This window comes from Brienomyrus brachyistius, chromosome 2 (assembly GCF_023856365.1).
Source record: "Brienomyrus brachyistius isolate T26 chromosome 2, BBRACH_0.4, whole genome shotgun sequence".
Classification (NCBI taxonomy): domain Eukaryota; kingdom Metazoa; phylum Chordata; class Actinopteri; order Osteoglossiformes; family Mormyridae; genus Brienomyrus; species Brienomyrus brachyistius.
The window spans coordinates 33,349,621-33,421,389 of NC_064534.1; the positions used below are offsets into that span (position 1 = coordinate 33,349,621).

The window sequence follows — 71,769 nt, forward strand, 5'->3', positions numbered from 1 at the left end:
TGAAAAGGTTTCAATTTCAAAAAGAACAAAGCTGTCGAGAGGAAAGTCTTCTCACTTGTTTTACGAACATTACTTTGATATATCAGTAAGGCAGTCAGTAACCCTTTCCAAAACCAAACTACTTGCGCTACTTGGCGAAAATACACAGAACATTCAGGTGCCAAGGGACTCGGCAAGACTTTACAATGACAAAAGATCTTTCCGCACCAAAAGATATTAAACAAGAAAATGCAACAAAGCGCAGAGAGAAGCCCGCATGCACTGTGTTGAAAGGTTGCACATGAAAGCCTACAAGAGACTCACGGAGAGCGACACCTTGTCAAATGCATTGAAAGCGTGACAACGAAGGAGATACTTCCCCCCCCCAAAAAAAAACGCATAACAAGAACCAACTCACCTGTCCCTTAACCCGAAAAAAAGAACCGTACGGCACTTTGCAAAGCAAATCTCTTGCGCCGTCTAACAACTCGGTAAATATCATGGATAAAAAAAACTGCACTGCCCTGATACCAACAGACACAGGAAACTTGTGATGAAATATTTAGCGTTAGGATCAATGCAATTTATTTTAAGTAATGCAGGTTTCTCACGGTATAGTTTCTCTCAGGTACGGATGATTTGGGGGTTTTGATTGGTACTCGAGGGACAACTTCGTCCAATTAGGAAAACTCGTACGATCACGTGCACAAAACAATCTTACCAGTTGGAAGAAACGAAATATAGAATGAATGAAACGAATATAGACCTACTGCGAGAACATAACCACGGTAATTAAAAAAGCAGATGTAACACTTAATTGCTAAGTGTGTCTCAAATACATCAAGCGTTTAGGTATTAGCAGTTTCGGGGTCTTATTACGCTGTGCTGCTTTAAGGCAACTATTTCAGATTTCAGCTCTGTAGCTTAAAATATGGTAGCTGTAATGTTTTTAGTGCTGTGCTGGAAGTGCATCACCTAACTATTTCATCTAGTTTATAAAACAGCACTTTAAGCAGACGCTTGATATTCTTATAATCGTGTGGGCATTTATAAAATGTTGTAGTCAAGTACCCAGCAATTGTATTTTGGGGATGGTGAATCTAAAGTAGTGAAAGGGTCAGTTAGTTTAAGCAAAGTTGCATTTGGCGTTGCGCTGGGTTCGTTTTAGCAGAGCGAAGTAGGAAATTTGATCAGGCTAAAAGGAGATGTAAACGCTCGCTCTCACATTGCACGGGCAAAGAGAAATTAGGCTTTCTTTAAATATATATGGGTTGCTTTTAGTTAAATAATTGTTCCGAAATTGTGGTGGATTGGATGCCATTCAAATATGTGTCATAATGAATTGATTATGTAGTTTGGTTCGGCAGCCGGAACAATGCGAATTGCCCATAAGTTTCGGGGTCCCGTCCTGTCCACCTCCCCCCAGTGCCATGCAGTCCGGCGCTGGCTGATTGTCACTAACCGATGTGCACGCGTGCGCGCTCACGGCTCAGTCAAGCTCTCCTGCCAGATGGTGCCCCAAAAACCACCGAGCGGCACGCGCTGTAACCATAAAGAAAGTGGCGCCGCAAAACGGCCAAAAACCCGCTCCGGCACGAGGCTGCGAGACTCGGATCGATCGCAGTAGCTGCAAGTCAGTAAGTAGAAGCTGAAGTGGCATTTCTGGAAGTTGTGCTTTTTTCGGAGAATAACGGGGTGAATTCGTTAGTACGCCACGGCGATCTGTTAAAGGTGTCTGTAGAGCCTAGTGATAGAGAAAGAAATGCTGATAATCAGGTGAAGTAACGATGGTGGATTAAATGAGAAAGGACCGTCAACAGTGCGCTTCGCTTTCGTTTATATTTTCCTATGTAGACATGAATGCTGAAGAACAGGAGAAAGTAAGTACACCGGCTTTTCCGGATCTTGTACTGTTTTAGTTACGAAACGGAAACATCGGGATTGCTGTCCTAAAGACGTTATGTGTTCCAGGTTAATTGCTTTAAATTGGACGATTACGTTGTAAGTCGAAAAGATAATCAGGGAAGTTTGTTTTCGGATCGGTGCTGCTGTACTTCCTATGTAGCTGTTTTGAGGCACTTCGGAAAGATCATCATTCAAAGGTACATGGGATTATCCTGATCCGCCCATCACCCGGTGTCAGCAGGTGCTCTTTAATTTCCACTGGCAGTGAACATATTTCGCAAAATATGTTGACTTATTTCTGCCCAGTGTCGAGTGGGTCGTCGCCGGGTTATTGTGGGATTTTTGCTGATGTTTGAACCTGAAAAAGCGAAGGTTAAATATAGGCGAATCAACCCGTGAACCAGTCAGTTTATTATTTTTATTTTTTTCCAGTGAAAACGAATATGGTCATATAACCAGTAAATTATCTGTTAGAGATTTCCCGACAACATAAACTAAGCATGTTTTGCTGGTAACTGCTGCCCTTTTCTTTCGATTTGTAATGTCGGTTAACATCTTATAGTAACAGTTTATCTTTAGATTTTTTTTCCAAGCTGTGCGTGGCGAAGTATTCATAGTCTTCACGTTAGAAAAAGGTCATATCTCAAAAATTAGATGTCAGAAGCAGTTTGAGAAGCTAGTGGGCAGTGAGAAACCAGTCTAACACGCATGTTTGACTGCGGTCTAATAATCGACGTGCGGATGAAGGCGGGGTGGTCTGCTCCCTGACGCAGTCTGGATCTCCTGCTCAGGTGTTCACTGGTGGCCGAACAAGTCGACTTAAACTTAACTTCTCTTGGCATTTTTTTCTGTGACCAAATTGACAATGATTTTCTATGTAAAACTTATTGATATTTGCTGGCAATTGTGACACTGAAGCACATTTTAGCTCAACTGTAGAATGTATGTGGACGCATGGATTGATTTCGTGTTTATTTGGATGGACATTTTTGTTATACTCTAAAATGTGAATCGTGGAAAAAAGCTCAAAGGTTTTTGTCGTGATATTTCTGGCGTCTGACGTGCAGTTTGCTCAGTGATCCGCAGCACACTGGGACTGCTTTACACTGCTGACCGTGTGTGGGGTCATGGACAGTGGGTTACCCTACAAGGCTAGCTGCTCCCTGGACATTGACTCTTGCTGATTTGTATGGTCTGCTGATGCAATCAGTGAGGGTCTTAAATAGAGGGATGTGGCTGTTGAGAGAACGGTGATAGGGACGATGTTCTCCCTATGCTGAAACATTGGAATAGTGTCCTGCATTTATTGGTACTCCAGCTGGACCAAGTGGTCATGTCCCCAGTGGACCAAGTGAAGCATCCTGTTGACTTTTCATGTTCAGGGTTGAAAGACATCCAGGAACTCTGGGATATAGTTTTAATGGGTGCTGTTTTCTATGGAACGTGACGTGAAGCTCATTGTTTTTTCTCCCAAAACTCTTCAGTTTGGTCTGACTTTTTCTGTCTGGAACTTTGAGTGGCTCAGTTGTGAAGCTTGGTTTGTTTTTTTTTTTTTTTTTTTGCTGGGTTCTGTGGGTTCTTGTGGTTTCTGTGAGACACATTTCAAAATCTTCCTGGATTCCTCACCTTGGTGGCAGCTGAGAATTGAGGCTTTCATGTTTTCTAGTCAAACACACTTAGAAGGGCAGCCTGTGAACTTGTCAGTTCCAGCGTTAAAGTTTCTGGCTATCTCCTCCAGATGCTGTTGCATGATGGGAAGTGCATTAAGGACGCTCTGCTTGGTTAGCAAATAGCTACGCGTTTGCTAAGAAGGTATTATAAACTGTTCCTTGAATTGTGAGACTTTCCACCTGCTGGCCAGGCCAGGTAATCATGTCTTCTCCTCCTTGCTAAAAGCAGAACCCTTGGAAAAGATATGAAATGCATTCCACCACAATGGTGAGAAAAAACGCCTCGTATAGACTGAGCCAAGAACTTGTGGAGTGGAAGAGAACATATTCTGTGTGAAGAGATGTTGGCAACACACTGTTACCAGAGGAAAAACCCATTTCAGGCATGCTAGTACACTATGAATATAGAAGTGTATGAAAAGTTAATTTAACTGAAACTCAGCATTCCAGAATAGACTCACTTGCAGCTGTTGCAGTGTAGATGCACTGTGCACATGCTGACAAATGTGGAAAACAGTTCACCAAACGTGAATGTGAGGTGTAAAAGCCACATACGCAAGCTGGAAATGCCTCATTTTTTCGCACATTCTCTCAGAGTGTAGCACTGTAAAAGTAATGGGGGGGGGGGGGGGTGTGTGTTTTTTTTTTTTTTTAAATAAAAAATGAAGGGGTCAAAGAATGGAGCCAAGCAGCTCCAGTGGAGCCAGGGACAGAGGTTGCTGTTGCTGACTTCCCCACATTTTTAGGCAGTCAGCAGAATCTTTCTGAAGCTCTCCATAAAGAGACTGCTGTCGGTTCCCTCCCCCCGCCCCTTACCTGGCCTGGCCAGCAGGTGGAAAGTGTTGCTTGTAGGCAGTAGGCACAGCTATGAGACACACAGGATTGCAGACTGCAGATCTTCTCCAGGCTTCTTTTGACCTTAAAAGGCATTTGAGGTGGGGAACAGGGGAAATCGGGAGCCTGTCATTGGCTGGGATGCTACCAGGTGTGCAAATTAAAAATGAAAGGGCTTAGGTGACAGATTGCATTCAAAGAAAATTTACACAATGCTGAAACCTGTTCTCATGTGAAGGCCAGATTGACTATTGTTATAAGGTGTATGGGTGACATATTTCATAACCAACCGACTTTGCATGCTTGTTGGAAATGGACTCATTAACCAGTATTAAACATTATTGCAGCCAGATCATTATCTGGAGAGTGCAGAGTGATCATTGTGTTATTGCAGTTGTGTAGCGTGAAGAGTTATTAATTCAGTGTGCCGCTGCTAACATATACCTGTTAAATCCAGCAGGCAATTAGACTCTGAAGCATTACAGAAATGCCATTGTCTCTCACTAACCCGTTCCTGCCCCTGACAGTGGCCGAAGGGTTTAATGTTTTTCCTGCTGCTGCAGTTCTTTAAACAAAAGGACTTAGCAGTTAGTTACCAAATTGCGCATAGGTGGGCGTGAGTGAGTCAGTGAATGGTGTGTGAATGTGCCCTGCGATGGGTTGGTGCCCCATCCTGGGTTGTTCCCTGCCTTGCTCCTCCGGGATGGGCTCCGGAGCCCCCTGTGACCCTGAATAGGACAAGCCATTTCAGAAATGGATAGGTGGACATTGCAGTTAAATGTAAACGTCGTGAAATCTGGTACAGTTGTCCTGTGGTTTTCTTTCCAGCATCTGGTGTAGTACATTGAGCTGGTCCCCAGTATGATGGCTTTTGGTGTTGTGGTCTGTATATGTGACTGCTGATTTGTCAGGATCGGGCATCGTTTCATTCTCACTCCGGACTTTCATTTGGAATTATGTCACTCAAAACTGCAGTAATTTATATGGAATTATTATTGTGTTGGTTGAAGGGAGCTGAATGGTTAGTACTTCAGCGTCATGTCTGCAGGGTTTGGAGTTCAGATCTTGCCCCTGGCTTTGTGTGTGTGTGTTCCTATGTTTGGGCAGTTTTCTTCTAGGTTCTCTGGGTCCCGTCCACAGTCAAAGATGCAGTTAGCTGAATGGGTGCCTCACAAACCGCATGTAGCGTGTGAGTGTGTGTGTACACTGCAGGTGACTTCTATCCCATGTAGGATGCTAGAGAGTTCTAGTGCTCTTGTTGTGGTCATCGAGATTTATTGAGAAATATTGCAACATTACACACTCCTGATTTTGGAATTGTTTCTGGTTCAGTTTATTGGTACAGTGTTTAGATTTCGTGTTTTCAGTAATTTTTGTTCATTTCAGCATTGCAGAGCTCTGCTGTTCATAATTTGAGACAGTCAAACTGAAAATGCAGACCTTTTGGGATTTTTGGATCAGTCTCTTTAAATGTATCTCTGTGTGTTTTTTTTTTGTTTGTTTTAACCCCTCCCCCCACCCCCCGGGGCATCCATGTGAACAGTTCTTCTTTATTGATGCCTAGTTCCTTGTGTTTAGATTGAGGAAATGAAACTTGCTAAAAGGGCCCAGATGAGCTGAGAAGGGGAACGATGGACAGTCGGAATTCGATGGTCAAAAAGAAGACTTTTTGTTTTATTCCATAATACTGTTTGTTGGCTTGTACATTCAGTTAGGGGTCTGTTTTTAAACTCCGTTGCCCGTCACTTTACTTAAAAGACTTAAAACGCATGATATTAGCTTCTGTGTTTTGTATTACTGTCACGATTGTACTGTAACTTACTGAAGATAAATTGATTAAAATTTATAACAAAAAGAGTGGGAAAGCCTTCCTTTTTTGGGAGCATTCGTATTAAAAGTAAATAAAAATACAGTTGTCCATTCATTACACCCGCTTGTCCTCAAACTTGGATATCACAACAGGTTGACTGTAATGCATGAACATACTAAAAGAAGGCATCCACAGACTCGTACTACGAAGTTTTCCATAAATAAGTATATGCTATGTGCAATTTAGCCACTCGGAGTAGTTTTGTCTGTCTGTGTCATCACTTTGACTTAAATTCTTTAGTTTAATTTTACTTCTGCAATTCTTGTATGTCAAAATAATCACTGCTAAAATGAAGGCTAGCCCTGTGACTTGGCTGCATCAGCTTACACAATACGGTAAATAATGACCATTTAATATTAATTAATAACCATGATATATTGTCGGCCCGCATCCTGCAGATGCTCAAAATGTACCTAGACGCCCTCATTGGACCAGGCAACCTTCCTCCATTGCTTCAGGGTCCAGATCCAACTCTTGTATGGAAATTTTAGTTTTTTTTTTGTTTGTTTTAAATTACAGACCTGTTTAGATCTTTATAATCATTTGGGAGCCTTCTGTTAATTGAACTTGTATGTTATCCTAACTAGTATCTTCCTCTGCATCTTCTGATTGAAAGTGATGTCTGTGCAGTATCCCAGAACAGCTGTCTGGCAGGAAGCTCTTCATGGTGTATTTTTAATATTGAGAAGTCGTTGACTATTGCATATGGATGACACTTGCATCTGGGAGTAAAATCACAAAAATGAAAGTAAGAGGGTACAGTTGTGCATTCGTGTGGCTGTCGTGCTGTGTGGGCGGGCGGGTGGTGCACAGCACACACTGTGAACCTCACCCCGGCAGGTTGTGGCGAGAGAATATGCTGACGCCGTTTATGTTTCATTGTGATACGGGTGCATGGCTGGTCCACAAACCAGAAGCTACGCAAATCGCGGAGTGTAGGCCAGTGCTCCAGACAAGGGGGGCCGGTCTGCAAACCGTTGACTTACAGAAGTAAAGTAAAGCCAGTTTATGAGCACTCAGCAGCAGCTAAACAAAGGGGCATGCTCTCCTGTTACTTTCATTCCATTTATGTCGCAGAACTGCCGTTATTGCCTTATAGTGGAGAGAAAAAAATGTTTAATCTACATGTGTTGTCATTTCCACAGTTGAAGGTGCATTATATGTAAATTCATGCAAATCTATTATTCACATCAAGAGACGATGTCAGTTTTGTGTCCCTTCTATGTTTTCAGTCTGATATAAATAATTTTCTCTTTGAGCTTCAGCTTTGCCGGCAAAAATACAATTAGCACTAGCTTTATGTAATCATACGTAGCTTTCATTCTTTCTGAGCATGTTAGATTGCATACCCTTTAGAGATGCTTTCTCCGCTGTCATCGTCTGACAGCTGTGTGGGTTGGTACTTTTGCCACATCAAGTATATTTGTCCAAAGTGCATCTTGTTGCTTCACTATATATACAGGTCTTTAGATGATTTGGATGCGGTGATCTCTGCCATCGGCCTGTTCGGATGTGCCTGTGAACGGCTCCATGCCTGTCCTGGCACGTTCATACCTACTTTGGCCTGTCTGGGCCTGCCGAAAGCTAGCTCAGACTTACAGCCTCGCCGTGTCTTGTACCTGCATATGAGGCCTGAGGTTTATGGAGAGCTGGCAGGTCCTGTGTCTTGTAGTTGATCAGTAGGTGATCAGCCTCATCATCTTCTCTGAAGTCCTTTGTTTAGGCATGGGTGTGTTCAGACAATGACATATAGTTTGAGCAACTTAGGCTCTTTCTTTTGTAATTAAGCATAGATGACAGATAATAGATCTGTATGGTTTGCCGCATTTTACCGTAAGGTGAATTTGACTGGTCCATGTTAAATGAAATAAAGAGAACTGCAATTTTTTAAAATATAAACCTCATTCTGTCATGAAGTTTGTTTCTGTGTATTGCAGGGTTTTGTCAGGAAGTGTTGTCAGTCCCACAGATGTGACCACTGTGCGCGGATTATTCTCGATAATCTCCTCAGTCACCTCCGGTGCCCTTCGGTTTTGTACCGTGCTTTATCTCTCGCTCTTAATCTTTCCGTTGCGTTTCCTACTTGGTTTTTGATGGGGACCCTTTTCCAGTGTCTGATAGTAGGAGTGAGGATGGGATCGAAGGCTGTAAATGTGTTAACAAAAGAAATGACTTTGGAGCGGTGTACCTGCTGGGCAGGGAAAGGTGCCGGATGATTCTGGGGGGATGATGGCGGGGAATGGACCTGCGGATGAGACATCAGGACATCTGAGCCCTGCTTAAGTCCTCATGCTGCTGTGTTTGATCAGTGTCTGGCTTGAAAGAGGCAAGGATTCTGAGTAGTAAAGGTTAGGCTTCTCTTATGTGCGAGATCCTGAGTTCCTCACAGGCAGTTAATCCCGAGGTATCTGGGTTTTCACTGAGCTGGAAAAAGAGAAGGGGGGGGGGGGGAAATCAATGATTTTTATCAAACGCTTGAAACCCTGCTGTGTTATTTGTGTTTATGAGAAGGCCGGCACAGATCTGCACTTACATGTCTCACGCATAAGAGGGTCCCTCATGCACTCGACACTGAAATTGCACGCCACTCGAAGCATAGCGGAGGGCAAGGGGATGTCACCCATTGTCCCATCGGCCACCCTTTCTGTCATGAAGCTGGCTGATGATGTCATTGCAGTCTTATAACCAGCATCCTCTGAAAGGCTGTGAATGTTTTAAAAGATTATTGGCAATATTTAGTAATTGTTGTCTTGGAGGTATGAGTTTTACTTGGAAATGCTAGTTACGGTTTCAGTACTGCCCTTGTCCGATTAGAAGCCTGCGTTCCTTACCCGAAAGTCGATGTCAGTTCCACTTTCCTATTTTCTATTTCCAGTTCTTCCAATCGTTTCTCTGTTCATGCCTCATCTTTTCCCCGCCCGCGCTCTTGCACGTTCTCAGCTTGTGCATGTTCGCCTTGTAAGTGTTCCCAGTGGAAACATTCCCGGTGTTATTGCCTGTTTGGTGAGTTGCTACTGGCCTCCTGTATAGGAGCTAGTGCTGTTCAGCTTGCCACCCGGTCTTTGTTTACCATGTGTTAATTAAGCCCAAGTCAGCTGAGTGAAAATGGTTGGATAGTCCAATTGCTCTTGTATTGGGTTTTTTTTTTTCCATCAGGTGCTTGGTTCTTGTGTGCTTGGCGAATGCAAAATAGGACCCTGGTGTTAACCAGCACTGGAATTATCTCTGACCTCCAGTTACAGCCAGGAACTGGAGTCCATTGTGGTTACAGACAGACCATTGAGATGTGCCTTGTGAAATAAGAGTTTTTGCAACTGTGCCTCTTGGTGGTTCGTAGTGGCAGCGGCCACATGGGGGTTGTGGATTTCGTGTGGTCCTGCAGTGAACAGTCTTGATGCGGTGCCCATCTTCATGTCGTGGCGCAGCTGGGCTTGAACTGTCTTGCAGAGATCCCCTGCATGCCGGTGCATCTGTGGCAAGATGTACAGCCTTCAGCCAGAAAGGAGGAGCCCACCACATGCCGTCACAACCTCGAGCATGGAGGAAGAGAGGACAGCTGCTCTTGGTCAATGATAACGACGTCTGGGCTATAGCAGGCAGGATGTACCCAAGAGCTGGGGCGAGGACAGAAAGACACCCCTTTGTGAAACAATCCTTCAGCCCCTCATTTCAGTAAACCTGGTTTTCCACACTTGATATTGGACTTGCTGACCTGAAACCTTCACCACGATGATGGATTCTCACTGTTTTTTTTTTTCTGTAAAACAAAGACATCAGGAAGCTGTCTTATCTGTTTTAATGGAGCATTTTTATGATCCTGACTATTAAACAGCAATTAAACAGCAAGATCAGGATTTTGAAGCTGGAACACTTTTTTGTTTTTTTTCTTGGTTAGCTATTTATCTTTTGAAGCCAATTTTCTAACCTGAAAGTCTTACACATGAGGCATAACAGATACTATAGCACGGTAACTGTAAATTGAAGGGGGTGTGGTGTGTGTACATGATCCACACCTGGTTCTGCCAGTTTGGTTTACATTCTCGTTTACAGTCATAAACAATGTACAGAAATATGTGCTAAGGGCTCTCATGGTAGACATGACAAGAAAAACAGAAACCCACGGGGAATGCATGCATACATGATATCCGCACGCACACAATTCCAGGGCCCTCGAGCTGAGGGATGGCGACAGACTCGTGCTGTTAATGGGACTGTCCCGGGCCGTAAGCTTGGGCTGACCTCCCGTATGCCCTGGCTATTTTTAGCACTCGTTTTTTCACATATGGATCGCGATCCCCTTCCCCCCCCTTGCTGGAAACCCACGCCTTACTCTTAGCACATCCTCTGAATAGCCCGGCCGTTTTCGCAGACCCTAAACTGCGACAGACTCCTCCTCCTGGTCCTCGACACATGGGGCTTGGGGCCAAGTTATCCTCCTGCAGATCCTGTTTGCTGTATGTGGGTGTTGTCCTCTACCCCAGTGCAGTTTCCGGGGAAGAAGGACTCTTGCTTGGTTCCGTTTCTGATCACGTTGCTCGCGTCCCCTCTGGAATATTGATAGATTCCTCCCTATTGTATCCTTACATCTTAGTAGCTCTTTCTGTACGATTTATGCGCTGTTTCCTGTGTAGGAGGGGCTGTGTGGTTCGTGGGTTAGCAATCTGAACCTGTGGCCAGAAAGTCACTGATTCAAATCCCATGGCAGGGTAATTATATGACTGTTGGGCCTTTAAGTAAGGCCCTTTAATTCACAAAACTATTCCCAGAAAATTGGCTGACCCTAGCACCTTGACCCCAAGCTTTGCTTTCACCTTAATATGTGCGTGTCTCTCTTAGGGGGACAAGATGGGATATGTGAATACCAATGAATTCTGGTACCGCATGATTAAAAGGCAGTAGGGCTGCCAGCCTCTTTCCAGCAGTAATTCATAGAACTGCCCGTTGTAGACCCATCAGCCTGGAGCCAATGCTTTTAACTGGGTCTAAACTCCAGTCTTCTGCCTGGGATTTGTAAGACTTGGTGATCGGGTAACTTGCATCCGGTACACCTAAAAGCTTAGAAGATAACAGGAAAGATGGCTGCAGCTCCTGCACAGCCCCATTAAGATCTGCATTGCTGGTGGTTTGATCTCCAGATTCCGCCTGGGGAGATGGATTGTGTCTGGTGGGCCGCAGAGAGTGTCATGCCGCATGCAGACAGTGCAATAAACGAAGACAGATGCTGGAGTAAAGCTGAGAAACACGATCACAACCTAATCCTGCTTGTCATCGGCTGACAGATTACTCCGTCCCTGTTTTTCAGCCAGAGCCGTCCTGGGTCAAGAGCCTGTTTGTGTGTGTACCTCCAAAATAACTATCTAACAAGCAAAACAGGCTATCCTTACTGAATGAGGAAGCATGGGAATAGCAGGACAAGCTAGCCGAGTAACTGAGTTAACTATAGATGGAGGCAAGTTTAGATGAGAGTATTACAGAAGTACATCAACAGTTTTCCAGTATTTATAATGTGAATGCAGAGTATATCACAATTATTTTTGATGTCTGTGAAGGACAATGCTTCAGTGTCAGAAGTGAATTATTTAGCATTCCTAATATGTCCTGCTGAATAGAATTACACTGTTTAGCCTGGAGATTTTCACCAGCTGGTGTGATGCTCTGTAAACGTGTGGAATTCTAGGCACCCGTAGATCTCAAAGCAGCAGGCATCATTAGAGCCTCTGGGAGCATGCGACACCGTGGTTTTTAACGATGAACTGCGTTGGGCCGTGATGTGTGCTTTGGACGGAGCTCCCGGGATCGGTGCCGGTCCATGTTGTCTGAGTGTGACGGCGATGTGACATCATCAAGCCTCCTGGTAACCCTAGTAGGCGGCAGTTTGAGCGTGAGCCATGCCAGGCTCCTGCTTCGACTCCGTTTCTCCCAGAAGACGGATTTGCGTCAGCCAGGACACCTTGGCTGGTCCCCGCACCAGCTCCTACGACAGACCAGTCAGATGCCAGCGGGTTGTCAATGGTGACAGACGCCGCTCTCCTCCAGCTGGCAGTGGCTCTTCAGTGCGGCTGGCGGGACCCGGTTGTAATGAAAGAGCGCGATTTGACGGACGGCGCTTGCTGTTTGTGATATTTGGCGTTAAACGTTTCAGCTTGAGCCTGAGCTCCAGTCCCTCAGGCCTGGTGCTGGAGGAAGGTGACATCCACGACCTCGTGTAGACAGCTGGAGCCTTATGAAGCTGTGAAGGAAAGGGAAATATTTATCTGTAAATGGTATGACTTTTATAGGTGTAAAATAAACACTTGAGAAGCTGAGGTCAGTTGCATAGAGACAGTATGAGAATAACATGGAGATGCCCTGTCCCTGGTTGGATGAATGCCGCCTTTTTAGTATGTTGTGCTTCTGTTTCACTGCATTTTATTAATCTTATTTATTATTAAGTAATCTCACCCTGTCTGAGTCTAGGACTCTCTGTGCATGTTTTCTCTGCGTGTTTTGTACTTGATAATCTCTCTAGCTGTAGAAAGCCGTCATTCTGCAAAAGGTTGCAGATGCCTTAAGATCGATGTCGATGAAATATTGATGAGCGATAAATATTAAAACAAACACATAAATATTGATGCTGCACCTGAGAGAGCCTTTTTTACGGCGGGCTGTGGGAAGAGCTGAAGTCGTGCCGAGCTGCAGTAAGTGGTGCTTTAAGGTCTTTGCTGACTTCACCAGGTCACAGCTCACCTGTGCTTTTGTGAGCTCGCTCTAGGGGGTCGGCCTTGACCCGGGAGCGTGTCTGTCTGTGTGCGTGCGTGTGCGCGCCCTGGAAACGCTTTAGGGTAGTGTTTCCCGACCAGATCCGTGGGGACCTCCTGACAATCCATGTTTTTGCTCCTACCAGAAGCTGAGAGGGAGCAAAAACATGGACTGTCTGGGGGACCTCATGGACCCAGTTGGTAAACGCTACTTTAGGAGATTGACAGAAGTGCTCGTTTTAGTCACAGATTTGTTTCGGTTATGGACATGTAACGGCTGCAGGGCGGCGCTAGGGCTGAGCACAAATTATACATTCGATGACTCAAGCTTGCCTGTTAATTTTCAAATCCAATATTTTGCCTGAGACCCTGGCACACAGCCGCAGATGCCAGGGCCAGGTTGCATATCTATCTAGGTGTGTGTTTGCGCATGTATGTTATGTTGTGCTGATTTCATATTTCTCACACTATTTCTAGGCACTATTTTGGTGCAGAGATGCAGTTCCTGCACCCATTTTGACACCCTCTTTAACCCCTTTGCTTAAGCGTCAGCAGACTTGCATGCACAGATCTGTACTCATATCTTTGTGGGGACGGTCCATTCATTTACATGGGCAAAACCCTAATGACAACCTTATTCCTTAGCCAGCCCTAACCTCAACCACAAGTAACCAAACAGAATACAAGACTTGTAGCATTTTTAGTTTTTTAATTGCAGTCACAGATTTTTATCAAATTGAATTTCCCCTTGTGGGGACCAAAAAAATTGCGCACACAATTTCAAAACAGATTTTTATCATATTGTGGGGACATTTGGACCCCAAAATGTGATCTATATCTGACCCACACACATACACACGCACTCTCATACTGTACCAGAGACAGTATAGCAGCCAAGGTCATCCTGTTAATTCAGGGAGGGCGTGGTGCTGCTGGGTGATTTCTAACAGGAACAGATGGCACTGTGTGGTCCTGTGACCCAGCAGCTCAAGGCTGAGTCGGCAATGTGAGGCAGGTGTACAAATTTGCACCAAGTGTCAGGTTTTAATGCTCAGCACACCTACGTGTGAAAGCATCTGCGATCACAGTGACCCTGTACTGGAGAAGTGGCTGGAAGATGGATGGATGGATGGATGGTTAGATGTATTGGCCTAACATCTCAGTCCAATTATCCATTATTATTTAAAATTGACTTATTGTTTTTAGTTTAATTGTTTTTGTTAACTAAAATTAACAAATTTATTGAATTATTTTTCAGTATGTCTTAGGAGAGCAGCAGCAGAAGCTGCTTAGAGGAACTCTTTACAGTATATTTAGCTGTTCCACCATTGACTCATCCTGAACAGACGTGGATATCAGAGCTGATTGGTGGGATTTAAAGTGTTGACACTCGCACAGAGAAAACAGGCACAGGGTCTCGGCGATTGTGTGCTGTTCTATCCATCATCACAGCCTCGGTGGCGAATGTGGGCCTAATATGGTCATGGTTGACGCTTCTGGGCGGACGCGCTAATGCCGTAGCACTGAGCCGAGCCGTCAGTGCCTCTGAGAGGGCCGGTAGCCGTCAGCTCCATCTCCGCGCCTGGCTCCTGGCCCACGTGTCGACACTGTCGAGGATCAGGCCTTTATGAGGCCCCCCTGCTTCACTGCGGTGTGGGTTCGCCGTGCCCCCCCCCCCGTCACTGACAGCAAGCGGGGTCCTCAAAGACTTTCAAGCAGACCGGCTGTGCTGGAGCTCATGGTGTGACAATCACCTTAGTCTGCTCCTTGCCGATTTCCCCCCCCACCCCTCCGGAGCTGTGACTGGGGTGTAGTTCCTACTTAGGTAACATTGCAAAGAGGTAACAAAAGCAATTCGTTTCCTGATAATGCTTTAAGTCCCAGGGGTTGGGAGGCAGTGGCTGTTCCTGCTGACTGAGCTGCACGTCGACAGAAAGTTTGGTGGAGCACATCAGCAAGTTTGCAGGAGATAAATCATTTAGCATAAATAAATGATTAAGCACATTGATTAATTATGGTACCACTGCTTACAATATTTCTTACTTAATGTTTTATTTAGCCTTCATTTACCTAGAAATAATTAAATTTTTTTCCATCGTGTTACTAAAATCTTGACGGCAAATGATGTCACCCCACTGTGGTTTATAATTTAGAGTTTGACGTTGGTTTGTTTCTTATTTGGAAAATTAGGCCTGCTCCCACATTGCTGAATATCGTGAAACGTTTCGTTCTAAATGTGGAGGTCATTGTTTCAGGCTTTGAAAGCCTAGGACTTAGCGACATGGCTTATCTTGGCGTTATTTTATCCATTAATTATCCAAAATAATGAGTGATCATGGTAGAACAAATATGAGAATGCCCATTGTGGGGGAAACGATCCTAATGGATGTGACAAATTATGATTGAAGTGAATTCGAACATTAGTAGCTGCTAATAATTAAAATGGAGTTAGCTGATAAATGTAATATACATTGTGTACACCAGCAGAACAGTTTTTATTGTAATATCACAGACCACATTTTTGTTTCTTTTTTTCCTCCACTGACTCTATGCTTTCAAACGTATAAAACATTGTGTGTTACGAAACCCTGGATAACTGGTCAAAGTATCTCCTTCAGCTTTTAAGCCTTTATCCTCTACAGCAGCAGAAGGCTGGCCCTTGATTTACATGAGCCTGAAGTTCTCCTCGTCTGCGTGTGCTAAGTGGCCAGCACCAATGCAGATACGGCCCGCTGTCCTTCTGTATCGCTTATGCCTGGATAGCTCACCCTTGCCGTCGCTTTCGGCAGGCATGCGGGGTTAGATCTTTGCAAACACATGATGCCTCATAGCGCAAAATCGGCTGGGTTCCGGGCCAGTCAGCGTGATGCTGAACTGGCCGCCATTGGTTTTAGGGAAGATTGAAAGGCTTCAGGTAGAGCAGAAGTGTTGTGTGTGTTTTACCCATGCTGGTAAAAATGCTCAAGGTTTTGGGTATTCTCTGTTTATATAAGCACCAGAGGTGGAAAGTGTAGGTCCAGAAATTACAAGTACAGACCAAGGTTTGCTTTCAACTAACCAGAATAAAGAGTCAGTCATAGAGCACTCAGCTGGTTGGTTGAAACAAAACCTTGGTTGGATTCACACTTTCTGGACCTGAACTTTCCACCTTTTGATGAGCACAAATTATAGTTTATTATTCTTGGCTTTTGCGTTATGAGACAGGGAGACTTGGGCTCTCTGAGGCAGGGCAAAGTCATATAGCAAAGCCATTCAGTTACCTTTGTCTAATTTAAACTGTTTTGTCTCAAATGAGAAGGGATCCAAGTCATCCAACCTCGTTGCTCCACTTATAGATCCACTACCTTGTTTTCCCATTCTTCCCCCTTTCTCAAGTCGGGGTTGTCTGTCTTGTTAGTCCCCAAAACCCGGACGAGGTCCCCATCCTGTCCTTCCATCCCTATGTCACATGGACCTGTTTCAGATCCTTAGAAAATATATTCTTCTAAATATCGAGAAATATGCTCATGATTTCAGAAAATGTGTGTCAGACATCAGCCAAAGAAAGTAGATAGAAACCCACCGCAGCCTGTGCAGGCACAGTTGGGCTGTGTCCTAATTGGGTCTTGCAGTGTAGGGCTTTGGGAGCTGTTCTTGCTGTATTCCGGTCTCATCAGAAAAAGTCCAGAATGAAACGCTACAGTCAGACTGATTTAACTGGGTTTTGTAGCCAGTGGGGCCGTTTTCGGTGGATCACTATGAGCTCACATGAAGGTTTTCCAGGAAAGAAGAAGTAAACCTAGACAAGAATCTCTTACCTGCTTGCCAAAGTATTGCTTAATGTCCTCTGCAGCAACTGTTCTGCTCCTTTGTGTCTCTTCTGCTGTTGAATGGAATATCAGGAACGGTAGTCATATGACGCTAGACTATGCCGCAAAGCACATGACATCAAAATAGTTTTTTTGGGAATATTTTTCTGTGAAACCGGCATCGCTGTGCCTCAGACTGCCTCATCTCCAAAACGACACTCTCTGTCAGGCCGAGATTCTCTCCTGGGCTTCCCAGAATGTACCACAGTCGCCCCGTTTCTGGGCCACCGTGTGTGCGTAGAGACAGCGGAAATAACCCCGATGGTTTCTATGCCAGCGTGTTATGGTTTCGCTGCCAGGTCTGCTGTCCGCTTTTTTTGTTTTTCCCCCCTCGTCTTTTCACGGTCACCTTGAATTTGCCATCGTCTGGGCCTCTGCGTCAGTAGAGGTTGTGTGATGTTATGCAGGGGGTTTAAAGCCTTGCTGAGGATGAGAGAAGTGAGAAAACGTAAGCAAGTGTTAACTAGTTTACGTTCTGCAGTGTAAATGCCTCCAAGTCTGTACAATTCTTTGGGACAGATTAGTGCTGAATGCTCAGTCACCTTTCAGTAAGAAAAAAGTCTGTGCTTCATATAACATCTTTTCAGGTTTTTCCACAAAACATTGGCCACCAGTGTGTGTTGCTTATTTGGTACCTTAATCTTCCCCTCTTTCTAAGAAACCACTGTTAGACAGGTACCAGGTGATGACACCTGAAGGCTCATTCTTAGCCAGCTGATGTATGATCTACGGAATTTTCCTCCAAGCAGCAGTTAAAACTGCAAGGGCTGCTTCAAGTGGAAGATATATTAGTGACCTGAATTCAGGCACTTGCACAATGGCAGCAATCGCAGTCTCTGTATTGCAGTGGGACTGGTGATGCTAGTTGGATACTCAGGAAGCGAAATCCTGAGTGCTTTGGGAAGGACTAGTACAAAAACGAATAAAATTTTAATTGAACCTTAAGGAATGATTTTGGATCTCTGGTAGCACATAAGCCCAGTAGTACAGGGGATCGGAGGGGACCTTGCATGAGCATGCATTTCATGGAAAACAAAGCTGTTTACGTTGCTATTAAAAGGGGTCTCCCTAGGAGAGATGCGAGTCCAATAAGGCAGAAGCCAAGACTGCAGTCAGACCCTCGCAGGGCCCCTGGCTCAAGTCACCGCTGCTGTGCACTTGCAAGAAACTAATTAGGGCTGGTTTGTGGCATGAAAATTATTCAGATTTTGGGAAATATTAGGTCATTGAAAGGATGTGGGAAGAGAGCCTGGAGGAATGCCAGTGTATTTTCAGATGCAGTCGGGGTCTCTTGCCCACCCAGCCTGACGGGTGAAGTATGTGCTGAGCGGCCGCACCGTGGTTGCATTGGGGGTTGCGGTGTTTAAGACCCGCATAATCATAGCGTAAATGTTCATAAATCTGCCGTCTCTGAGCTCTAGATGCATTTGATCAAGTGAAATTCATTAAATTATCACCCGACCGCCTCCTTGCTTTTATACACCAGTGAGCTTGTAATGGGTAGATATATGCAGAAATTGCCTGTAAGTTTATTTTACACTTTTTAGTTCCTAAATGAGTGCAGGAATAAAGGTTGTGTGTTTGGCTCTGTTGACGGAGCCCCCCTGGTCCCTCAGGAACCCCAGACTCTCCTGACACAGCATTCTTTGTCCTTTGTTGCTAAAGGTGTTTTTAAGTGGATGGAGCCATTCTTCAGAAAGGCAGAGCAGTGTAGAGGACACCTTCTCCCTGGAGGGCACTTGAGTAGCCATGTTTTGGTAGATCCGGGCAGCAGGAGGAGTTCAATTAAGAGTGAGCCCTCCTCCATACTTCCTGGTGTGTCTGCTGCATCCTGAACATGTACTCTGTGCATAGCATAGGTCCTCTGAGGTCACTTTGTTGGGAACATCTCCCTGCTCTTCAAAACAGTAACTCATGTGGCTGCAACTCGGCTAAGCAATCAAAGGGGTAAGACGCATGTTTCGAGTAATTCTGAATGCCATGTAGTTGTTGACTCAAGACTAATTGATTACAGATTCTCAGAAACAGTCGCCCTCTTGAGATTTCCACACACTACACTATCTAGAGTTTAAGGTGATTGGGTGTGTTGGGCAAAAAGCAACCAATCAGGTGCTGTTCTGTGACTGAACGCACATTGCTAATGAGGGAGGTCAGAGAAGAATGGGCAGACTCGTTAAAGCTAACGACAAAAATAACATTAGTTTGCAGAAAGGCATCTCAGAACGTGCAAATCCTGAACTGGTTCTGGAGGCAAAGGTATATCAAATAAAGTGGTCTGTGAGTGTGTATCAAATACCTTGAAATTTGTGTCTCTCAAAAATTTGCATGGTCTATGGAAAACCTATTGTCTCCTTGTCCCTTTCATTCTATAGCTGGTGAGACATCCGTTCTTTGGAAAGGAATTTGTTTTTAATGACTCCTATGAATAAAGATGAAATCTCCGTACAACTCGGGCTGACGTTCATAAATATTCACAGGTTTATATAAATTATATTGGGAGTTTGGATAAAAAAAAAGGATGGAGGACAAACGACAGCAGCTTATTGCCAAATCACAAAGGTTACCATTGACGACAGAGATAAAACTGTAAAGATCATACCAAGTGGTGAGTCTGTAATGGTATATATACTGAGTGATTTGTCTATGGACTCTGATTATTAAAGAGATCTTGCTTTGTCTGATGTGACTGCAGACAATTAGAACTCTGCCATGGTCCTTGTGGTGACTTTTGCTTCCTGCACTGTTGGAGTCTGGCTACATGTGGATTTCCTGTAAGTGATGTCATGGATTGGGGTTTCAGTTATAGTAGAGTGTGAGCAGCGGTCTGCCTCCCCATGGTGCCTCGGCCATTGTTCTTGTGTTACAGAGATTCGGCTAGATATGAAGGCTTTGATGTCCTTGTCATAAAAGTGCAAATGTAGATTATTCTCACCACTAAAGTACCATAGTGCTTGCCTAGTGGGAAGCAAGATGCAAGATGCAGCATAACCGATTTTCCGAAGAAGTTGAGACAAGTCTGCCACTTACGGCAATGAGTAGTGAAGAGGTGAAAATTTCTTCCAGCTTATTCACATGTATTATTTCAGGCTAAATATAATTGAGTCAGGAGGCTGAGCCCACAGGTGCTCTCATGCTTGTTCATTGTGGGAGAATCGCCCGATTCTGTCAAAGGGCACTCGAGATTTGATTCTTCTGCCTTTTCCTCTGCGTGCTTCTTGATGGATCCAGCTATGGCTGGGATGAGATCTTGGGTGGGTGCGGGAGGTGTTAGGGAAGCGCAGAACTGACTCAGAGCTCCTGGACACATTGTTCAGCTCCTTGTGATTTCTTGGATGTTTCATTCCTTGTTTTTTTGGCATGTAGCTTTTGTCAGCGTAGGTCTTGCCCCATAGTACTTAGCGGAGCGGTTGGGATGGGGTAGGGGATGACGTACAGCTAACCTCATTGGTCTCCTCTGCCTTCCAGTAGGGGGTGGCACCCGGACGCAACACCCCTCTCAGTCTGCCTCAGCGTCCACCGAGGCGGGTCCAGGGGGAGCACATGAGGAGGCCGAGCCAGGGGACCCGCGCCCTGAATCAGACCACAGGCAGCCCTGCAGCCAGAGCCGAGTGCGAGCTCCAAGGCAAGATAGCGGAGGAAGAAGCAGCATCTGTGTCACCCGACCTGCAGGCATGGTAACGTGTGCAAGTAGCAGGGTCACACTCTCTGTGTGTGTGTGTGTGTGTGTGTGTGTGTGTGTGTGTGTGTGTGTGTGTAAAATGCATGCATGGTTGCATTGTTTTCTATGCGTGAATTGTTCTGTGTGTGTGCTCGTGTATGTGCTCTTGTGGGGGCGTGTATGTGTGAGCATGTGTGTCCACACGTGTTTGCATGGGCGTATACTTGTGTGTGTGTTCACTCAGGCTCTCTCTCGCGCGGGCCCCCTCTCTCTCGCGCGGGCCCCCTCTCTCTCGCCCGGGCCGCCGCGCACGCGCACCCTCGCAGTGGGTGAGGCAGAGCCCAGCTGGTGGTGAAGCCCTGTGCCGACTCCCCAAAGGAAGCTTTGCCTCTGATGGATGGTCCTGCCCTCTGAGCTGACAGTGCACACATGATTAAAGCGGGTGTGGGGGGGCGCTTGTCATTAATCTTCCCTAACGAGCACACTTCCCGTGTGCTCCAGACAGATGGGGCTGACCCTGAGTCCCGTACGGAGTGCACTCTCTCTCACAGCTTCGCGCATCCATGACACCAGAGGATCCAGATGACTCCGCATGCTGACGTCCCTAAAGTTTGCTCTAGTCACCATTCTGACCTTGGCGATTTGGCTTCCTGTCTGGATTTTTCTCACCCGTAGCTTTGAATAGAAATCCTCTTCTACTCAGCTTTGAGTTTTCCAGACCATTATAACTAGGCCAGCCTTTATCATTTCAGCCCCCTCTATAAAGATCTAAGTCCTCAGTTTACGTTCCCACCTGTACCACAGGATTCCAGGCCCCAGACCATGAGCGAGAACATTATCCAAGCATGCACTCTGCATCAATCCATACTCCAAAAAGACTTTGCACTATCGCCTGAGCTCCTGCTGTCCGTGTGACTATGAGGGCACTGCCCAGCTTACACGACTCATCAAAATCCAGTTCCCGCTCTCATGGCCATTATCCTGTCTCACCCAGAATAGCCAGGGACTGGGGTCTGTTGGTTACTGATGCTGATGAGTTACATTTCCAGTTATTAATTCAGCAGCTGCTCTTTTCCAAAGTCAGCCTGAAACATTACTGAGGAGTTTAACTAACAAGTTAACCAGCACAGATGCATGCGGGCCAGTGCTGTGGCGTGGTAGGCTGACTTGCGTTTGAGTTGCATGTTTGTGTAGGCGCAGCCGCAGCTTCCAGGCTGCCTTGTATTGAATCATTCGTCACTGTAATTCACTGTAATATAGGCTGCTGCCTTTCTCACAAACTGTGCTTTATGTGGCAACTAAATGAGTCTCGATGATGAGGGAATTTTTAAGAGTGCAGCGTTGTGGGAAAAGTGAGGAATGTTGTCGGATAGACGTTAGTCTGCTGCATAGAGTAGTAAGAAGCCGCCATCTATTCCATCTATTTCCCTTTCGCGCTTATCCAGTAGGAGGTCGTGGCGAGGCCACGCTCGCAGGAATACTGCAGACTGTTTGGAGACGACAGTCCACCTAACTGCATGATCTTGGGCTGCGGGTGCAGGACCTGCAGGAAACCTACACAGATGCAGGGAGGGCATACAGTTTGTGTGTGATGCGTGTTTGTGTGACCATGCTTCCTGGCTTAAGGCCGTTTCTCTGCCTGCCCCCAACCCAGAGGTCCATCCGGTCTTTTGCAAATGACGACCGTCATGTCATGGCCAAGCATTCAGCGATCTACCCGTCATCAGAGGTGCTGGAGGCCGTGCAGACGCTGGTGTCCACCGTCGAGTGTGCCCTCAAGCAGGTGTCCGACTGGATGGATGGCCTGGACCGGGAGGACGCCCCATCCGCAGACTCTGGGGAGAGCAGCACTACGTAAGGCCCCCACTGAGGGTGTTGGGAATATCCCAGTCTCCCTGGCTTTAAACCTGTAATTGGATGGGAAGGAATTAAGCCTGGGAAATGTGTACTGTGGAGTCTCAATGGGATCTGGTCCTGCTCGGCAATTGCGGGTTGGATTTTTAGCTTATAATTCTGTAATATGTAACATTAAACTCAGAAGAAAAGCATAAAATCCTTGCAAATCGAGGTCTGTGGGCTACCCACACTAGCTAAGAAGTCTGACCCACCCAATTATATTTTGTTATAAACTGGCCTGACTATATCAACCCTTAAGGACTGTCCTGCTGAATTATTTTATTAAGTATCCTCATACCTTCCTTGACTGGAGACCAGGTAATTTGAATACAATGCAGTTAAAATTGTGGTATTTTACAAGTAATTTTTTAATGTTAAATTGCCTGCATTTCTTCACTTTTTAGTTTTACTATCTGTTTCAACCAATCGTCATATTTTACCAGGGTATTTCAGCACTGAAAGGAGATTTAATTTTAACTGGACAGCAGCGAACATTGTTTATGGCTGCAGGTCCCGTTTGGCTCAGTGGTTTATGGTATGTCTTCCAAAGCAGGGAGCAGAACAGCAGGGTTCTCTGCGGGGTGACGCGGGTTGGACTGCTGGCCAAGGGGCTTCTCATCAGGAACGACATAGACCTGGAGCTGGTGCTGATGTGTCGTCAAAAGCCCACGGAGAGCTTGCTGCACAGGGTCTCTGACAACCTGCCTCTTCAGATCCAGGTTAGTGTCAGCAAAGTTAAACTTGGCTATGACCTTGATACTCCTTGACATTATGTGTGTGTGTGTATATATACACATAAATTCCATGCAGAGGGATTATATTCTGTCTGGAGGTTGGATGCTCGTAATCCCTGTCATGCATTTCTTTGGCAGAACCTGACGGAAGACCAGTACGAGGTGGACTGCTGCACCCCAGAAGCCTGTGTCCGTGTGCACAGGTCCTGGGAGCCTCAGCTCACCCTGAAGGTCACCCTCACGTCGGCACAGTTGAGAGACAGTCAGCACCAGGATGAAGGTATCAATGGTGCCACCTTCTCCCTTTAGGAGCTGAATCCCAGCCTGCAGCTTTCCCGTTACGAGTCCAGTAAAATATGTGTATGGATGACTAATTTGCATACTAAAACTGACAATTCTTGGCAGATTCCATAAAAAACATATGCAGATTTATTGCAAACACAAACAGCAATTTCAAAGACCCTGCGTCGTATTGGTGTAAATTCACACACACTTACTGCAACTTACTATACAAAGCAAATATTGGCCAGTGTGTTGGTCAGTTATGTTTTATTTACAATTAAACTGCTTACTTGAATGCATAACCTGCCTGGCTGTATAGACCTTTAAATGGGCATAATGTGTGGGGAGAGTGTCTGTGAGTGCCTGGTTATTAAGATGCATCCCACCCGCGCGCTGTGGCAGAAGCCTCTCAGTGAGAGCAGTGTCCTGCTTGTCCTCACCCTTCCAGCAGAGAACGTCGAGCTGGAGGATCCGCCTGACTTGCTGGACCAGCAGAGGTGCCTGCTTGCTCTGGCAGCCCTGCGACACGCCAAATGGTTCCAGGTTGGATGGCTTTTCTTTGCCTCGCCGTTCCCGCGGCCCCTTCTCACCCGAGGGTCGCTCATCTGATGCCGAGGGTGCGGTGTGCTCTGTTCAGGTCGCCGGTTCAGTGGGTAGTCTTTCTGGGTAGAGTGGTTGCAGTACGTGATGGTTCTTCAGGACTATTTAAGCTGCTTGACCTTTGATTGACCTTCAGATTGTCTTTGAGGAAAACTTAGAATTAAAACTCCAGACCTAGCATTAAATGTTTACCGTGATTCTTATTTATTTCTTCACCTTTTGTACTGTTCTTTCCATCACCTTCCGTTTGTTTACACAAACGGGCCATTGAGCCTAATGATACTGTAAGGAAGAAGGCGCATTGGTCCAAGTAGGCTTGAGCTGTCATTTCACCCCTTGCCTTCTCTGTGTTGGTTCTCCCTCCCTAGGCCAGAGTCACTGGGCTGCAGTCTTGCCTTATCGTGCTTCGGATTCTCAGAGACCTCTGCAGCAGGGTCACCGCCTGGGAGCCCCTGAAAGGATGGGTGAGTGGAACCTGTTTCCTGCTGTCTCTGCCAAAGGGGAGATGCGGGGTCTGTTGCTGGAATGGCCTGAATAAATTGACTGCTTGTCAATATGTTGCAGCCCCTGGAATTGATTTGTGAGAAAGCCATAGCCACGTGCAGCCGGCCCCTGGGTGCAGGAGAGGCTCTGCGGAGAGTCATGGAGTGCGTGGCCTCTGGAATCCTTCTCCCGGGTATGTGCCGGGATACAATACGTGATGGATGCACATGTGGCTGCTGCCTGAAGTGCATTATGAGGGAAGTGTAGCACGACGTGACCTTTGGCTGGCTGATGGCCAAAATAGGACGTCATTTGAGACCCATTCAAGTGTCCTTTGAACTGATCTTTAAGATCAAGGGTTTTTCTCAATACCAAGAATGTGAAGATTGTACTTGTGGTCTTCACAAAGCCAGTTCTGCTAGCTTGCCTCCCAAGGACGAACTTGGGCCTCAATGAATCAAGGGATTGGTCTCGTTCGGCGAGGATGCAACCTATGTATCCTAGATATTTGGGGCGGGATAAGAACGACATCCAGGGATTTTTTACCATCCTCTATACTTCTGTTTTTGAGTATTGGTACTGGTCTTTGGCAGTGGAAGATAATGTAAAATGGGTGAAGGAGAACACAAGTGCAGTCAAATATGCATTTTGAGAAAAACCTAAGTCTGCCTTGATCTTGCATTTCTGCTCCAGCCCAGCACAATAGGCTGCTATTAGCTAGAAGAGTTTGCATCTTTAACTAAAATGTTGTTCAATGGCTGCCATTTGTTTGGGTGATTGAGTGTCAGTGATACGAACTGACAGATTAGGTATCCCAAAAATTTGAGGATTAAGATTTCAAAGCTTGATGTGAAATAATATTCCTTTGTTGGGGTGTGAGCATTAGGTATTTTTGTGAATCCTATGCTACCCCTGGTTAAAAATGGTATAGCCCTTTCCCAGTCTGAATCACTGATTCAGTGATTCAAGTGATGACTATAGTTAATAAATCATCTGTGTATCTTGATGGATGATTGTTTTGATGGACTTCCAAGGTGGACCAGGACTGCACGACCCCTGTGAGAAGGAGCCGACAGACGTGCTGTCAGACATGACAGCTGAGCAGGCCGAGGCTCTCACCTGCAGCTCCCAGGTAAGGAGAGGATTCACGTGTGCTGTGATTCAGTGTTGCCCAACTATGCACTATACCTGGGTTTAGGAGGCACACAGAGTGTCATGCGATATTCAGTATTGAATCGAATGTGCAGCCCACTGGAACCTAAAGGTTGTCTTAAGTCAGGAAACATCCTCACTCATGTAAACGAACTTGCCCACAGTACAGCTGAAAGACATGAGCCAAAATGCATGGGTCCAAGTGACCTTCAGCTGGAGGTGTCGCTAAGTAATCACTGTGGAAAATTCTATACACATGATAGCCCCCTGGAGATGTGTCTACACTGCTGCGTCCGCGTGAGTGCACCTTAGCTTATTTACCCCCTTCGCTCTTCATCTATACGTTTCCACAGCTGAGATCATATCAGGCAGGGTGGGGCTGGTTGCTAAGTAAACTCTGTGTGAGCTCCCGGTAATTGTGTGGGGCTGCCTTGTTTACTGCAGGGATCTCATTTCTGCACAGCCCCCCCCAGCTTTGCTCTTGATTGCACATGTGTTCACAAGAGAAAGGTGTGGTAGCTGTCAGCACCAGTTCCTGCAGCAGTCTTTCCCATTTACACTTTCATTCAGCTGCTCAGAAGGTACATTTATCCATTCTGCTGGAACAAATCGAGTAAAATGCCTTACTTATTTAGATCAGAGCCCCTTGCAGGATTTCAGTCCGAAGCCGTCGGGAGTTAGACCCTGGATGAGTCCCAGGCTGATTGCCTCAATCTATGCTAATTCCCAGCACGCCTTGCGACTGCTGGCCTTTGGGCGGATCCACAAGTTGCTGGAGATGGACCCGCTGCCCTCAAGCAGACCCTTGCAGAAGCACTCTGGTCTGGATAAAGAAGGTGTGTGTGTTTGTTTACTCAAGGGGGCCAAATGTCCCCACAATGTGATAAAAACCTGCTAGTATGATGTTGTGGGGATCATTTGTTCAGTCCCCACAAAGGGGAATTCTATTTTATAAAAATCAAAAAACTAAACTTCTGTTTTCTGTGGTTACTTATGGTTAAGGTTAGGGCTGGGTAGGGTTAAGGTTGCCATTGTTGGGAATAGGGTTTTGCAGACACCTTCGGAGTCAGTCATTCCCTTGCGACTTTTTGCTCTTTCCAGGACTGGGACTGAAGAGACCCCATGAGGATGGATCCATGGACGACAGAGACCTGCTCAAGAAGATGAAGTGCAACCTAAGGAAGTGTAAGAAGCTCTGTGGCCTCGAGTGGGTTGGTGTGGCTCCTAATCCCAAGCCTGATCATTTGGTCAATGAAGCCCCAGAGATCCAAACACCTTAATGCCTAATGTATCTCACCTAAAATGGGTCATCTTTCTTCATACTTCTGTATATAATAATACAAGCATCCACCCATCTTGTATCCACTTACTTTTGTATGGGCCACGGGAATGATAATAATAATGTTAATGTGTTATAAATGAGATGTTTTGAGGTACAGGGCTAGAGAAAAACAGCCAGATTCATTTATTCTGTTTTCCTTGACTTTAAGGGTCTTGGTAAAACATTATCTGTTTTTTTTTTTATCATCCTGCCCCAAATCTGTGAACAAAGCACTGCAGATATGCTAGTGTGTGTCACGTTATAGTTTGATGCACTGCGCCATTTCCAACACAGTAGCTTTTTCATTTTTCTGCATCTGTTTTGCAAGCTAATTGTTCGCTAGCAATAAAATCTGTAATGGCAGATTATTTATTGCATTTTTTTTTTGTGGGTCTCTGGGCGTTGCTGGTTTGCCCGGGGTCCTTGGGCCGCCCATGCAGGATGCTTCTGATGAGCTCTGTCTTAATTATGTGCGATGAAGACATTTAGTAAGCAGCGATCTGCCATTATCCTGACACTGGTTTAATGAGCTCTTTTGTCAAATAAAATAGCTGAAAGGCGTCGTCGAGGACTTGAGGAATGTGAAGGAAACACTGCGTTTGGCTGGTATTCGGCTAAAGCTTGTACCAGCTGTCCTCTCAGAGGAAATGTCCTACTCACTAGTGGGTTTGTCTCTCGCCCTCCAGTTCTTGACAATAAAGCAATAGACACCAACCAGCCAATGAACGCCCTGATGCGACTGAACCAAATTCAGCCTGGCCTGCAGTACAAGCTGCTCTCCCAGTCAGGCCCGGTCCATGCCCCGGTCTTCACCATGTCCGTCGACGTGGACGGCACCGTCTACGAAGCCTCAGGATCCTCCAAGAAGGTGGCGAAGCTGCGAGTGGCAGTGAAGGTACTAGTGGGTTAAACAGGAAGTGAAAGGTCTCTTGGGACATTCAAAGGTCAAATGGTGAGATTTCAGTGTCCTGAGTTGTCTTGCGGGAGGCTAGATGTTCAGCATTATGGACTTCAGAATGGTGCTCTGCAGACGGGTGGATTCTGCCCTGAATATACATAGACTACAAAATCCAAATTGCATCTTTTAAAATGAATTTTAGCAAAAATCTCAGCTACTGCTCCCTACCGGATTTGGGGCTCGTTTGTGTCAGAAACATGCTTTGATTTCCTGGGTTTTCGCCTGTACTTTGTAATCCAGCTGTCCTGTATTACGCATGTAATGTTGGGTGAAACCACAGCAGATGCATTCTGACCCGATTTCTGTATAGCAGCACCCAGCTGTGTTATCACTGGGGTGTCCGCGGTTATATTTGTGGTTTTTCCAAATAAGGAAATGACATTTTTCTGAATTTATGGAATTCGGGGTCTTTTTGTTTTTTTTTATCTATTGAGAGTCGATGAATTTTCACCGGCACGAACTGTTCAGGTTCTGCAGGCAATGGGATACCCGACCGGCTTTGCTACAGACCTGGACCCCCTGAGCGCTGACGAAAAGTCGGACGGCGAGGGCAAGGCTGACGCCACGTCTCCGTACCCCAGCAATAACCGCTCTGGCTCCTTCACGGACAGCTCGAACACGCTGGAGGTAGCCAAACGCAGCCCCCGCTTGGGATCGGCGGCTCATGTCACGCACACATGAATTTTCACCGCGCGCTCCATTCCCGAATCTTACAGATCGACTGGGGAAACGCTAACTCCTTATTACCAGTTCTTTTTCTCTGGGAATTTTTTGTTTGCATAGATGTAATCCAGGAATTAGACAGACTTTGACAGTGCGTATTGTATATAAATTTCCTGCCGTACCTAGGGGAACGTAATCCTCAGAAAAACACCCATCTGCCAGTAGCCTTGGCTCACAGGCTGTTGCCAGAACATAGAGGCCCAATTATTTTGTTGCTCCTTCGCATCAAGAACTTAATGGAAGTTTTTTTATAGTATTTTTTTTCTCAGCTATATAATTGACTACTACAGTGTTGGATAAACAGGCTATTGAACTGACAGTCTGCATAGTGATTGTACTTAGAGCATTTTATTATGAGAAATATGGGAAAGCGAAGATTTTTTTTTTTCCCTCGCAGACTGACGTCATGTACCATGAGTGTTTTTACACAGAGTTATGATGTTTTTCATCTCTGATAAGTGTTTAGGTTTTCAAACAGCCATCCCTGGTAACTCTTCTAACATACCTAGCTTGAGGCTTTCCTCGGATCACGTAGGTCTTTCTCCAGAAGCTCAGTAAACTGTACAGCTTGTACACCAGGACGCAGGTCATCTTCAACCACACACACACACTCTGTCGATGGCAGGTCCGAACTCAGGGTCCCATCCTGACGTCCAGCGGGAAGAACCCCATCATGGAGCTGAATGAGAAGCGTCGGGGGCTGAAGTACGATTTGATATCGGAGAGCGGGGGCAGCCATGATAAGCGCTTTGTCATGGAGGTGAGTCTCAGTAACTTAGGCAAGTAGAAATCTTCCTTGCCGGGTGGACAAGTAACTGTTGTGTGCTTTGCACCTATATATGCATTGCCTTGCAAAAGTATTGAACCCCCACTGAAAATAATCAGGTTTGTCTGAATTACAAATAATGCGAACACGTCTCGCAGTAAATTTCAAAGTCAAAATCAATTATTCCTCAGCAAATCTTATAAGGAAAATCAAAAACTGCCACTTCAATTAATATTTGCTGCAATAACAGCTGTAAGTATTTTGGGGTAAGTAGCTACCAGCTTTTATTACTCTTCAGGGGTCATTTTTTTCCCATTGTTCATGGCAGACTTACTCCAAGCCCTTCAGCTTGTTAACAGCAGTTTTGAATGAAAGCCACAGGTTTCTCGGGGATTTAGATCAGGGGTCTGTTTCCCAAAAGCTCCTGTTACCAGCTTACATAATTGGACTCATTCAGTTGCATGGTTCTAACTATGTAGGTTGCTACCGTAATGCTTTTGGGAAACACACCCCCAGACTTTTAAGTGGCCCTTTCAGAACATTCAGCTTTTTGTTTTTTAATCACTCCTGTATTGCTTTAACCTTGTGCTTAGGATCATTGTCCTGCTGTAAGATTAACTTTCCCCGAGCTTCAATTTTTTTGCAGTTTGAAGCCGGTTTTCTTGTAATATCTTCCTGTGTTTTTCTCCATCCGTTCTCCCTTCGATTTTGACAAATCGGTCAGTTCCTGAAGATGAAAAGCATTCCCATAGCATGATGCTGCCACCACAACTCACTATGAGGATAGTGTTCATTGAGGCATAGGCTACGTTATGTTTGCATGACACATACAGTAGTGCTTTGCATTTTCGCCAAAATCTCTATCTTGGTCTCATCGGCCAATGAAATCTTCACTGATATTTTACAGTAGCTGGGTCATTCTCATACTTTCTGGTAAACTCTAGATGTGCTTTCATGTAGCTCTCCTGATTAAGGTCTTCATTCCTACTGTACATGGGCAGCAGTATGCTGTATGCTCTTGACGTGCTTGACTGGTGCACCTTCACGCCATTCTCAGTCATTGAACGCTGTAGCTCCTTCTGAGTGACTGTTGGCCTCATTTTGGCTCCGCCCACCTGGCTCCGCCCACCTGTCTCCGCTTCGTGTCGCTGCTTTGAGGGATTGCAGTTTTGACGTAGCTTCCACTTTCTCTGTAATGATCCGACAGTGTTTACTGGGATGTCCAACCTTTTGGATATTTTTTTGTACATTATTCATTTAGTCTATCTCTGCCATTCTAATAATGCTGTTGAATCTTTATTTTCACCCCTTTTCTTTACACTGACAGTCCTGGCAATGATAATGAAACTGAGGGGGGAGGCGGGGCTTATCATTGGTAGAGGCCAGTTGTAAAACTATTTTGTCTTTGGTAAGGCATTCTATAGTCTTTCATCTGGGGCTTCCAGAGCAAGGGGGCTTAATACTTATGCAAGCGACATTTGTCTGTCTTGATTTTCTTTGAAAGATTTGCTGGAAAATAATTGATTTTGACAGAAAATTTACTGTGAGATGTGTATGCATTATTTGTAATTCAGGCATATTTGGTCATTTTTAATGGGGGGGCACTTTTGAAAGGCACTGTATATGTAGCTATGGGGCCAAGTAACAGTTACATAATATAGACTATATATAGATTGGTCTAGTGTGTGTGTGCGCGAGCGAGCGGGTATACCTATCCTTATTGGGGACACAATGTCCCCATAACGTGATAAATATCCGTTTGTTTTCCCTTATGGGTCCCATAAGAGAGAACTCCATTTTTTTTTTAAATTGGTGACTGCTATGAAAAAGTAAAAAATGCAAAAACTCTTGCATTTTGCTTGGTTATGGTTATGATAGGGTGGGGGTTAAGGTTGTCATAGTTAGCGTTAGCATTTTCCCTATAGAAGTGAATGAGCAGGCCCCATAAGGATAGGTATATACCCTGTGTGTGTGTGTGTGTGTGTGTGTGTGTGTGTGTGTGTGTGTTTACATAGATCACATTTGAGGACCATATTGTCCCCAAAGTGTAGTAAAACCTGAAATTTCCCTACTTTTGGGGACATCTCTTGAGGTCTCCATTTGGATAACCTCAGTTTTATAAAAATCTGTGAATGCAATCAAAAAAGTTAAAATTCCAAAGGTCTTATATTTAGGTTGGTTAGTTATGGTTAAGGTTAGGGCTGGGTAGGGGTTAAGGATTAGGGTTTTCCCATAGAAATTGTCTGCCCCCCTCCCTCCGGTCCAGGTTGAGGTGGACGGGCAGAGGTTCCGAGGAGCTGGACCCAATAAGAAGGTGGCGAAGGCCAGTGCCGCCCTGGCTGCTCTGGACAAGCTGTTCTCAGGGCCCAACGCCTCCGCCAACAGGAAGAAGAAAGTGCTCCCCCAGGTGTGTCAATTGCTGGGGCCCACTGACCACTCCCCAGGGGTCATTAGCCCCCCCCCCATAAAACAAGGCAGTCATACCCTGGACTTCAGAGCCACAGATTTTGCTTTTCATTGTAGCTCTACATTAACATAATTACTTGTATGGAAAATCAGCTCACCTTGTTTCCCAGCTGTCAGTCAGGTTGTAATTAATATCTGTATCAAATCCTTTGGGGATGGCCACTCCTGCATTAAAGGAGATTCTCAGTTAAATGTACTGTATAATGAACAGGGATAGATAACTATATTATAGAAGAAGCCTATATTGTGTTATAACCTTTAACCTGTGTTCTGGTCAGCATTAATTTCTCAGAAGCTACTTCACATACAGGCAAGGAACATGTCCTGCCCCTGTGTGATTCTGCATTACCATAATTCCATGCAGAAGCCAAACCGCTAACGTCCTCCAGTGAAGGAATATTCATAAGCACCTGTCTTCTGTGAGGGCTCACCTGCGTGAACGGGGTAGCGTTCTGTCCGTGAGGGTTGAGCTGAGCTGAAGATGGGCCTTTGCGGCAGAAGTCCGCGGTACTCGCCTGACCCGTCACACGTTTGAAGTGTGTGTGTCACCCTAGGCAAAGGGAACCCCCGTTGGCACAATAATGACTGCTGCTGCCCAGGCAAGCAGGGGCCAGGCCAGGGGGGCGCTGGCGAGAGGCGCTCTGCTGGGCACGGCCACGGCCCCGGGATACATCGCCGCAGGTACCTGTGCGTATGTCCTGAGAATTGCCTCATGAAGCTTTTTGGGGGGTGTGTTTTGGTTTAAGTTCCAGGGGGATGTCAGATTTTAAAGAAAGGTAGCTTAAGTAGCAAAAATTGTACATATTGTGTGTAAGTTTGAATAGCAGTAAGATGTTTCCTTGTGTGCCCACAGCGTATGGAGCTCCGTACGGATACAGCAGCGCTCCTGCAGTGCCGGCTCCTGCGTATGGTATGTACACACTCTACCTCCCCATTTCACCTTCACAGACACCCTATGGCAGTGGTTCCCAGTTCGGTCCTCGGGGATGAACAGGCACTTCACGTTTCTGGAAGTTGTTAGGGAGTAAAAATGTGGACTGTCTGGCAGGGAGCTCGGAGGGAGCAAAAACATGGACTGTCCAGCAGTAGGCCCTCGAAGATTGGGAATTGGGATTGGGAAACATTGTGCTATGGGTCACAACCCCCCCCCCCCCCACCCCCCAACAGTAGCCCAATATGTGATTTACAGACCAATCATCTCGTTCAACTGAAAATGGATCTCTGTGCTTTATGAGGCAATCATCCTCTCAATGACTCAATGAAGACACAGCATAGCTACAGAAAGAGCTGGACCACGGTGCGAGCATGTAGAGGACAGGCTGCAGTGAGATGGCACTGTACGTCCCAGACAGAGGCGTGATGTTTCGGTAAATCCCATAAGTGAATTCTGAATAGGAGTGAATGTAAAGTACCCTATAGACATTTATGATGGTCGTTATTGCCGTAAGGACCTGTCCCACTACGCAGAGTCCCACACCTGCCGCTAATGGCTTCTTAGTGAGTAACCGCAGCGCAGATTTTGCCGAGAACTTCTGCCTTGTTTTGCCTCCCTGTGATTTTTCAGCAAGTTTGTGGGACGACAGGCCAGTAAGACACGTACCTGACACTAAAGTCACAAGGTGATTTAATACATATTCAGCCGCACAAAGTAGGAAATACAACCTTCCCAGAAGCAGTAGGGAGATTCTGCCCATTTCTGTGCTAGGATCTAATTTTAAATAGGCAAAAATTCACTAGTGTTCAGCTGGAATTCACTGTTTTTTTTATTATTATTTATATCTGGCTTTTAATGCGAGAGGCGCATTGTGTCATCTGTTTGTTAGTCATATTGATGTGTCGCTGAGCGTAAGGTACATATCAGAGCGCTGTATCAGAGCGCTGTATCAGAGCGCAGTATCAGAGCGCAGTATCAGAGCGCTGTATCAGAGCGCTGTATCAGAGCGCTGTATCAGAGCGCTGTATCAGAGCGCTGTATCAGAGCGCTGTATCAGAGCGCTGTATCAGAGCGCAGTATCAGAGCGCTGTATCAGAGCGCAGTATCAGAGCGCTGTATCAGAGCGCTGTATCAGAGCACTGCACTTTGCATCAGATACTCACCCCGTCCCTCTCATTCCCACTGCCAGCTCTTACCCCGCCCTTTTTGTCATGCTGTCCACCTTTGGTCCTCTTCCATACTGTCAGCAAGCTCCGTGCCCCAGACATTGGGCCGGACGGAGCTGCTCCCTGCTGGCCGCTCATTTCTCTGGCTTCCCCCTTCCCCTGTAGGTCTACCCAAAGGAATGCTCCTGCTGCCCGTGGTGAAAATGCCTACGTACCCTGTCCCCCACTACTCCTTCTTTTAGCGGGGGGCTCCACAAGGCAGTTTTTTTTTTTTTTTTGTCGTTTTTATTTTTTAAGGAAATATATTTTCTTTCCAGCCCAACACTGGAAGCTCCAGCCACATGTAAGTTGAATTGACCCATTTTTTTTTTTTTTTTTTTTTTTTAAAAACACTTCCATTGAAGTTTTACCAGCAGAGCGGCTGGTCCCACTTGCGTACTTGAAGGATTGTACTGTGAAATGTTACCTCAGACTTTGAGTGTACGTGAAACCAGCTCTGTATTTTATTTTATTTTTGTGTCGGGGGGGGGGACAAACTTCATGTAATTTGGCAGGTACAGACTGCAATGCTGTATAGAGTCACATGTATGAAAATTGGATGTATGCACCAGGAATAAATAATACAGTTTCTCTTTGAATTTACTGTTTGATTTCTAAGTTATGGCCCATAGCGAAATGTACTGATGCGCTAGTAAGAATCTGCATAGCTTACAGTGGCCTAAAGGATTTGTGGTGCTTTGTACATTAAGTGGGAGGTTGCATACAAGGGTTGGTGCTGGTGTGTACACAAGCTATTAATAAAGGTTTCTGAAACCTTGTCACGTGACCCTTGTCAGTATATTATCTTATACTGCTGTATATTGTTAGGATGCCCTGTCCTCTTTTAGCGATCCGGCTCCATCCCAATGACCTGATCGCTAAGCAAAAAGGTTGCTAAGTGAAAATCGCGGTAGCCTAGGTGTGACCGCCACTGTGCTTCGCGCTGGGAGGATCGCTAGTTGCTGCCGTCTCATTCAGATAAAGTTCTCTTACAGCTTTGCCAGCCTGACTCCGACTCCAGCATGCATGTTGCCGGGCATAGAAAATTTAGTCGTAAATCCATGCGTCATTCGGAAATGAATTATTTTCTGACTGTCATATTTGTGAATGGTCGCTAAACAAGGAGAAGGTATATAATGGAGTGTGTTCCCCTCTTTCTGGTGATCCGTTTCCCTCCTACCGTCCAAAAACACATGGTTTGGGTGAATGGGTGTCTCTCTCACCTGTAGTGTGTGATTGTGTGTATCAGAGTCAATCCTGCGATGGCCTGGCATCCCATTCAGGGTGTACCCCAGCCTTATACCCTATCCTGCCTGGGATAGGCCACAAAAATACTGTGACCTTGCAATATGGATGGATATTGTAAATTGATATATATACCTATATAATGTCATACTGTTATTCTTTATATTTTATTAATTCCCCATGACCCTGGGATGGGTGGGTGGATGGATGGATGGATCTCAATGAAATCATAGGATTTACTGTATGCCATCCCAGTGTTATAGTGTCTTAAATGCCTTTCTTGCTTTTAACCGACAGCTAAAAATGATGAAATGATTTTCCACCCTCCTAGTGTAAGCGACGTACTTCTCAATAGATCCCTGCTGCCCGTGTCTCAGCATCAATCTGAGGTTCTGATGGTTCACTGAAGCAGAACGGGCTACACTGTGCGACCACAAGGCATGTACAAGGTGTGAATAAGAGGAACATTCAGGGGCAACTTCCTAAGAACAACATAAGAGTGTCTTTAATCCCAGATATTTGTGTGGAATTTCTTGGATAGACTGATGTCAACGTTGAAGAGTCCGTCTTATTATGTAGACATTAGATGCCCATGTACAGCAACAGCAATTACATAAGCATTTTCTCCCTAACTTAAGGAGCAGGAATGTTGCTGCTCTCTTATTCGTCCCAAAGCCAATCATTATGTATGGATAGTGCAGGGCTGGGGATGACAAGCTGGGCTCTGTGGAGTTTGAATGGGTTGAGAGACCCCGGGAGTCCGGCATAGGGTGAGTCCTGCCCCATGCCTTATGGGAAAGGTCCTGTTTCATAGAATCTCGTACTGGTTTCTCAGTTTTTCTTGTATAGATAAGAATGTTTCTTGAACTTCCTGGAAATCCATGGATAAGTGCTCTCAGTGGCACTCCCACAATGCAGTGCCTGATGATATATGTTGTAGATGTTAAGAAATAATTGAATGTTCTTAGAATTCATGGATTCGGTGAATGAAATGTCTGTCGTGGAGCTGCCTTGATGTGTCATACTCCGTGGAGTCTCTGGAATTTATGGAATGTCTGAAAGTATGATGGAAGCTGGGAGGCAGCTTGTACGTTAAAAGCGGCACAGGAAGTGCAAAAGTACTCTGTGTTTTCTTTATGTTGTTTATATGCAGTGGCACACACACCCTTGTGCAAATTAATTGAAACAAGTGCAACAAAGCAGCATTTCAATATATAATATGACCTCCTCAGTTTCTTAGTAGCATTTAGATGCAATTTGGCATAGAATCCAACATTCTGAGCAGTCTTTGATGATCCTGCAGACCCAGTACAATACTGGAATTAACACCCGAATAGGCTTATCTTTTGTGGAACGGTCCAATCCACGATGGCTCTGTTTGCAGATTGCCCACAGATTCTCTATAGGGTTTCAATCGAGAGTTTCCAGGTCAGTCAAGTACCTCGATTTTTTTTTTTTTTTTTTTTTTTCTTGTTGATGAAACTCCTCCCCATTTTTGACATATGGCGCAGAGCTAGATCATGCTGAAAGATGCCTGACCTGCCAGGAAATGTAACAATAATGAAATTTCCTGCATGTGATGTTATAACCCCAACACATTGAAGAAGTGACTAATGAAGGCATTCTTGGCTTTCTGGAATGAAACTGAAGGGTGTAGGTGTCAGAATGTCACGCACTAGCATAACCTTAATGCTGAATTGTAATGTAGTCCATAATGCAGTACATACTGTATACTTACCTACTTATTTGTCTATCTGTGTGGCTGTCTACTTTTCTATCTATGTGCATGTCTACCTACACATACAGATTTAGACTCGGCACAAGACCAGTGAGCCACAGTCTAACACTCAATTATAGCATTTCTAATATGGTAAACTGACAGTTTTCCCATTGCTTATTGAATAAGCAAAGTGACAAGACGTCTTCCTCCTGTCCCTGCCAGGCACACAGGGCATACCTGGGGGCTACATACTGTAAGTAAGGCTCACTCCATTCACCACTATTATTACATGTAAACGATAGAAAATCAGAGGGACTTGGAAATTTTGTGTGTTATTAGGTCGTCTTGATTTTATATGATGATAAACATGCATCACTGAACCTAGATTATTCACCTGATCTCGTGCTATGCTGAGTGTCATGCTTAGTTGTTGGCTATTTTTTTCGCTGTCTGGTGTCGTGGCTCACAGGCATCGTGGTCTTGCACCTTCAGCTTTGGTTCCAATCCTGTTTCCATTTTGTGTGGGTGGAGTTAGCATGTTCTCCCTGTGCACTGTTAGGATTACTGGCATCTTTCTGTAGCCGGTAGTGCATGCATGTGCTCTGAGAAGGGCTGGCATTCCCATCCAGGGTGTCTCCCAGGCTTGTGCCCTGTGCTGCCTGGGACAGGCTCCAGGATCCACAACCTGTGACCTTTACCAGGAGACGGGGTGATAAACGTAACATTAACGATATATTTGACAAACCATGCAATATATAGATCCGTGATCACATTTGGTTTTTGAGAGCCTTGTGTTGCTTTAGAGTGCTTGTGAGAACTTTGATCTCCCGGTCATGACGTTTTGTAGGCTTCATATTGAAAATGTTTATGAGGAAGAGCAGCAGCTGATGCACTTTTGCGCCCTCTAGTGCACTGATGGTGCTTATGCAGCTGACATACTCTGGCCCAATCTGCAAACATCCCTGACGGCTTCTGGCATTAATCGGTCAGGCTTATTTTCTGTTTGGCCCCCTGGTTGGAGCCATGGTGCAGGATTGTGGGGCTGGACACGTTAGAGTATCAGAGGTCACCCATTTCCCTTTGTTCACGTCGTTCCCGCAGCCCTCTGCTACTCGGCTCCCCGCTCAGCATATTGATGCTATTGTTTGTGTGGTGTAAGATGACACCCCCACCCCCCCACCCCCTGAGCATCAGGCACCATGCTTTAGGGAAGTATTGTCTTCCTCTGAGACCATAAATAAACCAGACATCTTAAGTCTCCTGTGACGGCTGACGGGGCTTTGTGAAAAATCACTTTTGGTTTGAGGTCGAAGAGAAAGATTCACATGAAGGATAAAAGGGCTAAAGTTCAGGAATTGGTGAGGAAACAGACTAGTTATGAACATTTCTGGGGCACAGCAGTGCGTAATAGAGCATCGATTCCTGTTTCTTGGGCCAGCCTGAGTCGTATCTTGGAAAGATTTGCCTACTGCAGAACTTACCCGTTTGACTCTGTGTACCAGAGTAAACAGCCACATTGTTTGTGTGCTTGGTGTCAGACTTCCGTCAGAGACGGAGGCCACTTTCTCGCTCTCCTCGGCCGCGTTTTTCCCGTCACGTGTGGATGTAGCCCTCTCCGCACTCCCTGTCCGCGGGAATGGCGCCCATCCCGGAGCTTCTCGTTAAATAAATAAAGACAGACCGCTGTGTGCAGATGAATGATTGATGAAAAATTAAGGAGCAGTGAGCTACGGAGAATCCGCCGGCCCGGTCTAATCTGCAGGGCGGGTTAATGGCCCATTCCTTCTCCGGAGACTTTACCAGCCGTCCTGCAGCTACTCCTTTCATTTCCCCGGGTCACAGCACAGACAGCAGGTGTCTGACTCCCACATGCGGTGCTCACCCACACACCCACACACACACACACACACACACACACACACACACACTCCCGTCTGCCTGACCGCTCTTTGGACCAGGGGCAGATCTTCAAGCAGACAGGTCGACTCGAACAATCTGCGCGTGATGGACCGGCTCTGACCCATTCTTGGCTGATTCCTCATCGGGAAACTTAATTTTCAGCTCCCCTTCAGAACCAAGGAGGGAAACCAGAGGATAATTGGCAGCTTCACACGCAACATTCCCCAGTGTGCTGGATTGGAATACCTCAGCTGCACAGCATAGCCTATTTATAATCCCATGGTTGTAGATATCACAATGTCAGCATGGAGAGCTTCTCATCCACATCTGATTGTGTCTAGGTGGCCGTCATACCCTTTATAAAGCAAGGATGCGTGTTGCCATTTCCTATCTGAACAATCCACCCTTCCTCTGCTGAAAAGTGGCTGTCATCTCTGTTCTTGCCCCAAAACAGGAAACCGGAGTATTACTGAAGACATCACCGAACCTCAATACACAACTAAAGCATCTTCATACCCTGTCATTACACTGACACCATCATCGGCTTAGTTACTTTATAGCCATAGTTTATGATGTGTCATTGATCAACTGTAATTCCTTGTTTATTGTATGCGCCTGGCCTTTATACTCGTAAATATAAACAAATGCATCCATCTGCCAGCCACTTATCGCTTGAAGCTGGTGCAGGACACAAGACTGAGGTTCCCTGGACAAGATGCCAGTTCATTGCACAGCATATTGACTCAAATTACAATTGAGAGCAATTTTAGAGATACCATTTAGCTGAACTACATGTCTTTGGACTATGGGAGGAGCTCTGTGCAACAGAAGACAACATTCACACTCGCCAGACGGAGTGAAGGTGGGAATCAAACCTCGGTGCTGTATGGCTACTGTGGCGGCCATTTTATAAAGAACGTGATGCTCAACCAAAGGTACTCCAGTACTCCAGCATCTGAGGTTCAACACAAGAACCCAGTAACATTTTGATCACGTGCTCACGTGTTTACAGACGTACGACGAAGGTGCAGACGTGTCCGCATGCTCACGGGCACGCCTGGATGGGTCTGCTGCAGCTTCACTGACCTGTCCCCAGCAGCGAGTCCCCACACTATCGCAGACATCTGACAGGAAGCTGTGATGATTACTCCTGTGCGGAATGGGAAGCCTCGAATCGTTCATGGGCCAAACACCTACATGGACCTTTTGATTATCTGTTAGCCTACAAAACGCCCTCACCAAGAAAGAGGACTTCGCCTCTCTTCTAATTACAGAATAAAAAGCAATCAAGCATACATGTCAACTATGTGAAATTATTGCATTCAGTTCTATGATATTTTTGAAAACATCCTTCAGATATTTTGATAATGATTTATTTATTTTTGTCAGTCAGTCAGCAATCAGTCTTCTGGGAGTTTAATGTATGTAATCCAATCTCCTTGGTTTTGCTTCTCAGAATGGCAAGGTTATGACATTGTCAAAGCTGTATCGAACTAGACCGGGCCCAGAATATGCAAGAAGTGAAATACAGGAAACGGAATAGCAATAGAAACAAGCCGCAACCTTATGCAACCCTGGTGCAGAGTTGCACTGTGGACACAGAGCTGCATGACAAAGAGCTAAAAACAACTGAGGTGGATGAGGCATTCGGGACAAAGCATCCTTCTGGTACCGGAAACTGAAACGCCGTTCCCGCATCCCCAGGGGTGAGAGCCGGTGGTATTTCTGCATGGTTTAACGTGCTTTGACTTAGGTTTAGGTCTAGGTTTAGGATTAGGGTTGTGATGACCTCTGTGAGCCACTCGCTGAGCTTGCAGATGTTACGGTCTCCTCCGGGGAACATGGATCAAACGGGAAGGCTAACGCTAACACCAGAAAACAAATGGCTGATTTTTGATCTTACCAACACTGAATATAACCTGTGTGTGTTTTTTTTTTTTTTTTTATAAAATGATTTAAAAAAAATCTAATATAGGATCCATTGAGATGAATGTATGGGCTTTACTGTAAACACTAGCTAGCAATTAATTTGTATTTGGTGAGCTATACTCTCACGTTCACTTCACCCCAAAGACTTGTTCTTTTCGTTCCTCCGCTTGTCCTCAGAAATATGACGTGAATGCTGCTTTCCTCCCTGACTCTGACCAGTAAGAGTCAGTGAAGCTTGTACAGGCGTGCTGTAAGCGAGCAAATGATTGGCTGGAAATTAAACCCCTGACTGAACGTATACGCCTATAGTGAAAGACGGAACGAGAGCACCAAAGGAGTAATCGAGAGCCTTACCTCGGTCGTGACTGATATACACCATCTACTGGTGTACTGTATATAGCCTACATGTGCAGTGATTTCCCAAATACTGCAGGGTTGCCAACTCTCACGCATCTGGCGTGACACTCACGCTTTCTGACAAGCAAGAAATCTTGGCAATCTATATTATTCCATCATAAACCTAGAATTAGCTACGTTAGAAGCATAGGCACAGTTTGCAAACCCTACAGGCTTTTTACTAGGTAATAAAACTCATATATAAATGCATGTGCAGATTTGTCTCGAATTGAAAATCTCAATCTCAAAATACTAGAATTAATTTTTAGAGATGCAACATTTTCTGGAGTTAAAAACGAACTTACCTGAGGTTTGTTAGCGTTTGGACGCGTTAGCTGACTGTGATTAATTTTTTAGGTTTGCGTTTTTAACAAACATGAATTGCTAAGGTGCTGTTGAGAGACTTGGTCTATAATTCAGTAGCAAGTATTATTTTTCTCAAATTAATTATCGGTAGTATTTAGCTTTACTCCTTAACACTCTTTAGCCTAAATAATAGGCTTTTGTTACATATCGGAACACTAATCTTTCAGATCTATATTGTGCAAAGAGGAAATGAATGAGTTGGTGAACGAATCAGAACGAATCTTTTACGTGCACTGAATCAAACGAAATATGTCCATAAACAAATCGCCTTTTCGCCCATCACTGGCAAGTGTAATACTCCTGTTAAGCTGATGTAACGCCCTCTAGCTGCAGATGTCGCTGACTTTACAAACCTAAACATTTTAAATCGCTCAAAATATCACTAGTGGGGGCGGCATGGTGGTGCAGTGGTTAGCACTGTTGCCTCACACCTCTAGGACCCGGGTTCGAGTCTCCACTTAGGTCACATGTGTGCAGAGCTTGCATGTTCTCCCTATGTCGTCATGGCGATCCCTCCAGGTACTCCAGTTTCCCTCCAAAGACATGCTGAGACTGATTGGACTTGCTAAATTGCCTGTGTGCATGAATGGTGTGTGAGTGTGCCCTGCGATGGGCTGGCCCCCCATCCTGGGTTGTTCCCTGCCTCATGCCCATTGCTTCCAGGTTAGGCTCCGGACCCCCCGTGACCCAGTAGGATAAGTGGTTTGGAAAATGGATGGATGGGTCAATATGGGCACAATTTTTTTCTGTTTTCCTTAAGTGATGTGTTGCCTGTTGTCACCTTTGCAACCTGGGTTCATTTTTATTGTTACATTGTGAATGTGGAGGATGCAGTGAACTTTATGACATTCATACCATGTGTCTGTCCTCATTTCCAAATGAAAGTGTGGGTTCGCTTGCAGATTCTCTAGAGAGGAGTCCGCAGTTCTTCAGAAGACGGTACATTCAAGGTTGTAGAAAAGTCAAATACCTAATTTGCTGGCTTAATTAAAATAAATCACGTTTTCTAGGGATTGAGAAAAGATAAGGAGATTTGGTTCTGATGACCAGATTTTCTGCTTTTTTCAGCATTTAAATTTGATGGATATTTAGTGTGGTATGTGTGCAGAGTATTTTTATCTAAAAGGTAAAAACCTACTGAAAAAAGAAATCTTTCATATTAGAAAAGGAGTAGGATGCCCTTTGTATGCAGCTTAAGGCTTGGTGTAGCAGATAAGTGGTTATGAATGGTGTGGTTATGATCATCATCCAGCCATAAAGAACTTAGGTGATGTCCTGCAGATGTATGTTTTGCTCCTCACCCATTGATGAAGGTTCTGAGAAAGCAACAACAACAACGAGGACAGAAATCTGAGCAGGTCCCATTAGTTTTTTTTCTCCCTAATTCACTTCTAAGATCACAGTAGTAAAGAGACTCAAAGCCGGCAATTGATGCTTTAAGACATACATACCACCTCAAGAGCTGTCAGTCTCCATTAGATGGGCACCAAGCAATGGGGTCGAGACCTGAGCTGGGGTTTTGTTGATGTTCCACACTGAGACACCACACGGCAAGGAACAACTGTGCCCCCTGCTGGTGGGAAGGGGAGTACGTCGATAAAAATATCCTTTAAAACGTGCACTTGTCCCATGCTGTTAAATAATAGATGGCCTGCTGGGAAGGAAGGTTTCTTGTAAGACATCATGACCAGAGGCTAGTGTTTCCTCCTAATGCTACTACTCTTAATCTGTTTACTCAGACTGTGTGGCTATCAGGTGATCGAAAAAGCCATGGGTTACTTCCCATTAGGCAAGTTAGCAAAGGTGTCAGGTGTCAAGTCTCGTGGTTTTAGCCCATTGTGCAATCTGATTGGTTGCCCTGCCTCCAAGCCCAACAAAGTAATGTTCATCCATCTCACTATTTTGACTGCATCTTGGTTGCCATGTATGACTCGGAGTGATGCTGAATCTGTCCAGGCCACAGAACACACTGGGAATGTCAAAGGAGCGATACAGAAAATTAGCGCAACAGTGCGAGAAGCAGCAGTCCGTAGCAGAGACAAAATAGATGTTATCGCCGCACAATGATGAGCTTGTTAATCAAGCTGTTGTCTGTCTCGGATCCTAATCACTGTGAGCCGAACCCTTTAGGCAGTCGTGTCTGCAATTGGTCCGTCTGTGCCTGTGCGTGTGTGTCGCACAGTGAACTGGCCAATCAAAGTGAGTGTGAAAAAGCGCCTAGCGAGACTGGGAATGAAATAAACAGAGCAGAGCTGCTGGAAATGGCACGTAGGAAATGCATCCCATTTCAGATTATTTAGCTATTTTTGGTCCCAGATTGCTGAAATGATACTTTCCTTAGCAATAAAACCATGGGTGGAATCGGAAGAAAAAAAATGTAGGCCGCTCTCCCACCACCCCTCCCCTCACTAGCTCCCCCGGTGGTTCACCTCACTATTCTGAAGCCCCCTTGGGGGAAGTGTGTCATGGACGTGGTTATTCCACCATGTAGCCACAAGGTGTCAGCATTTCTCTTAATAGTTTTGTGGAAGTCGCCCAAGGCAGCTTCCCTCAGGTAAACTAAAGAATGCCTGTGAAGAGCAGTGAGGACGTATGGGTAGGAATGCGCAACACTTGGACTGCACCAGGGTGTGCTAGCTATAACTCACATTGGAGAGGTCCCAGAGAAGAAAACATTCACCACTAAGGCGATAAATTAGCAGGAAGAGAACAATTCCAATAACTTACCCAGGGGTAAAACAGAGACCTGCCCTTCTAGGATAAAACATGCAAAACTTATTGCCATCCCATCAAAATTATGGTGCTTCATATATTTGTATTTTCATCATTTATCACTTTTTTCTCTCATTACAGCAAGCAGGTTATAAATGATATACTGTAATGTAGGAGTGTTTCAAAAGTACTGAGGGGCTAAAAACCATTTCAGTATAATCACAGGAAAAACAGACACACAACCAAAGCTGGTTCACACCAGGGCTGCGTTGGCCATTGATGCTTCCTGGTTTTGCGTTTTCCTTGTGTTATTTATAACCCGTCTTGTAATGATTATCTGTAACTATTTCTAATGGACCAAAGCGCATTTAATCATGCTAAGAAAGTTCTTAAAGTTTAGATCGCGTGCTTTTATGTGCCTTGGTAGCACTATAAGCAGAACATCACCCAAGTCACCGTTCAGTCCATTTATGTGGACAGTATGGAAAATACATATGTCTCACTTTTGGGGCGTGTAACTCCTGAGTATTTGTTTGGCGTTGTGTATTCATGGAGTAACTGCCTGCAAAAACCACCCTGGAAATGAGTTATGAGCAAGATAGGGGGAAGGGGGAGTTAAAAATAATTCTAGATGAAGCAAATTAAGTTTCTAACCCGCCAGAAGGGGCATGTTAGCGTCTCATATGTATCGCAAGGGTTTAATGAAGTGCTTCTGAGGAATAAAAATGTATGCAAACACAAGCCAAAAATACCATGAACACCGATCTCCTGCTGTTCTCTCTTTCTTTTTCACTTTGAGACACACACTCACACATACACACACACACATATTTACATGTTGCCTTCATACTGCTGTAGTGTAAAACTGTTCTACATTAATTCTGTCTTTTCTGCTATGGGAAATACATGAGCCAACTTAACTGCCCGCTGTTGTCTAGCTGATAAATGGATCCCTCTGACCTCCAGGCTCAGAGCTGAGCTGCAGCAGCTTCCAAGACGCAAGCGAGTCCCAGTTAACATCATTAGGTTTCAGTTTTTTTTTTCCAGCAGGCGAAACACATTGCTAATGTTGGCATGATTACTGCTGTGAAATTAAAACTCGAGCAGAAAAATCGCACTGCGGCCCAAAAGCCTGGTTGGAGACTCCATGCTGCGCTACGGGATTAGAATGTGGGGTAGAATCTGCCGAGGGCTTTGGAGCGCCGGCGCTGGTGACTCAAACCTTTCAGTGCCTTTGGATCAGAGCAGAGGTGCTCAAGACGGAACCTTTCAGTTCAGCCAGGGCATGATGCTGGCGTGTTAAGGTCTATGTTGAGTGAAAGTAGCATCCAGAACCCAGACCTGTAAGCACCTAGAAATAATCCCTCAACGTGAAGCTGAACGTAAACGATTCAAACTATTTTAACGACGCTTTCTGCAGTCTGAATACAAAGCAGCACATGGCTGCTCCGAAAATGCTAACAAGAAGTAAATATTTAAAATGTGCTTCCAAATTTTCATGACTTCCGTGACTTATGGAAGAAAGATTAAGTAAAACGACGGCAATTCATTAATCCCCTTTTTTCATATTGCTGTGGAGAAACGCTAACTCAGCTGTTAAGGAGTTTTTAGTTGACGCCGTATTTCATACTGTGAGTATTAACTAACAGGAATATATGAAAGCTGAACGCACTACATGGTGCCCTCGCTTTTCACGAGGGACAAGCTTAACATCATATCTTATTTAATTTTTTATCTGTACTTTAAATCAAGTGTCTGCTATGACTAAAAACAGAAAGACCTTTTTTTAGTACTAAAATATGTAGCAGCCATTCAAGGTAAAGGGCAGGCTGGCTCGATGCCTCAGTGTAGTAGCACAATTAGCTTACTGTGTGCTGGATCCAGCACGGGGAACTAATCAGACCCTTGTCTTGACGTCAGTGTCCATGGCAAACTCACATGAGATTGGCTGCACACTATTACCACAATGTTTGGTGCTTCTTCAAAGTGCGCTGACAGTCCCTCCGGACGGGAGACTGAGCTAATCGAGCCTAAGGGATTCTGACATTCTGCACTAACTCAAAGAGATACACACAAATTGTAGTGGTATGAGAGGGACGAGGGGGGGCGGGAGGGGGGACGGGGGGGGGGGGGGTGGGCAAGAAAAACCCGCCGTCTGTTTCATCTCAGATCTTTTTTTCACACGTCCATTCAGTGAATCGATTCCGTTTGGAATCATTCCCTGTTTCATTAAACAGAAAGATGCCATAAGCTCCAAGCAATAAACTAGATCCGGATGAACCAGCTGTGATTTTCAAAGATGAATTATCACCAGAAGAGCTGCGAAATGAGAGCCGGGGCCCTGGAAGTCTCATCTCTGAGTTGTGATCTAATTATAACTTTAAGAAATAGAACAGGAGAAAAAAACAGTCTGGCTGCAGTTTTGCCTTCCCTCCGCGACTCTCTGAGCATGTAGAGACGGTATCTTTCGCTGAAGGTACGGAGGCGCTGCCTGTCTCCGACTGTGCCATCCAGCCATCCCTGTCTCAGACAGTGTCTCCCAATGAACCGCATCACATCTGGGCTCTCCCTGTATACAGTGGCCCTGTTATGGCTGGAAAATTCAATTCCTGCTCATTTTGCTGAATTTTTCCAAGTGTGAACTAAGGTTGAATGTCTCCTGGTACTTCACTATTATAGCCAATGAATTTGTCTTTGATGGTTTCTTTCATCCATTTTTGGCAGCACCAATTAACATCGGTATATTTTTGGGCTGTGGGGAGAGCTAGAGCACCCAGAGGAAACCCCGCAACAACATGGGGAGCACATGCAAACTCCACTGCTAAGGCAGAAACTCAAAGCCTGGTCCCACATGTGTGAGGCAACAGTACTAACCACTGCATCATCCCTGTACTGTAGATGTTTTCTTCTGCTCTAAAATAGTCATAAGACTATTATTTTGAGGCCAGTAGCTTTATCATCTCAGGAGACTATTTGACCAAATGTCAAACTCTTGATAAGAAGATTAACCAACGTCTGAAAGCATCATAATACAGCTGAAATGTAGAATGGTAGTACCAGACACATTTTAAGTATGTAAAATTGCTATTTTTGTTATTCTACCCCACCTTCAAAATTACTGAGACTGCTGAGTGGCGGGATCGACTAAGAAAATCCTTATACGCTTGATGGGTTTCGGTTGCACTGATGCAAACCCAGGGCACATTGTCCTAGTTTCTGAATAGTAATGAATGTGTTCCTATCTCCACTCAAATTGCTTGCAGGTACAAACTCAAAAAGCAAAAGGTCTCAAATTCCTAGACCAGGGGTGGCCAGTCTTAACCGCAGAGGGCTGCTGTGTGTGAAGGTTCTTGCTGCGACTCCCTAATTAGATTACTAATTGTGCCCTTGAGAGGTAAAGTGGGGTATCCCACAAAAACAAAGTTTTGAGAAAATGAGCTCCAAAGTTGAATTTTTTCAAAAAAAAATCAGTGTGCCTATATCCTACAATTGATATATATCATATGTAGGACGGAGGTATGACTTGGATAATAACAACTTATCCAATTGAAAATATTCAGTAAAAAAGGGGTAGGGGTTAGCATTGTTGCCTCACACCTCTGGGACCTGGGTTCGAGTCTCCGCCTGGGTCACATGTGTGTGGAGTTTGCATGTTCTCCCCCTGTCGTCGTGGGGTTTCCTCCGGGTACTCCGGTTTCCCCCCACAGTCCAAAAACATGCTGAGGCTAATTGGACTTGGAGTGAATGGTGTGTGAGTGAATGGTGTGTGAGTGTGCCCTGCGATGGGCTGGCCCCCCATCCTGGGTTGTTCCCTGCCTCGTGCCCATTGCTTCCGGGATAGGCTCCGGACCCCCCGCGACCCAGTAGGATAAGCGGTTTGGAAAGTGGATGGATGGATGGGTCAAAAATGTGGGATAGCCCACTATACCTCTCAAGGGCACAATTAGAGGACTGATTGGCTGAAGAGTCCTCACACCCGGGTATGAACAGCTACCCCAAAAAGCCACATACACACCGGCCCTTTGCGGATAAGATCGGCTACCCCTGTCCTAGACTCTTGGAGTTCCTGTTTTCCACACTTGTATGTCACTTTGGACAAAAGAACATTTTAAATGATTAGTCTCAGAGCAGAGACCAACAAAATCAGACCATGCCATCTTTCAGTGGCTGGTCAAATGACCAGAAAAAAAAATGGCCACTGCAGCTGATGTTGGCATCATTCGACACGTCTAAGGATATTTGCAACCATTCTTGACATTTATGTGAATGTAAAAAATGTAGTTCATGGGGGTTGAAAAACAAAAAAAAAACTGATGACCCGAACCAGCAAGAGCAAAGTGATCTTTCGTGTTTCTCAGACCCAGAGAAGGAGCCCACAGGAAACAGCAGAAATGTGAGTCACATCATGCAAAATGATTCCATCGCACTGGTATTAGCACATACTGGTACAATGGTGAACATGCATAAAAGAAACAGTATTATCGACTGCCATTTCACTCTGCATTTCTCAGGAACCACTAGCACATATTGTAATTTGTACTCATGACGACGTGCAAAGCACCCGGAGTGTGTTAGAGATGTAAAAGTCAGACACATGTGGAGTCACAGAAGAACATACCAGAAAGAAAAGACAATTCCTTCACAGTTTCCATGTCGCCCACTTTTGTCTGATATCAGGATCCAAGTGCCAGGTCGCCCTCACGTCCAGATGAGCTAGTAATGAAAGCATTGCCTACTTGTTATCAATTCCAGAACCATCCGACCTGACAAGACACCAATCAGAGAGGATTGCTGTGAAGCACGAGGCAGTTCAGCGTGATGTCATTACCCATGTGCTTAAACCATATTTATCTCCCTTAATTCTCCTGCTGCTAAGGAGTTTGTAACCAAACCAATGGTGATTTCTGTCTAGAGATTTCCTACCACTGGAAAATTTATGACCGTCTTATTTGGTACCGTTCTTGGTGAATGTGTTTCACCAGCTGAAATTCTGTCTTTTCACTGCTCTTGTTGAAATGTTCTTGAGGGAATCACCATAATTTAATGTGATCAGCGCACTCCTGCACATTTAAACTTTCCAGTATGAAAATCTAGTTTTGCATATAAACATCTTTCTGTTGATCGGTACTGTTTTATGTTTACTTCCCATTTAGTAGCACTTTTGTCCAAAGTCCAGTGGGGTCCCTGGAGCCCTTATGAGTTAAGGACCCAATGGTTGCATACCTCCGCCAGCCAATAGGATAAACCGGAGACTTCCTGATCATGGGTACAGAGTCCTATCCACCAGGACCACACACCCCCCACCTATGTTTCTGCCTGAAAGTGACATGAGAGCCATATTTGACAGTCGCGTTGTCCAAAGGCTCGCAGGGTGACATCTCAGTACCCCGGTGACACTCTGGAACACACCAGCTAGGCTCCTGGCTAGGTGAGAATACCATACGCTATTTATCTCCTTCTTTGCCTAAAACAAGAAACTTCTCTTGGGGTTTGATTTCTCGCATGGTTGCCAGATGCCAAACCTGATACCTGGAAGGAGAGCTGGAGGCTTAAATGGTTAAAACTTTTCAGTCATTTTTATGCATCGCAGATTTGGCACATTTTATCAGTGCCGATTACATTCCAATTCAAAATACTTTCCCTAAATTCCAACTTAAGAAATGTCAAGTTAATCTGCCCTTTATGTGGATATTTTTTTAACATTTAGCTAGAAAGGCACGCATTGCACCCCAAAGACATTTCAAGTTTAATATATTCATAGTTACATGTAGCTTTGTATAGAATATGGAAACTAATTCTATGTCGGTAAGTTTTCAGGGCGATTTATTTACAGCGATGTGATTTATTGGAAGTAAAACACTTGATTGTCGTATCACTTTGGGTTGTTCTTGGAACTGGTCCAAAACTCTAATAGAGGACACTAACAGAATTTTTCTCAGCAGAAATAAATGGGATTGAGATCAAGTCTGAGTGATGCATCGGTCCCTGGGCAGATGTGTGTTTGTGCAGCTCAGCAAGTGTCATGCGTTGAGCCTCTTTCAGCGCAGAAGGGTGGTTTTTTTTACGATAAGCCGCATGATACATTGTCAGTTTAAAAGTGTTTCAAAGTTCCAAACAACATGTTCTGAAAGAGACCTTTAGACTGGGTGCTGTATCAGGAAGGACTGATACTATTCAGATCAGGGCTATTCTACCACTGCAGGGACCTAAAGATAAGATGGAACTGTGCTTTTTAACTGATGAACTGTTTACCACATTCTCGTGTGCTGCTCCACGTTCTGACATTCTACTGCAGAAGAAGCAGGGCTCAGGGCCACTGTGTTGGTAGAAGGGGGACCTGTGAGGCTTAACTGGGGAGGGGGGCACCAATGTAAGCTTTCTCTTGGTTGCCTTCTCTAAGAAAGGAAAAGCAAACATCATGTTTGTATTCATATCTTTGTGGGCACCATCCATTCATTTCTATGGGAAAAACCCTAATCCCAACAATGACTACCCTAACCTCTACCCAGCCTTAACCTTACCCATAAGTAACCAAACAAAATGCAAGACATTTGACATTTTTAGTTTTTTGACTGCAATCACGGAGTTTTTTGTGTTTCCCTTGTGTGGACTGAAATATGGTCCCCACAAAATCAAAATAACAGACGGATACACACACAAGATGAAATGTAAAGTATTACAGGAAAATTAGTAACAATCAGCAAATTGAAAATAGAATATGCTTTGTGTTATTATTATCATTATATGTGCATTTATTTTTCAGTTACATTAAATATATCAAGAAGATTCAAGTTTTTCTTTGCTTTTATTGCACAGTATGGTTTTGCATTTTATTTTATGCGCTATTCTCGTAACAAAGAGGAGAACCTACAGGAGGACTACACATGAAACTAGCCTTTTGGCTAACTCTGCCATATTCGGTTTCACTTTACTTATTGCTGTTTACAGCAATGTTATCAATACTCACCATTCCTGTCAAATAAACCAATAGACAAACAACCAAAGAAACCAGTGAAAGATTATTCTTCATGCCATTAAAGACGTGGAAGAGGTCTGGTTCTTCTGCTGGTCCAGCAGGACGTGGTCCCTGAGTACTCCACTTCCCGTTTGGGTCGGGGTCTGTAGTCACAGCCTGTGGCTACTCGGGCGCTTGTAACAAAATCTATATCAGATTCTAGAAACTGATTCATATCCTGTGGTGTAGAATGATTTGTGGAGCCCAGGTGAGGAGCACAGAGACAGGGGAGATGGTGATATCCAGGGTGAAGTGAGAAGTAGGGAGTGAAGAGAGTGGCACACCGGCATGTCAGCGGCCGCCCTGGAAGGAGCGAGGAATGACTGCCTCCCATGGGAATGCTTCTTCATGCTCGGGATTTTTGCTCATTAAGGATAAAATGCAGGCTACTCGAATTCCATTGAACAAACATCTGGGGAACACACTCGTGCCTCGCCAAGCCGCTGTTCTCCTGCTCCGTTTTCGAACTCCCCCTGTCAACAACTAGACAGTAACATCAAAAAAAGAGCAAAACTTTGCACAATAATTGTTTCCATTTTTTTAAAACCTTGGATCATGTGTATTTTATTAGCTGTAAGTTACTATTTCACAGAAATACTGTTTTTAATTCGTTCCAAAGTCAGTGGTACCAGTGCACTGCAATCCTGGGGGCAGGAGGCGGGGGGGGGGTGTCCTCTAACCCAGGGGACACGGAGTTCCAGTACAAACACACAGGCTCCCAAGAACCAACTCCTGTCAGGTTCGGGTCCTAATATGGCACTGCGTCGCGGGTCAGCGGCAAGACTGGCGTCCCCAGGGTCCCAAAAGGCTCTCCGCTCCTGGCGGATTCTGACAACAGCACAATTTTCCCACAGGAAGAGAAAAATCCCACTGTACTCACTGGGACAGCCTGTCACAGAGCGCACTGCTGGGAACCCAGCCCCCCCAGTGCTAGACGCCGTTTACTGCATATAAGAAAAACACAAGAAACGCTATGTCATTACAGTACAGCATTTATACTGTATTAAAGTGACTTTGCATAGCTCACAATTATACCCCTTTATTCCCGGCATACGGATGGATATTATATCCCGAGGCAAGCGGCCCCAGCATCTACACAGCCCCAGCTCTCAGTCATCACAGAACCCGATACAGCTCCTTCGAAATAGACCTACAAAGTGTTCATCCATATCAGGATAAGCAGGCAATCACAATCCCTGTTTATCTGTTTATACACTGTATTCATTCAAGATTTTGAATGATAATGGCAAGACATGGGATTATGATGTTTACTATAGACAAGAGTGTTTGATTCAATGTCCAGTGAGAGCAATTTCAATGGACCGCATCTGTGCACTTCTGTCCTTAAACACATGAAGATCTTACAATGGAAGCTTGCAGTTTCAGTGTCACACAGAGTTTTTTTTGTCTTTTGAAACATTCAATCCTCTTTGAAAATGAGAGCAGAGTCTATACAGCAATTGAGTTGCTGTCTAACTTCTGCGGATCTAACCAAGACTGAATTCAGGATTCTCAAAAAGTTGCAAGAATTAAACAATGCCCTGGTTTATTTACTATTTGTAATATTAAGATGTCATGATGACAAATTCACACAGTATTTATCAGTGCTTTGCTTAATCCTCCATTTAGTTCTCAGGCCTTAGTATTTAAATATGTGCAATCATTGGAATAAATTATGGGGGATAATCAAAACCAGCCAGTGCAACCCTCTGGACCCCCTTAAATGGGTGGAAACCTCAACCCCCCCCCCCATGCTCAACCCATAGTTATGCCCTTGTGTGTAATGCATTCTCAGTAACTGCTAGAGTTTGTTGAAAATCTGGTGTGTCTAGAAAACACTCCTCATTTCAAGTCCTCATTGCTAAAAATGAAAATCAGCCTGAAAGGCATCCCATAGTGTCCATAGCAAGACGGGGGTGTGTGGACACATGCTCTCCGGAACTGTTCCCATTCATGTGTAGTCCAAAAATAAATATTTTGCAGTACTCAAGAATTTTGCTCCTACTATCCTGAAATTTGCACCAGAGTCACATATCGCTGAAACCTGGAGGGCTGCCAATGTTTATGCCCTATCACGTAAAGCAGATGGTTGTCTGTTTTCACAAAACTTAGCCCTCCTTTGTGATTCCATGTTGGTCGTACCCTTCCTCCGACAAAAGAGCTCCTTTTGATGGCCCTTCCCAGGAAATTCTGCCAGAATCCTTCCACGCTTGCTTCCCACTCCCTCAAACTTCAGATGGGACCTGGGCTGATGAAAAAATTCGGTGAAGACCCACTGCCTTGAACGACCTGCAGCCAGGCTCGTTATAGCTAACAGGAAGGACACAAGTTAAAAAACAACAGCTCAGCACAGCAGTGACACATAGAAAGGCTTCACTCAACATGCAACTCATCAGAAGGTTCTGGAGGCAAAAGTGGACCCTCAGTATTTCACAATATTTCTCCGCTGTTGTCTTTGGGAGATGTCAAAGTCATTAACATACATTGTGTGATACATTTATCAGGAACAATTCAGGACTAACAAAGCTAATCAATCCCTTGCAATCCAGCTCCCAACTCAAAGCACAGATATAAACACGTTAATCTACATTTTAAAAATGACAGAAAAATTTATACATTATGCTAGTAGCAGGTTTATTTTTGCCTCCAAGTCTTTTTTTCAGTTTAGTCCTCTTCCTCTGAGATGTTTGTTGGTAAACAGCGGCAGAAACTTTAGAATGGGAGCGTGCTTGAGGTTCCTCACAAGCAAACAACATAATACATCCCATGTGAGTGAGGCCTACACTGACACATCATGTTTCATCATAAATACAATTTCAGTTTTGGAACCCAAGCATTACTCAGAATACATTATTTTTTGGCCTGGTAGAAGAACATTAAAAAACTATGTGTGATCTGTCTTTAAAAAATAAAATCTGGCTTCTGACAAAGGTGGTACATACCTGCTTAATGTCAAAATGTGAACCGGTCCGGAAACGAGCGATCTGATGTATATATTCGAGTTCCTGATGTACAGCCAGCCGGCAGACCTTCTCAGCCCCAACACACACTCCCACAACACACACTTTTTGGCCGTTGATGACTTCTTTCACCCTGTGTGTGTGTCCGAGTGTCTCTGTGTATGTCTGCTTGTGTGTGAGCGTATGTGTGTATTTTTAATTATGCGTAATATTATCTGAAGTGTCTGCAAGCCTGACCCTGAAAAAGTGCTTAGAAGATGGATGGATTATATACAGTTCAACGCCTTAATGTAAACAGTCAAACCAACAAATTGTTAAAAAAAAAATTGAGATCACATGGTTCTCATGTTACCCTTGACCTATTTCCGTGTGTGGTGGCCCGAGTATGTACCATAAAAAAACTATTTAAAAAAGACCAAATATGTTTAAATTAAGAAGAGGTTGCTTAATATAAGCAAATTCCCTCAAAAAGTGGCAATAAAACCTAAATCTAGTTATAATTTTAAACGAGGAAACATTAGTAAAAATAAGAGAGCTTGTCTTAAATGGATGTACATGTAAGTAAAGCAATGATATTAAAAGCGATTTATTGCCCAAATACAAGATTATTATAGTTCTGTTTTTATTTCATTAAGTGTTCAGCCTCTTCAAGGTCTGGGGTTCGTAATAACTTTAATACAATAAACATCTCAGAAACGGACAAACATCTCGGCCTGATTGTTTTGTACTGCTAATTCTTCATGCACAGTGTCACAGTTCAACTCTGCCACTTAAAACTGACAGAGATTAATTGCCTTTTATTCTGAAACACAACAATACAACAACTAGCCCACCCAGAAGATGCTGGCTCGTAAAATGGGAATGACAAGAAAATGAGTGAACATCCTTAAACCAACCACTCCTAGGAGTTCACGCTCACCGCCCTGCGCTCTCCCTCACGAAGCGTGAAGCTCAGCTATCACAACATCGGCACCAGGAGATGGGATGTCGTGTCTCGTACGTCTCGTGTGACCGAGTGTATCTGCCATCATGGAAAGATGCTTGCAAGATACAATTATAGCACTTCATAAAGCAGCACCCTGAAAGTATCACAACAAAAGCATAAAAAAAACACTGATATACAATTATGCTAAAAAAAAAAAAAAGTCACGAATCACATTTGCATCAGTAGGCTGTAAAACGAGTCTTCATCTGGGAAATGACATTGTTTTTTTTATTTCCGGCACCTCTCAGAGGATGCTCTCAACATGAGAGGCACAAACTGTTTCCTTATTCTTCTGGTTTCAGTCATCTGACCTCACCTCGCACAGAACCGTGAGCAAAGAGCCGAGCCGGCTGCCGAAACTCACGGAGCAATCCGCCTCAGCTCACAGGGCACCCACTGTAAATCACAGACAGGAAACGCGAGGGGCTGAGCTTGTCTCCAGTGGGGGTGGTTGCCAGCCAGTCCTAAGCGTGGCAGGTAGCACGTATGGCACAGGAGACCGGGGGCTTCTTGCTGTCCGCATGCCGCGCGCACGGGGCACACAGCACCGCCGACAGTCTGCACAGGCCCCTGCGGAAGACGCTGTTGGAGAGGCTGTAGATGAGGCAGTTGCAGAAGCTGTTGCTGATGGCCAGCCAGGTGGTGAGGAAGGAGACCACTGGGTTGCGGTAGATCCCGGAGCTCTCCAACAGGAAGTACAGGATGTAGGGCAGCCACAGGATGTAGAAGACGCTGGTGATGCGGAAGAGCACCATAGCGTAGCGCCGGTCCGGACAGGCCTGGCCGTCACCAGCGCCGCAGTCCTGCGGACCAAAGCGCAGTCGTCTCTCCGCCATGTCGCGCGTGTGCTGCTGGCAGATCCGGAAGATGTTGCCATAGGTGAAGCAAACGGTGACAGAGGCTGGCGCATACAACAGCGCCACTATGGAGGAAGTGTAGTGCGCGTTGGTCTGCCAGGACTCGGCGCACCACCTGAAGATGTCACCATGGTAACCCGGCTTGCCCCAGCCGAAGAAGGAGGGCAGGAAGACGAGGCCGGAGTAAAGCCAGACAACAGCGATGCAGCCGCGCAGTCGGCACGGTGTTACCAGCGTGGTGTAGGACAGCGGCCGGGTGATGGCGACGTAGCGGTCCACGCTGATGCAGGCCAACGACGCCATGGAAACGCTCTTCAGCACTGAAACCAGGTAGCCGAAAATCTTGCAGGTGATCTCCTCATTCTGGCTGCCCAGGTAGTGCAGCAGCGACAGCGAGGGCACCACACAGCTGACGCCCACCAGCAGGTCCGCGTAGGCCATGGTCTGGATGAAGCAGCTGGTGGTGTGGTGGTTGAGGAGGGGCGCGCAATGGAAGACGAAGATGACCACCAGGTTGCCGGCGATGATGAGCACGGTGAGGAAGAGGATGACGGCCAACTCCAGCACACAGGTGTTGAAGTTCGGGAGGTAACCCACACCCAGGAGGCAGAAACAGGGGTCGCTCTGGTTAACAGCAGAGGAGGAGTTCATTTTTGAACACGTTGTCAGTTCTGCATGGCTGCAAAACCACACTGCCTGTCCCTCCCCGTCTGCTTCCCCCGTCCTCCAAAAAGCTCTTCTATTTATTGCCCCCGCTGCCCCTCTCTTGATGCCCCAGCCTCTGTTCTATAAGAGGCTGGTGCAGCAGTGCCGTGGGCAGCCTTTCATGCTGGAGGCTTGGGAAAACAAAAACTCCTTAAGCTGAAGTAAAAGATGCCTTCCTGCCCCGAGCCGGTGAAAAAGGTGGAGGAAAGAGGAGGACAGATGTTTGCCTCCAGTTCTCCGAACCTTCTCTTCAGTAGTCAGTTCTGGAGGGTCGGCAAGGGGGCCCCCTTTAAGAAGAACTCCTGGACGACGTCGCACCTACACTCCGATCCGGAGGAATGAGCCGGGGCCAGAGATCCCATAGCACAAACTTAAGCGGGCAAAACGCAAACACACACCCTGTTCTCCACAACAACAGCGTCCCGGCACTGCCAGAGTAAATGGCCATATGAAGAAGTTGGCGTTTCGAAGCAGAGGCCACGGTCTGTTGGGGGTAAATAGCTGCCGCGATCCCACAGGCACTGTGGTATGGATGCAGCCAGCAGCCCAGCTCAAATGTCTCTCACAACACTGTGTCCCTGATGTAGCGTGTCTCCTGCTTGCCCCCTCTCTCTCTCTCTCTCTCTCGCTCTCTGTTTGCCTGCTGCAGCACCAATGGTGGAAGCTCCTCCCCTCCTCCTCTCTAGCCAATGAGTGACTCGAGTAAAGACCACATTCCCCGCCCCCCATACACCCTACTAGTCCGGGCTGAAGGGGAATATAGGAACTGATTTAAAATTCTTTATTAGGTAGAGGGTATCTGTGTAAGTGAGACGTACCTTGTAGACTCTAGTTTCTCCGCTGGTGTATGTGTGTACATGTGTTTGTGGGTATTATGTGTCCATCTGTGGGCTCAGGCATGTATCTCCCTGTTTTTCCTCCTGCACCTGCTCCTCATCAGTATTCGTGAGCAGTCCTCGTGAATGTCGAGCTCGCCCACCAGCACAGGGCATCTCGGCCAAGGCGGGAGATGCCGGCCTCCGTGGCCCACCTGCCACGGGTCACGGCTGTTCCAGGTCCTGCAATGGAGGTCGACTCAATGGGTCTTCATGTCATGGTGAGAGAAAAGCAATGGAGCATTAGTGCATGTCTACTGAAATGCTGGGGGATCCAATCAGGTATATATTGACTCTAACACACACACAGGGCCACACGGACCGTCGGCACCCACTGGGTGATACCTGACATCTCCCAGTCATTGCTGAGGAGGAGGGTCACGCTACGAGCACCCAGCTGGGTCTTTATTGAATCTGACCGTTTGTCTGTCATGGAGACAATGGGAATGGGGGTTTCCAGGTTGCTCCTGTCCCCAGCGTCCCAGACACCGTCTGGTTCCACCTCCCATGGGGCTCTGGGTCGGGCCTGAGCCCATCTGGACCAGTCCTTTGAACATCATGGCTACTATACTGAAGAGCATTCCAGTGCTGCAGCACCTTCAATGGATCTGTCTCCAACGGTGGTTCCAGGGGGGGTCAATGCCCCCCCCACCCCTAAATACATATGCTACCTGGGTTTGAAATAAATGTATTATTATCATTACTATTACTATTATTATTATTATTATTATTATTATTATTTACATTTATATATGTGGGCTAAAATTTTGTGCAGTGGGAACAGGTGAAAGACAGACGTAAGCACATTTCCTTGACAGACTCTCAATGTGGGTGCGCTGGGTGGTCAAGTCACATCAGCTGGAGAAAAGTGAGGTTAACGATAGAATAAAAATATTCAAGCTTGAGGAAGCAAGACAGTCTAAACGATAAATCGGAATGAGTTACATATTCATAAAAACTGTAAAATGTGACTGCAAAGCATTGCATAAATAACATCGGTTTTCAAAATTGTCTTTTGCTTCTTACTGTAGTCAATCTAGAGTGAATAATACTTGGAGGACATTAAGGTCAAATGTATCTGCCCCCCCTAACAGAACAACTGGCCCCAGTCGGCAACCCCCCCCCCCCCCCCCACAAGTTTAAATGACCAAAAACTGCCACCACTCTGCTGTACCATTTTCATTTAAGATGGAGGTCTGAGAATGAACCTTCTGACTAATGCATCTGCCTACGCCGACCCTTTCTGGTGGTTATGATTTGGCCCTGGCATGGATGGACAAGCAAAGCATTGTGGGAGTGGTTTGTTTTTCTTTGACACCCGGTACGTGTGTGTGTGTGTGTGTGTGTGTGTGTGCGGGGGGTTTCCCGGTCCCTCAGACTGTGTTTATTTCTGGTCAGGGGTCGACAGCGGCACATCTGCAGGAGGTATGAGGGCTGACCTGCAAGAGAAGGTGCTGGCCCCCTGTTACCATAGAAACCTGCAAATCCCTAGATAAACACAGCAGCTACCCTCCATCTCCACGGCAGCAGGGAATCTCTTATCCTGCACCCCCATTACCTCTATCCCTGAACAGTGTTCATACTGTGCTAACTGTACGCTTGAAGCTTATAGGAGGAAATCTTTGTTGCTCCAGACAGGAAACTTATACCAGAAGCACGACGGATGACCCACTCCCTCATAACCTCACCGAAATGGTCCATTAGGTAGCCGATCAGCTGGTCCAACACTGTCAGAAAGAACAGTACCAATTTGTACTGTACCCTCAAGAGTCTGCCAGTTGTACCCTAGCTGCAGGTAAATGTACCTTTTAGTCTAATTTAAGATACAGAAATGGACTCTGAGGAACATCCCCACGGTACAAACAGCATTAATTTACCCCCAATGGTACAAAACTGTTTATCATAGTCCATTTCTGTACCTTAAAAGGTACAATTACCTACAGCTAAGGGTACAATTCGCAGAACTTTGAAGGTGCAGCCCCAGTGAGAAGCGAAAGTACAAATCGGTACCCTTTTTGCTGAGAGTGTAGCCCATGCTGGTAAAATCATGTTAAAGTGAATTCTGGTGGGAACAGAAACACTGATAGAATAATTGGTGGGAATGGAGACTCACAGGATCACTGTACCTTATGGCCGGGATGGTCTGAGCGGCTCAGCGCTGAGGATCACCAGGGAGCTGGATCCCTGCGGTTTCTGTCTCAGCACAAAGAGCTGCCTGCAGAGCTTCTGTTCAAACATTCCCCATCCTCCTCCCCACCCCCAGCACCAATCCCAAAAAAGAAAAATGAATAACAGTGTCTTTGGCTTTCGAGGCACAAGACAGCAGATGCTGCTTGGGGTTGCCACTTCAACAGATGCTGCTTGGGGTTGCCACTTCTGTAGCTGAAGAGCATTTATCTCATAGTGAACAGCAGGGCGATTATTATGAAACATAATTACCTTTAATAGTCACGTGACTGTGTTTTTTAGCAGTCATGTTTAGTTTTCTAAATGTCAGGCCAATAAAGTCTTTCTGGAGTCCTGGTGCAGTGAACAAAGTATATTATCCTAAATAACAGCACGGCTACACAAAGGTATTGGCAGGCTAGTTGACCACAGGTAGAGCTCTGTCATTCCCTTGACGATGCCCCTCTCAAATAGACGGTTCTCGCAATGTGACGCTATGCCAGTCACCCATGGCGGGGTGTTGACCATCCTCCCACGCCAATAGCCTCAGGGGATGCATTATGGCACAACCATGTGGGCGGGGCGTTCCACATTTACGGTCGAAGCCTTTCAGCTTTAACTGAAATTTCTGCAGAAGCCTTTGACAGTGATGCTCAGTGGAGGGGATAAGATATTCGACAGGGGAATATTTGTACTTTTTTAATGCCTGGAAATTGCGTAACTCCTGGCCACCAGGGCACCAATGCTCAGTCCCTTCTGCAGTGGTGCAGATGGACTTCCGTCTCTTTCATCTGCACAGGGTCATCTTTCCCATTCCGGTCTCTGCTCAGCTGGCTCTCTGGAATAAGGCAGAACTGTGGATTCCGATACGAAGGTGTCAGGCTCCTGATAAGCCGGATTGCTTGAAGCCAGACGTCTGCAATAGCGGAAATATCCCCGGCGGCCTTATCTCGGCCCCCGCTGCAGCATAGCGCCGGAGATTCCCTCCCATGTGACCCAGCCACAGCTAGCAGAGGAGCGTGGATCAGTTTTTTCGCAAATCTTCACTAAGATGACGTCACAACTCGAGAGGTTTGAGTCTAGGACAATGCTGGGGTAGAGGGGCTGCTCTTCCATATTTGACACTGTGAGGGATCGCAAAACAAGCGTGACAAATGGTTTCATAGAAAAACGGTTTGCAAACACATTCACTGGAATTTCCTGATTCCCCCCCCCAAATTTCTGAATGGTGAACCCCCCCGAAACCTCACACTCTATGGCTTCTTTGTGTAAACCCCTCCTTTTTGGGCGAGAGGATAACTCGTACCGTCTGCTGGTGCATTTTATGTACTTGAAAAGAAATGGTGCATTTATAGACTCGCAAATGAATTACCTGCCAGAACGGACGACCCTCAGAACAGCCACTGAGAGAATAACAGCGGAGACATTAAAAGCAGTTTCACAAAACATTGTATTTGCACATGTTACCATAGATAGGATGCAGGCAGCCATCTTATTATTCTGTATCTTTGAATGAATGACAATTACTATGTTGGAGATGCTTTTTATCTCAATCACTGCTGCCCCCCCACCAGAACGTTTTCATTCCAACCCTGCCTTAATCAGGCTTATATGGTCCTTAATAGGCTAATAATGAATGTGGCAGGTTGAAAGCAGTGTGGGTTGGAATGAAAACATTCTGGCTGGGGGTATGGGGAGGGGGGCGGCAAGAACAAGGTTAAGAACCATTTTTCTAAAGCAACATGCAATTGAATGCAGGGTCAGCCTGTGGGGGTTAGGGGCCTTGCTTGAGGGTCCAACAGGGAAATCACTCTGTAGACCATGGAATTTGAGCTAGTGACCTTCTGATCTCAAGCACAGCATCGTAACCCACATTCACCCTCTGAACTTCCACTGGGGGGCGGAGGAGTTGGGGGGGGGGGGGGGGGGGCTGGACCCTAGTCCCAGACACGCAGCTGGTTCACACCTGGACAGGATACCAGTCCATTGTGGGGCGCGTACACACATAATCATACTCCATAGCTAATCTGGAGACACCAGCTAGTCTAGCTGCATGTTTTAGACTGGGGGGGGGGGCTGTGGGAGAGGACTGGGAGAACAGGCAAACTCCACACACGCACACAGAGCAGCAGTGACACTCAGACCCCCAAGTCTGGAGGTCTTAAACCGTAATGCTTAAATCCCTCCATATATGCAAGAAGGTGAAATCAAAATGAAATGCTTATTTTTCTACATAATGTACAAAGGTATACAGCTTCTAAGCTACCTAATATTATTGCAGTATTGATTATGAACATGATAATGTTTGGCACAATTCTCTACAACCTTCTCAAAGGCTATAGTTAATAACTATGCCTGTCTGCTTGCTATATCTATCTTTATGGAACCATATAAATGCCCATTCGATTTTCATATATGGAGGGAGACACCAGACAGCGATACGGAGAGGAGCACTTCTGAGCTTCAGGCTTCAGGCTTAAACCTCCAGTGTAGTGTTCTCCAATCTAGTCCCCGAGGACCCAAAGGCAGTCCACATTTTTGCTCCCTCCCAGCTCCTGGGAAGGAGCAAAAACAAGGACTGTCTGCGGGTCCCCGGGGACCAGATCGGGAAACACTGCGCTCATGTGTCTGCAGTGAGTTGTCGAGGGCTTTGGGAGTGGAATTGTTTTGTACTGTCGGGAGACCCTTCCTAAGCACCCCCACTCCCCCCTCCCCACCCCGCATAGCCGAGTGGTGGCAGGATGAGTTTATTTAGACAGCGCGGGTGGGAGGTTTGGGGTGGGGTTTCGTCTTGTAGCCACCTGGGACCCTGCCCCCCTAGGATGTGGATTTTATAACACGGCTGTTGCCATGGTACCCCTCCACCAAAAAGAAAAAAAAACACCTTAGACATATTGTTAGAGAATAAACCAGCCTCATGCATAGACCGCTTTATATGACTTTAAAAACTCCGACTCGTGCAGACCTCCCCTGGACCACCAGCATGGGCAGGTGGGTCTCTCCTTATGCATGGGCAGGTGGGTCTCTCCCTATGCATGGGTAGGTGGGTCTCTCCTTATGCATGGGCAGGTGGGTCTCTCCCTATGCATGGGTAGGTGGGTCTCTCCTTATGCATGGGCAGGTGGGTCTCTCCCTATGCATGGGTAGGTGGGTCTCTCCCTATGCATGGGCAGGTGGGTCTCTCCTTATGCATGGACAGGTGGGTCTCTCCTTGTACACAGTATGGTTCAAACATGGTTCAGATATGGCAGCACGTGATCCACCAAACTATTCTGAATGAATGGTCAAGACCTGAACTTTTCTCAGTGATTCAACATGGCCGGCATGGTCAATATCATAAACAGGGGGTTTTGGGTTGGTTTGGAAGACTAGTAGAGCACTTATTTACTATTAAATCCACTCATACATTGATTTTCTAACAGTTTATCCAGAACAAGGTGACAAGCGGCCTGAGGTCTTTCCCAGGTAGCATGGAGTGGTGGCTCTGAGGCTATAGATCTGTGTCAGTAATCAGAAGGTTGCTGGTTTGAATCCTATGAATGCCAGGAATGATCCTACTCTGTTAGACCCTTAGTCGGCAGTTGCTTTGTTCTGGGTATGATGTTAATCAACTTCTAGTCCTGCAACATACAGGGAAAATTTGGGGGTTAGTGGCAGGATTGGCACTCTAGCCACCAGAAAAAAACTCCCACTGTTCCATTTGGACTAGTGTGGTACAGCAGTATCACCTACCACATGGTATACTTGGGTTCTCATCCCTGAGATGGTTTGTTGTGTGGTGGTGTGCTACAGTATAATCAGCGCATGTTCCTTACTGAGGTAAATTCTGGTGGTGGAATGAGCTGCTGAATCGACAGTAAGTCTCCTATCAGAAATCATGACCTGGTTGTGCATGATAAGCCACAGACCTTGTGGCGAGTTCTCTCACATAGGAACTGTTTTCTTTCTACCAAACTCCACAACTGCCCCTTTAACACCCATCTGTTCCATGAATTCGTCTACTAACCAGATTGTTCTTTAACTGCTCCTATATTGGATTTAGTGGCCCCTGAATAGCCTGATTAGGTTCTTACATTGTTAGTTGACTCTGTGGAGTTGCGGTGCAGCAGAAAAGGGAAAGAGGCAGTCAGCACAAGCAGAGCGCCGCAATAAAGGTGTATTTATTTCAGCGTGTCTAAACACCCGTAAAATCCCGCGTCCTCGCTTGGGCGTGCGTGCTCACCACACCCCGTACGCATGAGCATAGGCAAGGAGGAATGAATTCTGCCTAAAAGGTAGAAGCCCCTATAACTCCTTGACAGCATGTATGTTTGTAATGTGGTACTTGCCTCACTTGTTGCTTTGGACAAAAGCTACTACTAAATATGTAAAATGTAATTGTACGAACAGAACTAGTAAAAATGAATTTCAAAATTCTAATTTCTAAAAACTCCTGGCAGAATGTTTCCCAGTGCTCGCATCATTCTGGACGTGGCCTAGGTGCGGAGTCAGAGATCTGTGACCGTGCTGCCCATGGTACCTCCTGCTAGCCTACTGGAAACCTGCTGGTCAACATCTGTGACCATCAGCCCCTCGGAGAGGCTCCATACGTGTGTCAGGTGGGCAGCAAAGATATACCTGACATCTTTGGAGGCCTCCAAGGCCCTAGAAACACGTTGGCGGCATCTTTCCTTGATGCAAAGCTCCAGCTGACCCATCTCCAACCACACAGGCCAGCAAATCTGTCTGAAACCCTGTTGCTTACTGATTGTACTTCACAGAGCATTCCAATAAGCAACAGTAAGAGGCTTGGTGCCTGTCAAAGTATCTCGTTTGAATATGTGTTACGAAACACTGAAATCAGCGTGTATGAATGGACTGGGACTGGGGAGCTCATATCTTTATCTACCCCTATCACTATCATTTCCCAACGAAAAATATCATCAGATATTTCACAATCCTGTTCTCAATAATATAAACCGCATTTTGGCATTCCAGCATTCTGGCAAAGGGCTGGCAGCGAGCAAGAGTGCTTGGCTGTTGGTGCTGAACGCTGACAAGCGAGGGATGCAGAAGAGGGATCACACAAACTGGCCCGGCGACCTCTCTGGGCTGCGAGCTGTCACTGGGTCACGCTCGGCTCTCCGTCCTCCGGGCTGACAGGGTGGGGTGGCACCGTTTCTCAGGAAATTGCTTCCGAGGATCTGCCACATCGCCCCCACATTGTTTTCCATGGACGAACAGACGCACATCACAGTGCGGCGAACAGGCCAACTTCTCCCCTTTACCCCTCCCCCCTGACCCCAATAGGGGGGCAGGACATTTACCCTCTGAACCATCATATCGCCGCAGATCTTCCACTATTCCAGTTTCTCGGCTGGGGGGGGACAGCTAACCACTTCATAAGAAAAGAGCAGCTGTTCAGTTTTAGTCTTTATTAACATTTTGGGCCCAGTTTATTTTCAATTAGTGAAGTAGAACAATTTATTTATTTCTTGGGATTCAGGATTCAGGATTTTATTATTTACATTAGTGCCCAAAATTGTGAAATCACTTCCAGTTTTTACTCAGCTGTTGCTCTAGTTACTTATTTAATCACCCCAGTGTATAATATTTGTGAACATTCTTCGGGTGTTTATAAACAATGCTGCCAATACTCATGTAGTAATTTTATATACGTAGTGCCAAGAGTGGTAGGTGTTTCAACAATTTTGGCTACTCGCGTATGTGACATTCATGTAAAATGCATGTGGTCTGTAACAGCTGCCAGTGAAGCTCACCGAGATACTGGACGGTTTGTCCAAAAACCACTTTGGTCTGTTTTCCGTCTCATGCTCAGGGTCGGGGCCTTTTGTGTGATCCGGCCAATGATGGGACCCAGAAGTGGCAGAGTTGCATGTGATGAGAATCTCATCCACAGTACTTAAAGTTTTACAAACAGCCACGCCTTTGAGCCAGACCTGAACACAACCATGCAAAGCACGCCCCACAATGCAAAATTAAGCTGCATATTTGCTTTATGCCAGATTCCCATGTTGTCACGCAACTGTTGCGACTTTCCCTGGACCAACATTTTTCTTAAGGTTGTGGAGGGGGGCCAGGGAGCAGAACCACAGGGTTCCGGTGAAGTACATCTGAATCCGCCACATGCTTTGCGCTTTGAGCATGTTACCAGACCTGTTCTGCAAATTAAATGATAATATAAACACATACTGGCAAGATTTTAACATTGTGTTTTTAAGTAGGTATCATAGTTGCATTTTAGCCTCACAAGACAACAAAGATTATGTGGAAAGGACATAAAACGACATGTCCTGCATTGCAAAACAAAATGACGTTGATTTTTAATGAGGCTGCACTACACATGACGAAAGCAACGGCAGTGGACGCATTTTCTGAATAAAACAAGCACGTTTGAGCAATTTTTGCCCTCTGATTCCTTTATTTCTAGATGATGATTTCTAGGTGAATCACATGTTTTTGTTTTGGCGAGGTAATTAATGAAGACAATGTGTGACTAAGCAACGCCGCAGGTATGATGAGTGCCTCACCTACAGTACACTCTCAAGACGCGTTTAGCCGATAGCTATAACGACCCGGAACACCTTTTGTCACACAAGCACGCACGGACCTTCCCATAAGCCAAGCACCGTGCTATCAAAACAGACAGAGGCAGCAGAGAGCTAAGGAAGCGCGGAAACCCCCAGCATGTAGGAAGCGGAGCGAGAGGCGGCTGGAAGCGATGAGCTATTCTTAGAATGGTTTTAATTAAATTCCTAGGCTTTTTTTTTATTCATCTCAAGGTTCTGATCAAGAACAATGAAGATAGAAATAAGTGCAACAGTAACTGAAATGTGAATTTAATAGCACAGCTCTCAGCACTGAACCATTCTCGCTTTACTCGCCAGTTACTTTTAGTTAAAACAGAATGTATTCAGGATGAACACTGATTTGTTGGGCCGGAGTGTGTATTTTTGTTTATGTGCGAGTATGGGCATGTAGATCATAAGTACAGGGTGAATTTCCCCCAGGCTACAGGCAAGAGAGAACTATCCAAAGAGTAGGTAGTAATCAACAGGCCCCGGAGAGTATATTCAAAGAGAAACAACAAGGTTAGGGAAGGGCAAGGCAGGCCAGACTCGCCCTGCCAGCGGAGCTGGAGATATGGCAGAGAATGGGCAGCTCCTCAGACCCCCGCCATAGCTCACAAGTGATCTGGACACCCACATAACCTGCCGCATTCCCCCCCTGAGTCCACAAGGTGCCCTGAGAATACAGTCCCTGCCAGACCCTGGCGAGGGAAAGCAGGACACAGAGAACGTCTGTATGTTCGCTACTCTTCCATATAAGGTGAAGAGGACCGTAGGCTTTTCAGCGGAAGGGGGTATCTCAGAATGCTTTAGGCGTAAGGTCAGGGAGACACGAGCGCAGATGAAGGCCTCCGCCTGTACGTGATAGCCAACGCACACACAGACACGTACACAGCTACCTTTACAGCAGGGCCTGTTGCCTCTCTGCTCATAAGGCCTTAAAGGCCTCAGCTTTAAATGAAGCTGGGTGGGGCAGGGGGTCATCCTGAAACTCGGGGGCCAGTCAGACCAAAGAAGCCCGCAGCAGGCATCAGAGGTTCCCACGGCTCCCAGCCCAGACATAAGCTTATAATAGCCCAAAATGTTTCTCAAGAATAACTCAATTGTGATCACGATTTAAAATTGGGGCTATATTTTCTTTTTTTTACAGTCGACGGAACTGGATTAAGCAAACAAACATCAGAGAACTAGAGTGCGTGTGTGTGTGTGCAAGCGAGCGGGTATACCTATCCTTATGGGGACACAATGTCCCCATAGTGTGATAAATATCAGTTTTTTTTCCTTTATGGGGACTGGTTTCCTGGTCCCCATAAGGGAAAACTCTATTTTATAAAAATCTGTGACTGCTATGAAAAAACTAAAAATGCAAAAACTCTAGTATTTTGTTTGTTTACTTAAGGTTATGGTTAGAGCTGGGTGGGGGTTAAGGTTGTCATAGTGAGCATTAGCATTTTTCCCATAGAAGTGAATGAGCGGTCCCCATAAGGATAGGTATACCCTACACGTGTGTGTGTGTGTGTGTGTGTGTGTCAGAGAGAGAGAGAGAGAGTGTGAGAACTCAGCTAAAGAAGCTTTTTTTTCTCAAAGGCTGCGGATTACAATGAAAATGTGGCAGAAATTTACTGGGCTGTAATATGAATATGAAGTTTGATTAATTAGATCCAAAGATCATGTCAGCCGAGTGGCCTGACAGGGGGACAGGGCCATGTGACACAGGACAGGCCAGGAGGCAAGGTCTTTATTTGGCAAAAAGTGTCATTTTTGGGGTTAATGGGGAGGTTTTTTTTAGAGATGGGATGGAAAGTGCACAACAGACACAGACAGAAAGTAAAGTGCTGCTTTGGTGGGGTTATGAAGAGAAAGCAAAACAAGGCAGAATATGAAAAATCTTGATTTGATCATGATTTTGTGGCTGCGTTGAGCTCAATGGAGGACAAAAAAAAACAGGAAAACCAGTCAGTTATAAACATTTCAAGGAACGAGACCTATAGTTAGACAAATATAAAATACAGATTCCCACAAGTTATCATTGTCTGTCTTTCTCATTTTCAATATATTATTCAATAAATTACAAGAGATATTCAACACTTCATTATAAAATATGCTTTGTGTTAATGATTTTGTATGTGTTCTAAGCATTTAAGGTGGACTAGGCTGGGCAATGCTGTTTGTTAGGTTATGTGCACTGTAATACAATGCAATTTCGCTTTATGGCATTCCCGAATTACAATAGATTTGTCAGAACATAACCCCGCCATAACCTGGGGAGAGACTGTAGGCATAAATATCTATAGCTGTAGCTCTCTGATATTACTACATTTCACATGTCCTGTCATTCCATCTACGCCAGGGAAACACTGACTGACAATTCATGTAAATGCACAAAAGCTGTCACAAGACATTAGATTTCCAGTCTTGACATGTGGGCTCAGGCGAGTTCGATACGGGGAAATTTTGTACGATTAAATGTGACATAGTGGGAATAAGACATCAACAGGTAAAGTTAAAACTCACAAATCAGGTGACTAACATGCAGAATATTCATGTCACTATCCCTCAAAGCTTTGCCTACAGTAAGCAAGAGATTAAGAAATAAAGTACAACGTGTTTCATTGGACATAAACCATTTATTAATCGTTATTGTAATTTGTGCGAAGGCACTTAGAGCTGCCCTTAAGCAAAGATTATAGATAAATTGCAGTGAAAGATGAATGTACCAAAATGTGTAATGCAGTATGGCATAATAATACAAGGTATAAGGTAACAAGCAAACCTTTTTTTGGATATAGCCTCACGACAGACTGTTGTGGCCCAGCAGAGTGTCACAATCAGCCCCCTTTAGCACCTAATGGGTAGATGCCCTTTGTACATGGGTCGGATTTGTATGCTGTGCCTATGATCAGAAGGTTGTCGGTTCAAATCTCTGCTATATAATTAAGACGCAAATGTGTGCATGCGTGACCATCTTCCCTTCCGTGTGTGGATGAAGTTCTAAGCACTGGCTGCCCCTGTCTGCAGACACAGCTGTTATAAAACCCCGATCCCGCTCTCCATCTCTAAGGCGGCCACTTCCCCGCTATGCTACGTCTCAGGCATAATAAGATTGATTAATGATATATCCTCTGGGCGAGGGAATCGAGGATGGTGCTGAGAGCGAGAGAAGAAGAGTAGCTGTTCCTCGGAGCACATTAGCAGCACTTGTGTGATTGAGTTCATGCGCCCCCCCCCCCCCCCCCCATCAGCCACGCTCGTTATGGATTGATTTGCCAAACCGGGGAAGTGCTGCTGGTCTTGAAAATGGCTCTTTATGAATGAGGGAGAGCAGCACAGACTGGCAAAAGAAAGAAGGGCTACGAAACTCAGGTCTGAGAAGCAACCCTCCAGCCCGATTTCTATCCAGCTCCGTTCAGAATGGAATGTACATGGAGGACGACATCTAAGTGCTGAATTCAATTATCTCTGTAGGAGCTGTATGCAACTTACCCATGCAGGGCTTGAATTGTAGCTGAACATCTGCTTTTCACTCCATACACTCAATGTAAAAGCATAAAGGCACTGACATGTACGCACCGAAACATGTGCTCGGATTTCATCATGTTTCTGGATTGCACAATAGTCATGGCATTTGGTATGATTTACCTACATTGGCATTTTATTTTAAATTATGTTCTATGTGAGAAGCAAAGATCTGAATGGAGCCCATTTTAGTGTGAGCACCTGGGATTCTACGCTAAAATGCTGATTATATAGCAAATTATTTAAATTGATCGACTTAACAGTTCGACTTTACAGATCCACAGATCTGCACACACATATACACATACACAGAGCCACACACACGCACTCACACACACACACACACACACACACACACACCAGGCAAAGGAAAGGCCACATGTTCATACACAATGAAATTGAAAGTGCTTCACATAAAAGCGGGGGCATGGATCCCCTGTCAAATTCAGGGGGTCTTGTCGGCAAAATGTACAGGCTAAACCCACTCTGCTAGACCCAATAAGACATTTTGTTAAGGGGGGGGGGGCAGAAATTATTACTATGAAAGACATTAAAATCAAAGAAGATAAAGTAAAAACATATTTTAAGTGGAAAAAGAATACGATGAAGAAGATAAGTGCACATATACTAACTAGATTTAAAGAAGCTATACAAGCTCATTCTGTCATTTCTGGAGGGTTAATTGGTTCCTTGCTTTGCCTCCAGCAAACACACCCAGTGAATAAGGAAAGGAAGGAGGTTCCTGGTGCCTAGTGCATGGTGCTGCTATCTCTCCTTTTGGGTGAATTAACTCAATCTGAGCTCAATTAAACCATTAAGAAATAATGAGGGCTTTCCACAGTGGAGCCTTTATAAAAGGACGGGGGATTTGGCAGCGGCCTGAATGCATTCTGTGTCGCCGTTGCGCGATGGCTGGTGCTCCAGCCTTGGCTTTGTGAGAGCAGGTCACTATGGCAACAATCTCAGATGCAAAAGCTACGATGAGCTGAGGAGCTACTGTGATGGCCAGAGATTCGTAGCAAGAAGGTCGCTGACTCAGTTCCCAGGTCGGGCTAGAAAAAACGAATCATTTTTACAATGAAAATATTGAGATATTGTAAGATGCAATAGTTCATTTTCATAAAAGAATGGGAATAACAACAACAATAACAACAAAAACAATGTAATAGTAGATTTGCAACAATGCAAAACAATGGGTGTCTGGTATCACTGCGTGGTGAATGATTTGTAAGGACCTGCGTTGCAATCAACGACGTACTAAAATGCTTGAAAAGTATCATCTAGCTTTTAGCACCTGGTCTACGCAGTGTGCTGTTCGCCCACAAGGTGGCAGCAGAGCCTCAGTGTCCATAAGATCACAACCGTATCCGTTCTTGAAAGCTTGCACATAAATAAAAAAAATAATCACGAATTATCATTAAAAAAAAAACTGGTTTTAGCAGTGGGGAAGGGGGGAAACACGTAACCATGTGATTTGGCTCCCCCAGTGAGAATTCAAGCGTTCATCTCTTACTTCTTTGTCTAACAAAGCTGATACATTGCAGGGTTACAATGGGAGGCCTAGGAGCCTGCCCCAGGTGGCACAGGGTATGCATGGTAATCCAAGACAACGATTAAAAGGGTTTTATCCATCCATCCATCCATCCATCCATCCATCCAGCCATTTTCCAAAACGCTTATCCTACTGGGTCGCGGGGGGTCCGGAGCCTATCCCGGAAGCAATGGGCACGAGGCAGGGAACAACCTAGGATGGGGGGCCAGCCCATCGCAGGGCACACTCACACACCAGTCACTCAGAGGAATTACAAACAAAGGGATTTAAATACTCACCAG

General features: G+C 45.4%; 2 protein-coding genes across 6 annotated transcripts; one reads left to right on the forward strand and one right to left on the reverse strand.

The window, feature by feature from the left end:
- Positions 1-1,415: 1,415 nt before the first annotated feature.
- Positions 1,416-34,799, forward strand: LOC125724945 (spermatid perinuclear RNA-binding protein-like). Of its 5 annotated transcripts, none has more exons than XM_049001459.1 (18): positions 1,416-1,616; positions 20,309-20,517; positions 22,156-22,355; positions 22,948-23,116; positions 23,270-23,411; positions 23,862-23,956; positions 24,382-24,477; positions 24,578-24,689; positions 25,531-25,628; positions 26,379-26,484; positions 26,750-26,833; positions 27,656-27,864; positions 28,396-28,554; positions 29,276-29,410; positions 31,683-31,823; positions 32,437-32,563; positions 32,736-32,792; positions 33,118-34,129. In XM_049001459.1, exons 2-18 carry the CDS (start codon positions 20,515-20,517, stop codon positions 33,240-33,242), a joined length of 2,058 nt encoding a protein of 685 aa, XP_048857416.1. In that variant the 5' UTR covers positions 1,416-1,616; positions 20,309-20,514; the 3' UTR covers positions 33,243-34,129. The 5 variants fall into 5 exon arrangements, with proteins under 5 accessions (XP_048857416.1, XP_048857424.1, XP_048857412.1 ...); XM_049001467.1 differs by lacking the exon at positions 1,416-1,616 and adding an exon at positions 1,642-1,859; XM_049001455.1 differs by lacking the exon at positions 1,416-1,616 and adding an exon at positions 11,880-12,270 and having other exon boundaries at positions 33,072-34,129.
- Positions 34,800-54,864: 20,065 nt separating this feature from the next.
- Positions 54,865-57,409, reverse strand: LOC125725060 (probable G-protein coupled receptor 21). The gene has a single exon (XM_049001663.1). It carries the CDS (start codon positions 56,754-56,756, stop codon positions 55,713-55,715), a length of 1,044 nt encoding a protein of 347 aa, XP_048857620.1. The 5' UTR covers positions 56,757-57,409; the 3' UTR covers positions 54,865-55,712.
- Between the last annotated feature and the right edge of the window lie 14,360 nt (positions 57,410-71,769).

Coding starts and splice junctions, on each gene's coding strand:
- LOC125724945 (XM_049001439.1), top strand. CDS start 12,147: ATGCCAGGCTCCTGCTTCGACTCCGTTTCTCCCAGAAGACGGATTTGC. Junction 25,629..26,378: donor CTCTCACCTGCAGCTCCCAG/GTAAGGAGAGGA, acceptor GCTAATTCCCAG/CACGCCTTGCGACTGCTGGC. Junction 26,485..26,749: donor CTCTGGTCTGGATAAAGAAG/GTGTGTGTGTTT, acceptor TGCTCTTTCCAG/GACTGGGACTGAAGAGACCC.
- LOC125725060 (XM_049001663.1), bottom strand. CDS start 56,756: ATGAACTCCTCCTCTGCTGTTAACCAGAGCGACCCCTGTTTCTGCCTC.